This window comes from Juglans regia, chromosome 2 (genome assembly GCF_001411555.2).
Source record: "Juglans regia cultivar Chandler chromosome 2, Walnut 2.0, whole genome shotgun sequence".
Taxonomy (NCBI): domain Eukaryota; kingdom Viridiplantae; phylum Streptophyta; class Magnoliopsida; order Fagales; family Juglandaceae; genus Juglans; species Juglans regia.
Genome location: NC_049902.1, coordinates 3665460 through 3733472, shown reverse-complemented (window position 1 = coordinate 3733472; position 68013 = coordinate 3665460). Strand labels below are relative to the sequence as shown.

The following is a 68013-nucleotide window of genomic DNA, read 5'->3' as shown; positions in this document are numbered from 1 at the left end:
TTTAGAATTGTTGGACCAGAAATCCAATGCATAGATGTTTGAAAATTCCCCTCGTGTCTCAAATAATACACGACAGGTTTATTGCCTTGTTTGACAACTATTCATCTTTTAGCAAGAAGCAACTCTTTCATTGCCTGAAAGACCCATAATAGGAAACCTACTGTATCTTACACGCAGTTCCGGACACTATTACGTGCTTTAGCCATTTTATTGGATGGAAAACACTATGCCCACACAGTATTTCTACCGAAATTTTTTTAATTTTTTTAACTTATTGGATATCTCCTTTTAATTTGAGGTTATGACATGGAAGTATGCCTTTTCTGGTTGTTCAGGTGCAAGACATCTGAAAAGACAGGCTTTTCGAGTAGTTCTAGCTGAATGACCCTTGGTGCACCCCCTGCCACGACTTCTGTCATACTTGGGAGTTCGATTATTTTGGTACATTTCTTTCCACACCCCATGAAATTGTTTTTTCTTTCCCCTTCAGATCATTTTTATCAGTAAGTAAAGATTTCCAGAGAGCTAGCTTTGTAACTAGGTCTTCGCACAACTTGGATAAATTTCCATTGCGGAATAGTAAGTACTGTTGTCCCATGAAAATGAAACCATATTTCTTTAAACCACCAGAAAATAAAACCATTCTTTTGTTAGATATTCTTATGATGTTTTATTACAAGCCGAGTGTAGCGTAAAAACAGATAAATCGTGGGTTTCTCTGCTCATCTCTATTGGTGACTACCATAGTCTATATTATATGAACAAGTCATCAGTAAATTAGCAACCTAGTCAAAAGAAATATAAAATGTGAGAGTTCAGATCAGTCACTAGGCCTGCACAAACCAAAGACATACCCCACAACTTAGTGACAAGAATAGCCATAACATAATATGCAACAAGAGCATTAGCGGGCTGGATACCTATTATGCTGATCTAAGGGATACTAGTCCTGCCACCTCATTCGTTCATCCCTATACATTAATTTCAGGAAAATTATTTATCTTATTGAAATTTTACTATAAAAATCATACAAATTTTATGTGTTTGTTGACATACTATTATTACCATTATTAGTTAATTCAACATTTTTTTTTCTTTAATTTAAAGGTTTGATTGTTGAAACATCAGTCTGTAAAAGCCTATGTAGTTGTAGCTCTAGTATTACTCATAACTCTAATCCAACGCTTTGGATTTTTGTTTACATGTTTTTCCTTTTAACGTCCACTAACCCAAACACCTTAATTTAATCGAGCTGAAACCGAGATTTTGTTAATTGCGCACTGCACATTATCGTTAGAGGTGAGAACAGGCAATTCGACCTCAATGGCCGAAAGCAAACGAACATGAATTAATTATTCTTGGTAGCAAATAAGGTAGAAGCGATAGATGTTTTATGGTGTAGATCCAACGACTGATGAGTTTTGGAACAAAAGCATGCAAGCCAGACAAGCCCAATACATCTCTTCAGTAGCCTTCCATAACATTTATTGCCACTAGGCCAACCCGGTCTCATCTAGGATGGACTATGGGCTCAAAAGAATTGTAAATAAGAGGATAGATATACTTGAGTTTCGATGCTAGTTAACATACCGGTTATAATTATAAAAAAAAAATTAAAATATCAATACTTTTTATTATCGTGAAACCACTTTAGGAGCGTGTTGCTCGCATCCAAACATAAATTGCAAATAGTTTTTTTCCAATGAACTTGCACCCTTTGTGTTGTGAGTTTTGTACTTTACACTCCAAATTATCAAAAATTCAAAATTGACATACTAGACTCTCAAACTACCAATTAGTCAATTACTAACACTTTGCACTCTCCTATGATCCAAATGTCAAGATTGTTTCAAATCTGTAACTTTTAAATTTTATACCTTAAACAAGGTTTCATCATACCCTCCCTTATGGCCTAGCCTACCGCTGAGTATCACTTTGCACCCTTCATTTAAATATGATTATTAAGATTGTCTCACATGACTATTATTATTTTTTATTTACATAAGAAATAAAAAAAAATACAAATATTTTAGGGTACAAATCGAAACTCTTGAAATATAGGAATTCATGTGATGAGTTGGACCAAATTGTCCCTCAATAAATCTCATATTGGATCGAAATGCCCTTGCTACTTTTGTCGATCCGTCCAAAGTACCCATGAAGAGATCTGGGTTAGGCTAAAATGCTCCTGCCACATAACCGGACTGACTAAAATACTCCAAGAAAAACTCTATTTAGACAAAAACAGCCTCGACCAAATCAAACCAGTTGATGACAATAAAAAATCTCCAGAATTAGCTTCATCTTCATCTTCTCTCGCACTCCCCAGTCTCCATCTACCCTCTTCTTGTTCTTCATTCTTTTGTTGTTTCTCTTCTCCTTCTGCTTTAGACTTCTTCTCCAGATAAATTGTAAAGCCATGTTTGTTTGTCAACCATCATACGAGTCATGACAGAGATGGACAACCGCGTCAACGTGACCAAATCTGACCAAGGCACAACCCGCAACCACGACAGAGATGAAAATATAGAGAAATAACTAGAAATATATTCACTTTAGCAGCAGAGACCCATGATAGATGCCGTGGGCCTGAGATGGAGATTTATAGTGGGTTCTTGTGCCATCGGCTTGATGGTTCTGAGATGGAGGTTTCTTGTGGGTATTTGTGTCATTGGCTTAATGTTTTTGAAATGTAGATTTCTAGTGGGTACGCTTTACATGCTCGAGAATCGAGCTCCAATGTAACTTGATAAATTTGATCAACGGTCTGATAGTTACGGGAATTGGGTATGCTTTACATGCTCGGGAGCCGAACTCCCATGTAATTCGATCAATTTTAAAGGGGGGGGTTAGATATTTATAGAGATTGATTACATTTTACATTCTCGGGAGTCTAGCTCCCACGCAATTCAACCTCCCACGTATGCATTAGATTCCATGAAGCTAGTACGATGTGCATAAGCTCCCACTGCCATCGAGCACGATTCTCGAGCATGTAATGCAACCTAAGTGCTTGTCCCTCGAGCGCAAAATGTTGTTGCTCCTTTGAGAGGAGTAGGAGCACTTGGCAAGCATCACTACATATAATTTTCTTTTTAATGTTCGCCTTTGATTGGAGCATTTGTGGCTTGCCCTAGGGTGCAATCACTTTTGCTCGATTAGATTTGAGCAATCTTTAGTCACCACAAGGTCCGAAGTAGTCTTTTGCTCACCCTGGGGACTCGCACCCGAGAATGGAGGTGGCAAGTATTTTTGCTCGCGCTGAGCAAAGTGTGGGCACTTCACTTGCCTTTTTAGATGGGAGGACTTTTGCTCGCACCAAGCAAAGTGCTTGCCCCCTAGGTGGAAGATAACTTCAATTATTTATTTGAATGCTCGCCCTTGAGAGGAGAACATTTCAAGGCTAGCTCTTTTGGTCACCTAGGTTTATTTTTCCATCTTTTCTTCATTTTTCACCTACCCTCATTTTCCAACTTACCTTCATCTTTCATTTTCTAGGTTACCTTTATGTTTTCGTCCTACCTTATTTTCACTTCCTACCTTCATGTCTCCAACCAAGCTTCATTTTCTGTTATATCTTCTTCTTTACGTCCTATCTTCTTTTTTCGTCTTGGGTTCATTTTCCATCCTACCAGCATTTACCGGCCTACCATCATTTTTCGACCAAGTTTCATTTTTTGGTCTATCTTCATTTTTCTCGCCCAAGTTTCATTTTCCAAACACTTTTTCTTGCCACTCCACCGGGTGAGCACACTGAGCCACTAGCTTGATCTTTATGCTCTTTCATGGTGCTCACCTTGAGCGCGAGCACTTTCAATTTCTTTATGTAGGAACTCATTGCTTGCCCAGGTGCGGGCACTCTTTCCTCGTACTCCTTGCTTGCTTGGCATTGTTTGCCCCCAAATCCGAGCACTTTCCTCCCGTATTGTTTTGAGAACGGGACGAGCATTCCTTCAGTGTTGTCACTTGCCCTTTGGATGCGAGGACTTTAGCTCACATGCGAGCGAAGTGTGCGCCCCTAGCAAAGTGCTCGTTGTTGTTGCTCACCCTTCATAGGAGCATTGTTGCTCTTCAAGGGTCAAGCTTTATTGCCTACCCATGGGTTGGTGATCTATTCGCTCACCTTATAGGAAAGGAGATTCCATGTGATCCGAGCAACTTGATTGGGGGTCGGATATGTGCTTGGTAGCCGATCTCTCACATGATTTGATCTATTTCATTATAGGTCGGATCTTGTGCTTAGGAGCTTAGCTCCCACAAGAGCGTGATGCAATCAATGTGATTTGATCACTTTAATCAGGGGTGATACTTATGGAGATTTGATACGCTTTACACGCTCACGAGCCAACGTCTTATGTGATTCGATCTATTTGATTGGTGGTTGGAAAATGCTCAGGAACCAAGTGCCAACGTGATCTAACCTATTTGATCGAGAATTGGATCACATGCTCGAGAGCCAAGCTTCCACGTGATCCAATCACATGCTCTGGCGCCGAGCTCCCACGTAATCCGACCTATTTGATCCGGGTAGGATCACATGCCCAGGATCCAACTTCGTACATGATTTGACAAACTTATGCTATCAGAGCACTTCGCCAAAGTCGCCCTCTACATATTCAATATTAGTCACTATAGTGGACGAGCAATTACCTTCCACGATATTTTTAAAGCATCATTATTTCTTCAAATTTGAAATAGTCTGTATAGAGGGAATTGAGCACTTGCATGTGCCCTCCTAGTAGTTGTTCTAAACTAAAGACGTTTATATAAAATTTTAAAACCAAATAAGATTGAGAGATTTTAAAAAGATAAGGGATTGTTTCATCTCATATCATCTCATCTCATCTTATTTCTTTCTCAAGTATAAAAATTTTTAAATTTCAAATTTTTAATTTTTTTCACCTAATCATTATAACTTTCTCAAATTTCAAATAAAATATAAAAAATAATTTAATTTTTTCAAATCTCAAAACAAAATAATATTAAAAATATATATTAATAATATTTTATCTTTATAATATCCTTATTCAATTTTTTCTCTCATTTTTTAAAACCCATAAAATATTATAATTCAAATCATTTCAATACTATTTATAAATAATTTTACTATTAATTATATATATATATTTTTATCTCGTCTTATTTTAAAAGGAAAAGTCTAAATGAAAGCAAGTTGGGGGACGGATTGCGCACCAATTCCACCTATCATTAAACGGTGCGTTTTTATTTTGGAGGAACTGGGAAGTGAATTGAGTTTTGGATAGGAAAAAAACTCTCCATCTTCCCTTGGGAAGTGCTTGGGCAAAAGCTTGGACAAAAAAAAAAAAACTCTCCTTCGACAGGCACAGCTTTGTAGACACTGACATGGCTGTCTTTTCCCCAAAATCCCCAAAGGGCCGAAACCCTCTTGCTTCCAATTTCGACCCCAACCCTCTATCTCTCTCACAGAAGAAGAAGAAGAATGGTAGATGTTAATGATGCCGGATCTTTGACGACGGAGACATTGCTGCCGTTTCTGAGGAAGCTTTACGCCATGGTGGACCACCCGGAGACCAACTCGGTGGTTTCTTGGAGCGACGGCAACAATAGTTTTGTGGTCTGGAAGACTGGAACCCGAATGAGTTCACCGCCAAGCTTCTACCCAAGCACGTACAAAACCTTGAATTTTTTCGTACAACAGCTTTGTGGTCTGGAATCCCGTGCTTCCATCCTCCTGGTTGTGAAAATGTAAGACTGTTGTGGAGAAGTTGATCGTGCAAAGTTGAAGGAGAGTGTTTCTTCTTCTCATATTTTTCTTATTTTTCTTTCCTCTTTTATTAAAAAAAAAAAATGAAAGTCCTGACACGGCAGCACTCCATGTCATCCTAGTGCGCGGATTCGTTCACGAAAACGCTTGTACGTAGAATAACTGATTTTAAAAACATCCCTTAATTTTGTTACGAAGTTGCCATATGGTATTAATTTATCAAAATGTATTATAAAGTGGTTGAATCTACAGTCTACTTGTCCCTTCTCTGTTAAGCTGATGGAACCAATGTTTTGAATACCGTACCGGATGGCGTACCGGTCAAGACACTGGAACGAAATATTTCGATACCGGTACCGTTTCGTGTACCGTTTCGAGATAGTCGATATATGAATAAATTATATATATAAATATATATAACAATTATATTCTAAAATAATTGTTTATATATGAATAAATTATATATAAATACATACATATATATAAATTATAAATAGTCTAATCTAAATTGGGGATCAAAAAATAAACTTGTAGTTTGAAAAAATGAAAAAAAAAAAAAAAAACACAGGTCGAAATATAGGCCGGTACAGGCCGGTATAGGCTGAAATTTAGGCCGAAACGGTCGGTACCGGCCGGTATTTTGGCCGGTACGAAATATATATAGTACCTGTACCGGCCGGACGGCCGAAACGAAAAATTTCGACCGTACCGGTCAATACAGTACGAAATTAAAAACATTGGATGGAACAAGGGCCTTATCGTATTATTTTACCAAAATATAAAATGTGAAATGATAACAACCCCTTTACAATTTTTCCAAGCATTGACCGTGACTAGACAGAGTCACAGACCCTTATTCCATAAGCTTAACAGACAGAAAAGGGACAACTACTCTGTAGATAGAACGTCGCGCATTCCCAAGTCAAACTTCGTCCTACCGAACACAATGCTATAGATAAGGTGCCGTCCGACGGTCAAACTGCATGTGCGGTATATTATTTAATACGATAAAAATAGAATAAAAATGTAATGTATAATATTATTTAAAAGAAAAGTCTAGGGAACGGACCAGTAAATTAGCCCCGCGGCGCACTATGAGATGACGTCTATGTTTTTTCTTTCTTCTATAATATAAAACATGTTTCTTTCTTTCTTTTTTTTTTTTCAAATTTTTAAATAAATAAAAAATCAAATGCATTAGAATTAAACTTAGATAATTGAATAAAATTTAGACGTACAATTGGTGTAAATCTCTTACTTTTTATGGTACAATTGAACTTGTATAATAGAATAAAATTTGGACAATGCTAGAGTGATTATAAAATATGCAAACTAGTATAAATAAGTTTTTTATTTTATTTTATTATTTTTCTTTAATAATTTTTTAAATATTTTTAATCATTAAAAAAATAAAAAAATATAAATTTACTAATAGTTATTTTCTTAACTATTAAAAATAATAAAATAATAAAAAATATGAATAAATATATTTGGTAGACATATTATTATTTTTCATAAGATTTTGTTACCGCGTTAACTTGTGCAATTGGCACTATTATATTTTTTTCCAGATTTATTTAGTTTCTTAACTTTCCTTTATTTATGACTTAGTTCTTGAATAAATAAATGAGTCAAAGTCAGTTTAGGGGATAGTTCCTTCATTTATGGCTTAGTTCCTGATGGCTTAGATCCAAAGAACCTAACTAAAATGAAACTAATATATTTTTTAACTTAAGTAAAATGAAAGCACTTCTTTACGAGATAGAATCGTTGCTTTCACAATGGCAGAAAATTCTTCAAGGCGTCTCTTCACAGCATCAGCTTGCTCACACCAGACTGAAAGAGAGAAAATTGAAAGAAAATGAATAAAATTGATTGAAATATAGAGTTTTTTTTTAAAAAGATATTTTAAATTTTTTATTTAAAAAATTAAAATAAGAAAATAAATAAAATGAGTACAATTGTCAGAAGATAGAAAAATAAAGCTAAAAGGAAATGTCAAGTCATTGTGCGCCACGGGACTGGTTAAATAGGCCGTCTCGTAGCAACTCTCTATTTAAAAATTAAATAAAATATTATTTTTTAATATTATTTTTATTTTAAAATTTTAAAAAATTAAATTATTTATTATATTTTATATAAAAATTAAAAAAATTATAGTAATCAAATAAGATAAAATAAAATATTTTCATTATCTATAACATGAGATTTTCTCGTCACGTGTTGGTAGTACCTTTTACGAACCTTCCTTCCTTGTAAAAAAAAAAAAAAAAAAAGCAACGTTTGATATTTGAGATTAATAAATAAGCAAATGGTTATATTTTCCTGAGGAAAAAGCGTTTAAAACATGATGGCTATTGGTCAGTGCAAAAATACATAGTTTAGCCCACCCACCCACCCTTGATTGTTTTGTGTTTTGTTCTTTTTTTTTTTTTAAACTAGGTTTTATAACTACCTGATATGGCTGCTATTAATACTAACAATTTTATTTTTAAAAGCTTCACTGTGTGAATTCTCTTTCGTAAAAGAATAGACGTGTTCAATTATAAATTGTAAAAAAAAAATAATTATAAATTGTAAAAGGAAAGAGCACACATGTCACATGTACTACTTTTTTCCTACTCACCTAGTATTTAAAGCTCCTTTCACACTCAATCGTAGCTGGTAGCCTGGTACAATAGCTACTTGGCTTCTACTGAATGTCTGTGTTTTTCACCTAATTAGAAAAAGTGTACTTGCATGTATCATGCAAAACAATTATCATTATTTTTTTATTTTTTTTATATTTAATTTTTTTTTAATTTTTAATTTTATTTAATAATTAAGTAAGTGAGTATTAATAAAATTTTTTAATTTTTTTAATGATTAAAAATGTTAAAAAAATATTTAAAAAAATGATAAAAAAAAAACTTGAAATACACTTGAACGGGAGATAAATAGTAATAAGGTATAGTAAACCTATCACTACTCCATGCCCAAATGTTTGATTTGTTTTTGCCAACAAATTTTGTTTAGAGCACTTTCAATGGATTAATTAAAAGTTAAATTTATTAAGTATTTAGCCATTAAAGAATAGAAAAGGATCGCAATAGATTAGTCAAATTTCAAATAATTGAAATTTAGTTATAGTTACATTCAAAATAATTTCCAAATTTAAATGTTCCTGTTTATAGACCAAATTCTTATTTTATGAATTATTTCTCTCTCTAACAAACCAACATCTCCGGTTTTTATAAATGTTTGTTGAATGAATGCTATGTTAAGTGCACGGATTCATGGATACTCTATCTAAATTTGATAAAAAAAAAAATGCAGTTGGATGTGAATGATAGAAATTAGTAAAATATGATAAAATGAAAAAAATATTTTTTAATTATTAATTACTCATTGCTATATAATGAATAAATGGATAATTCAATGTGAAAATTTGATATGAATAGCCAAAATTAAATTCATTTTATATTATTTTATTGTTATATAATGAAAAAATAGATCTTCTAATGTGGAGATTTATGTGAATAAAATAGCTAAAAACTAAATTTATCTTACATTTATAAAAAAATATATATTTTAATTTTAACTAATCCATTGAGTGCTCTAAATTGTCAAGTTTGTCAGGTATCACACTTTCACACTAAGATTGAGATGGCACTTAAAAGGAATGATATAAATTTGAATGATAATGTTATGATCATATATAAGTAAAGAATACTTTCTGTCTCACCTTCTTCTCGGGAAAAAAATATATTAAAAGTTTAGAGGAATTATATGTATCAACCACTATTTATTTTCACACTCTATACTTATAGATTATAGTTTTTTTTTTTTCATATGGTGTGAAGGTATTTTTCATAAGATGTGGAGTATAGGATAATGAATAGTAACTGATGCATAAAATTTTTTAAAAATTTATCATAATAGTATGAAAAACTAATGTTAAAAAAAAAAAAAAAAACAAACATAATAGGTTTGGATTTGAGAAAATCATACCTGAAAAATGATAAATCTACAATCAGTCTACAATGATTTTATAACTATACTTAAAATGAATGATAGTTACGTAAAATTGATTTTTTTTTAATGTTTTTATTATTGAAGTGTTACAATTACACTAGACACTGGTTGATTTAAAATGAATTGTAAAATAGGTGTAAAAAAAAAAGTGTAGGTATATCATTATCCACATACTTTTAAACCCTCAAATTATAGAGGTTTTGCATACCAAATTGCTAAGATTGATGCTTTGTATCATTCACCTATAAAAAGTTTACAATGTAATTCATTAAGATCTGAAGTCAAATTGTATAATTCTCATCTAGTTTTTCTTCTATCTTCAAAGTCATATTTGAACAATAGTGTTGTTTATCAATTTTTGTAATTAGATAGTGCAGTGTGTTAAGTTTCGTAGTTTGGGATAAAAAATGCTAACATAGCTTGGGATAGAAACTACACACTTATCTTTCTATGCTAACGTAGCAAGTGTGACATTCCTTGGATAGTCTTGTTAAAAAAATAAAATTCTAAGAATTATTGTATATCGACACATTAGAGATTTTTTATAAGATTAATTATTTATACTTATAATCCAGGAAGAATATATGTTTATCCTTAGTTATTAAAATACGTAAATAAAAATGATTTAGACAAAATTAGTTTTAAATTTTTAAACAACTCTTTAATTTTAGAGAAATGTTTGGTTTACACATAAATTTTACATAAAAAAGTTTATTTACTGAAATGATTTAATGTGATTTATCAGATTGTATAAATATTTTTATTATAAAATAGATTTGATGCAATATATATATAATTATGCATATAAATTTTTTTTTATGTAAAATTTATGTGTAGAGCCAGTCCGGACAGCACTAGGGCCACCGAGAGTGGCTCCCGACACTGCCCACCGAGAAGGCTATTTTCTTATTTTTGTATATATTATTTTTTATGCATTTTTTAAATTTCTTTACGCATTTTTTTTTTAAAAAAAATTGCAATATCATTTAAAAATATTTACTATTAACAACATAGTGTATAGTGTATCGGTGAGTTTAGTGTTTTCCGAGCCATAATTCTCTTAATTTTAACCACTGGTCCCTCCATCTCGAACAAATGTAATTGGGTCCCGCCAGCGGCTAACGAATCCGCGGACCACCCAGTGAACAAGTGACAAGCGACTGCACACGTGATGCAACCCGCTTATGTCACGCTACACCGGCCAACGGACAATAAGAGAAAGCTCGTTTTCTAGCCCGTGGGCCCTAGCCCAGTACTTCACGAAAAATGGTGCGGTGTTCACACTACTGTTTTTGTCTCTTCACTTTTATAATTTCTATCAACTCATCTCATCTATTCTTAAAATTATTATAATTTTTTAAATTTTTACATAAAATAAAATAAAAAATTAAAATTTTTCAAATTTCAAAATAAAAATAATATTAAAAAAATATATTCTTACAATATTTTATTTAACTTTCAATTTTTATCTCATCTCATTTCATCTATAAAAACAAATAAGGCCTAAATATATCTCGAGAGTCAAAGTGTTTATTTATTTTTTAAATATTTTACTTATAATCTCTTATACCACACATCAACATATAATTTATTATTCTATCATTCTATTTAAACACACATATTAATGTGTAATATGTGTGTTTAAATAGAATGATAAAAATAACAAATCACATGATGTGTAGAGTGGAGATGATCAATGTAATATTGTTGTCATTAGTTATTACCAACGTGAAACACTAATTATTATATATATATATATATTTATATATCTTGTTTTTCCATCTCATTTCTTCTTTCTTTTTTATGAAAAATAATATTAATTGGGATGTTAAGATCGATGTGGTAAGGAAGATTCCTGGAAGCAGGAGGATTTTGATCCTCAAGATTTTGGGAAGGTGAAGATTTGGATTTTTATTTTTTTAATAACAAATTGGGGTCTGAATAATATATTGTTTTGGTAGAATACTTTAGACAAATTTATTGGGAAGGTAAATAAAAATTGATGTAGGAAGGAAGATTCCAGGAAGTAGAAGGGTGAGTTGTTTGATGGGTATCTTCTGATGTTTGCATTTTGTACCTTTGATTTTGCTGCCAAAACTCCAATAGCCTCTGTCACTCTATGGTCCATTATCAAATAGGTTTCAATTTATAAAGAGTAATTTTAGATATAATCTATCGTATAATCACTTTAAAAAAAATAAAATTTATTATTAAAAAATTAATTTTTTTTTAATGTAAATCTCATATTTTATTCACTTTTTTTAAAATAATTATGCATCGATTACATAATTTACGATTGTAAATATCTTTTCTCATTTATAATTAATACTCAAGTCTAAGAAATAATTTTAATGATACGATATCTAGTGAATACCATATTGAATCATCAAGGATGACTTACCAAATACTCTTCATTAATATTCCAAAGAATTTAGAACATTTAAAAACTTCATTCTAACCACATTCGGTACATTCTCAAGTTGTGAAATGGACCGCAACAAACATGTATGGTGGTATGCTAGTGAAAACTCCTCACGATAGTTATATTTGTATCTTCTATGATATCGCATCTTGCTTAGAAAAAAGTTTTAGAATTATTTATTGGTAGCATAAATCCTTTTTTAATAATTAAACTATGGTTGTGGTGATAACAATGATTGTAAATTTAAAATTGATTATACAAGAAATAATCTTTAAGTTAAAATCGTGACGACTTATATTATTTAAAAAATCCGAACACGTAATCGTGATCACCTCTATTAGTTAAAGATGGTTTATAAAATCATAATCATGGTAACTCATCATGTTAATTAAGGGTGTAAATAGTTTTAAGGGATTGTTCTTTCATCTTGCTTCACTTCGATTTTCTTTTTTATATAAGTGATTTCTTGATGATTTTTGGCTAAACAAATAGTACTTATCGACCTAAAAATCTCATACCTTTTGTCCTTAATCTAGTAAAATCACTTATTTTTTAGGGTTTGTATGCAAATTGTTTGTAGACCCTCTCACCATCCAAAATCAGAGAGTTGCCCATTTTGCGGTTCTAGTTTTAAATTATTAGTTTTTAACAAAAAAAAAAAAAAAAAAATCTCATATTTTTGTCCTAAATCCAATACAATTAAATATTTTTTGCATACCATCATGACCATCTTAACAAACACAGGCTATTTAATAAGACTTCAAGTACATAACCTTTTCGCCAAAAAAAAAAAAGAAAGAAAGATCAAGAACCTTTAGACTAATTTATGTGGTCAATTAGAAAGTATATTGTGTGTTGATCAACTTTGTAGATTGAAATTAATATGTTTATGTCACGCCTAAGTCCTATAGTCCTCGTTTTATATCTTAGAATAATAATATTCATATAATTATTTTACACTCAACGTGATAGTGCTACTTTATATAAACAAAAAAAATTCTAATTTTTTATTTAAATTTTAAATTCTACCAACCGACTTCTACTTAAGATAGAGTTGTTTATAAAGTTACGAAAAAAAGTTGCAGGTGTATTGAAAACTCTAGTGGATTTAGAGAATCATGAGCTTCAACCTAAGATGATTTTTCTAAGCTTAAAGTACTTGAGCTGATTTAACAAGACAAGCCTCGTTTAGATAGTGAAAATATTTCATCTCATCTCATCTCATTTTATTATTATAAATTTTTTAAATTTTTACACAAAATATAGTAAACAATTCAATTTTTTTTAAATTCTAAAATAATAATAATATTAAAAATAATATTCTAATAATATTTTATTCAACTTTCATCTCATTTCAACTCATTATCCTAACGGCAACTATATATATATATATATATATATATATTTTTTAACCTAGATTTGGATTTTTTGCAAGAACAAAGGTCTTCTAATGCACTTTCCAACGTTCAAGTGATATATTTATTTGATTAGGTCTCCAATTAGTTTAGAGTATTTTTAGTGCTGAATCTAAGGACGGTTTGAGGGTCTTCCCCCACAACAAAATTGGAGGAAAAAACAACATAAATTTGAAGGTTCATTTTTCTTATTTTACAAAGAAGCTGATTGATTCCTAGTTTCATCCCTACTTGTTAGATTTCTAGTTTTTTCCTTTATCATTTGGTGAATTCTAAGTGCTGCATAGTAAACTAATCGTGAAAATAATGTTTGTTTTGGCCTAATTGTAGTGTATTTCGGATTTAGCATGTGGAGTGTATTAAGTGTGAAATTCATGGGTCATAGATTCGATCGGAGACAAGATTGGACATTGAATAATCAACATGACATGCAATATATGAAAAACACATGAGTCTTGTTGTGGATAATCTATTCAATATTATTATCCATGTTGTGATTATTGTGTTTGACACACTAAATTTGTATATATATGCTTGAATCAAATTTGAGCTTTAAAAGTTATAATATATATATATATATATATATATATATATTCAAGATTAGTGTTGTCCATATTTGAATTACATCTATATTAAAAAAAAAACAATTATATGAATAATTTATGTGTTTGGTTTAGAATTTGAAATATGTTTTTCATTCGACCATTCTCCCTTTATGTGCAAATTATTTTCTAAACTTAAAGGCTCGTTTGGTTACGCAGTTCAGATGAGATAAAATAAGATGTTTTATTGAAAGTTAAATAAAATATTGTTATACTATTATTTTTTAATTTTATTTTATTTTTAAAATTTAAAAAAGTTGAATTATTTATTATATTTTATGTGAGAATTTAAAAAAATTATAATAATTATATGAGATGAGATAATTTGATTTTGTCCAACCTTAAATTTCAAAGCTTGATTATGATATCAAAGCAAGTGCCCAACAATTCAAGCCCTTCCCATTTGTCTTCTTTCTTATCAATCACAATGGTGCTGATAAAAACAATTGATTCTTGTGAATATTTTTTTCCTTGCATGATCAACGACTTACACGATAATATGATTCATTTAGATTTGATGGCTCGAGCAATCAAACGCGTGAAAAAAAAAAAAAAACGGATATGTCATACTTTCATAATGTCGTTGAAAATTAATAATAATTATGTACGTGACATGTCAAGAAAGAATGAGAGTATTTAAATCTCGTTACTCTTAAATTACTCAATAAAATCTATCAATTGATACATCAAACACAATACCTAAATATAAAAAGAAAAATAATTTAGTCATAAAGAAATCTCACAAAGTATATTCATAAATTGATATTATTTGATGTTAAATATTGGATTATAAAACTAATTTTATTGTAAAATAAATCTAACGTATTATATGAATCATATCAATTTATGAATTTTTTTTTATAATTTTTTTTTATGATTATAGTATTTTTAAATATAAAAATATTATGATAAAACACAAGAGGTGTTATAAATCCATTGCAATAACATGTGTAATTTGTTTTATTTTATTTTACCAAAGGGAAGAATCCGATGTTACAAATCGAAGGATTACTTAAAAAAAAAAAAAAAGGAATGGGAGTGGACCCATTGTTTGGCAATAGATGTAAGTACGTTTAGATATTGAACTGAGTTGATAAAATATTATTAGAATATTATTATTTATTATTATTATTATTATTATTATTTTAAAATTTAAAATATTTATTATATTTTGTGTTAGAATTTAAAAAAATTATAATGATAAGTTAAGATGAATTGAGATAAATTTAATTTCCAAACGAAGCTTGGTGAGTTCGGATCTCAAATTTATCTCAACTGATTATTATAATTTATTTAAATTTTAATATAAAATATAATAAATAATTTAATTTTTTAAATTATAAAATAATAATAATATTAAAAAATAATATTTTATTATTTCAACTCAATTCAATTTAATATCTAAATCCAACCTATAGTCATATAGATGAGTGGTTTGGTCACGTAACGCGCCAAAAAGATAGATATATACTCACCGAAACCCGCGTCTTTCTGTGGGTGGGGACCCCCCAACTCTCAACCAAGTCCGTAACGCGCTTTGAATTGGGCCCCACAAACTCCATAGTCCTCCCTAATCTATCTCTCATGCTCGATCCTCAACGCTTCCACTCTGCCATGCCAAATAGCCATTTGAGGCGTTTTGGTTTGGACCCAAAGGGCCAAAAGAAGATGAATGGGATTATGGGAGAGCCTCAGGGCCGAGAAGCATCCCAGACGCAACCAAATTTAGACAATGGATTCTGGGTAGAAAGATGACACACAAGTACTTGAATGATTTTGGAGTTTACTTCTTAATTGTCATTTATTAGGATGGTTGTGTGTGTGTGTGTGTGTGTGTGTATATATAGCTGTCTAGTCTGCTTATTATTGCTGCGCCGCATGTTTTCTCTTTGGATATTGTTGTTTTTTTGTTGTTGATGTCCATGGTTTGCTGCAACACCCACCGAACAGTGTTGTGGGTGTTGCTGGGCTTTCATGATGTCGCAGAAGAGGCAGCAAGAGGACGTGAAGGTCCGGCCAGAGGGGAGTTCTTCCGAGGATAAGCGTAGGAGGATTCCTACCTTGAAGAAGTAAGAGGGACTTATTTGATACTAGCTCTCGATTTCTTTTCTCTCTATTGTTGCTATGCTATGGTTAGTAGAAATCAGTGGACTATTATATGCGAAAGGAAGTGGGTTGTGCTTTTTTAATGAAAATTGTTGACCAGTGTCATTCATTACTGTGATATATGGTGTGAACCGAACTGGTGGTAATAACTGAACTGTGTTTTCTTCTCTTGTGGAAAGTTTGCTTAAATGCGTATCGTCCATTCGGAATTTGATTGCTGCTCGCTTTGTTATCTTGGAGAAGTGATGCCAATGGTCCTTCGACAAAATTAAACCTTCTTTCCTTTAAAACAAACGGTGGAGGGTAAGGTCGGAGTTCCAGTACTGTACGGGTGTGGGTTTGGACTACTAATGTTGTTTCTTTTGTTTTCTAGAAAAGGTTATGAGCGCTATAAATTCTGGGGGAAGATAGTAGAAAAATGGTCTCCGATTGAAGAATGGCTATGTTGAGTATGCTTAGTGAAAATTGCTTTTCCCTTTAGATGTCAGTGCTTTCGGCTCAATGTATTGGATACATTATTTTAGGATCGCCATTTATAGGTAGGTATTAAGTTTTAAAATTTTGACGAGCAGTAAATAAGATAGGAGAGAGCTATTGATGATAAATGTACTGAGTATGAAGTGGGTTACTTTTGATGTTAGCAAATTTTCTAGCAACTTCTGTGAATTTGATGATACACTGGACCAGACTGACTTATAATAACACTGGACGAAACGTGTGACCCTGTTTCCCATAAATTTGATTGCTAATGATTTTGTTAATGATATTCAGTGTGGTTTTGGAGGTTATGAGGAGGCAATCAGTCCATCATTTGCTGGAGCCGATTCTAGAGCCTTTGATTCGTAAAGTCGTAAGTTATCTTTTTTAGATACATTTCTTCTTTATAAGTAAGAAATACATTTTTATTAAATAGAAGGAAATAGGCGATGCCCATGTACATACAAAAGAAAACTCCTAAATACATTTTAAGAAGCAGAAAACAACAACAAAAAATCATGAGCAGAAGCTCCGTTAATCAATAAAGTAGAAAACCAAAGCAATAAAGAGTGCACAAACAAATTCCGAAGTTCCTCCAAAGTACAATCCTTATCATTGAAATACCGCTCATTCATTTCCGTCCAAACACACCACATGAGACAAAGAAACCATCTTCCAAACTGCATCCACTTGAGAGCAACCGTGTAGCCCGTTCCAACACGCAAGAAGATCAATCACACTCAAAGGCATCATCCAAGCCAGCCCGATTCTACAAAAAATCCCATCCCACAAAACCCTTGCCGCCTCACAATGCAAAAGTAAATGATCCACAGATTCTCCATGCTTCTTACACATGAAACACCAATCCATAACAATGAAACCACACTTCTTCAAATTATCCGTCATCGAGATTTTCTCAAGAGAGGGAGTCTATATAAAAAAAAGCAACTTTAGTAATTTGCTGGGCTATTTATATTGAACTTAAAATTTGTGTTAGAATACTTCTTTTCTCTGTCCATGCTAATTCAATTGGAAGTATAATTCTGAATATATAATTGGTGGGTTTTTTAAATGAATTTGATAAACCCCGCATTAATTTAATATTGATAGATGTCATCTGTATAGACCCTTCTAAGCATCGTTGATGTAAGTTACTACCATGGCTTTGCAAGTTGCAGCTAACATGCATGTCAGCCCACTCTATGATGGCACTCACTATAGGCTGCCCACCGGTATCTTCCATTGTCTGATGACTTTGCTCTTATTACTAAGCAAACATTTTAATTGGTCCATATTCTCAGTCATGGTTGCCACTTTTATGAGATCGAGTTTCATGGTATAATGCAATAAATACCATATATGGAGGATACATTAATTTTGTAGAAGCTATAGAGCTTATGAATTCAGTTTTTGGGATTCTAACATACATCTGGATTCTATGTTAGACACAGTGAACTTCATCTAACATAATTTTACAGAAATTTCCTTTCCTTCAAGAATGGCGAAGCTTATGATCATATCATTACCTCATAAATCCCCAAGGTTCCTAACTTGATACATAAGGATTTTAAACATGTCAGAACCATACTGTGCTGACTGCTGCAGCTCTTTGTGCCTTGGCAATTGGTTTTCTGTTTGCTATATTATTGGTTAAAATAGTGATAATATAGAGATGTGATGGTACTGTTTTTCTCTAGTCTATTTCTTAATTTTCTGTAGTTTGTAAATTCATGTCGTTTGAGTTGTTTAATTTTTCACTCGCACCTTTCTTGCAATTATTACGAATTTAGTTTTACTTGCAACCTTCCACACATACACTGCACATTTAAAAAGATCTCAGAGCTCAATTTAATATGATTCCTTTGTGAGTTTGAGGATTTCTGTAGCACAAGAGCACTGTTGTGGCCATAAAGAATCACATGGTTCTAAATAATTGTTTGATCTACCGAAGAAATTATGACCAACTATTGCCAAGTCTTGTTCATGTTCTTTATGTGTGCCGTTGTTTCTAAAATCAGTTGCAAATATTGTCTTCTTTCTAAGTTATGGGGTATGGAGGTGACTGGAAATCATTCTGTGAATTGAAGCACTAAGGGCTAGTTCACAAGTGTTCTATATTTCCTTCACAAACATCACTCAAACACGAAACACTTTTTAATTTCAAATCTTCAAAATTTTCATTTAATCATTACCTAATCATTACAACTTTTCCAAACTCCCAAACAAAACAGAAAAAATAATACAACTTTCTAAAATTTCAAAACAAAAAGAATATTAAAAAATTATATTCAAACAATTTTTTAACTTTATAATATTTTTATTCAAAATTTTCTCTTTCCTTTTCCAAAATCCAATAAAACATCTTAAGGGCTCATTTGGGGAGTGAGATGAGATGAGAATTTTGTGAATAATAGTAAGATAGCTTGTGAATAGTAGTGAGATAGTTTGAGTGAAAATTTTGTATTTAAACTATGTTTGTGAAAGAGATGGGATAAGTGAGATGAGATGAGAATTTGGGATCAGATCTATTTCCAAACAAGCCCTAACTTAAACTATTTCACTACTATTCACAAACCACTTCATTACTATTCATAGATATTCTGAGATATTCTGAGTGTCCAAACGAGCCCTAAGTTGTCAATTCTATGAGTTGTTAGCTCCCTTATCTTGCAATTGTTTCTGTTCTAAATTTATATTGGTAATAGTTTCAATTGGTGGTTGTATAGTTGGTCAATACTCAATGATGTTATGCGTTAACAGGTCAGAGAGGAAGTTGAATTGGCCCTAAGAAAGCATTTGAACAGCATGAAACAGTAAGAAATGATACTCTGGTGATTAAGATTTTTTTTCAAACGTTATATTGTTAACTTCCCTAAGCAATAAGATTCAATAGATGATGCATTTCTACCATACTGTTCAGGAATTGTGGGAATGATGTTCATGTCTCTGAGTCAAGAAGCCTACAGCTAAAGTTCGTTAACAACCTCTCTCTTCCAGTATTTACTGGAGCTCGAATCGAAGGAGATGATTATTCTAACATACAAGTGGCTTTAGTTGATATTCTTACTGGGCAAACTGTAAAATCTGGGTCAGAATCCTCTGCTAAGGTGGAAATTGTAGTTCTTGAGGGTGACTTTGATGGTGATGAGAATGAGAATTGGACTGCTGAAGAGTTTAAGAACAACATTGTGAGAGAAAGGGAAGGAAAAAAACCCCTACTTACAGGAGATGCGTTTGTAAATCTTAAAGAGGGCACTGGTTTAGTGAGTGAGATATCTTTTACAGATAATTCAAGCTGGACAAGAAGCCGTAGGTTCAGGCTAGGTGCAAGAGTTGTTGATAACATCAATGGAACAAGAGTAAGAGAAGCAAAGACAGAATCCTTTATTGTCAGGGATCACCGTGGAGAATGTGAGTACTTGTTTTCAATATTCTTTTGCTTTGATTTATAAAAAATCCAACTTCAAGATGTATAATGTTAGTCTTTGTTATGGCTGAAAACTCTCTTATTACTTATCAAAAAGAAAATATATTTTCATCATGATGAAATTTTATTTTGAATGTTCAAGTTCTTTGTTTGACTATTTTCTATTATATTACTTTCCCATCCTTTTGTGCTCTCTGCTCGTTAGTGCTATCGATTCATGCAACGTATCAAATAGCTACCCAAAAATATTGAATTCACATCATTATGTATAGAGTCTAATTGGAAAGTTAAGTTATTCTATTAATTTGATCTTGTGATTTGAACAAGTTATTATCGTGTCTTCCATGACTTTCTTCTATAGCTTATAAAGTATACACCTAAACTTAGTTGACAAAAATAGTGAGCATCTTAGGTTTCTAAAGTAACTGAGATCAAATGAAACTCCATTGTAACTTCTGATTCTGGTTGCAGTGTACAAGAAACATCACCCTCCTTCTCTGTACGATGAAGTATGGAGATTAGAGAAGATTGGCAAAGATGGAGCTTTCCATAAGCGTTTGAGTCGGGAAAACATCAACACTGTGAAGGATTTTTTGATCCTACTCTTCATAGATCCTTCAAGGCTCCGAAACGTAATTATAAGTACACTTACCTCTATTAATTTTCCTTCCGAACAATATCTACTACTTTTTTTTTGTAAGTACTACTTTATCTACTACTTTAACCACACTTACCTCTATCTACTACTTAATGTCCATAATTTTTGTTTAAGGTACTATTACCAGTGTCTAAATGTCCTGTGAAGGATGGTGTACTGTTGTATTGATTCACTTGTCTATACATGTTAAAAATCTGAAAACAACAAAGAGTTTACTGGTTTTAAAAGCCCTATTGTTTTATTGAGGATAATGGATACACTTGGGTGCTTTCCAAGGGAAAATTTTGTTGGTGCACTAGTGGGATAAAGGGATTTTGATTTTAGCTTCTGTGTTTTAGTCAGATCATGATGTGTGTCAATGTTGAACATGAATAGACATGGCTAGAGTTGCATCTTCAGTTATTTTTACATTGGCATGGTGCATGACTTAGAAATGTCTCAATTGTGATTGGTCTGGTGAATCCTTCTTGGATGGTTCAGACACCAACATGTGTGCGTTTATTTCTAGAGTAAAGTCTGCAGCTAGGGTTAGGTTCTGTCTCTTGGAATCAAGACTTTGAATCGGTGTTCTTGGTGAAACCTATGAACCAATGTTCAGACATTGAGCTTCTGCAGACAAACTGAACAGCACTGACTGCTTTTCACGAGAATTTTCAAAAGCTTCAGAAAAAATGGATTAAAGTCTCCTCTCTTTGAATATAGTAATTATGGCAATTGTTTTGGACATGTGTAGATACTTGGCACAGGTATGTCAGCTAAGATGTGGGAAGTCACCGTGGAGCATGCTCGGACGTGTATACTTGATAAGAGGATGCACGTGTACCCTCCAAATTCTCAAGAAAAAACTGGTGTGGTTTTTAATGTTGTGGGAAAAGTGATGGGACTATTTTCAGAAGGCCAATATGTTCCTGTTGATAAGCTTTCAGAAACTGAGAAGGCACTCTTCTTATTACCTCAGATCTGGTTTATTTTCATTGTTGTCTCCCTTTATGTCTGACTTCTTATAATCAACTTTTTTCCCTCAGGCTGAGGCCCACAACTTGGTGATTTCTGCATTTGAACACCGGGGGGAAGTCATCACTTTTGATGATGAAGCCTCTCTTGTGGGTGGCTCATCACAGTTAACCAATGTTCTTTATGCCGTGAACTCACCGAGGACAGAGAGTTCTAATGGGAGCAAGTTTTTGGCTTCTCACAAGATTGGTGGCTTTGATTATACACAACAAAGCGCTTCTTCTCCTGATATCATTTCATCCATCTATTCCGTTGGGAGCACAAGTGGTTTGGATGATTATGCCTTGCCCAGTATTGATGGCATGGGTCTAAGATATGACCAGGCTTTGAGTTTCCCAGGCCAAGTCACCAACTCCCTGATTTGCGACACAGCGCCTATGTCTCAAGCTTTCTGTGATGAGGATCATCTACAATTTTTTGATACTGATCTCAACCCTCCGAATTTAGTATCACAATCGGATCTTCAGAATGCTGTCGACAACTTCCTGTTGGCACGTTCTACACCTGTTGCTGCTGTTGGTAAAGCTCAGAGGAGATGGACAAAGCTTTTCAGTGTGCTAAAATGGTTCTCAATAAGGAGGACTGTGGCTTTAAAAAGAAACAGGATTCGGGAAACTCCGAAATACAGTAATGGATTATGAAAAGAAGTGACAACAAAATGGTTTGATTATATTTGTAAGTTTGGAAAATAGTGTTGGTGAGTGCTGCCGATTAAATTTTTGCATGCAGTTGTAGAGAGACATTTGTAAGTCTCATTAGATGTATATACAAAGACACTTATAAAAAAAAAAGATGTATATACAAAGATAGTTCCAAGTATCTTCGGCAGATGCTGGAAGATTAGAGAAATATCTTTCTGTTTAGTTCAAGTTGTAAATATGTAGATCTTTGTTACAGAATTAATAAAGTTTCTGGCATTGGTTGCTGCTCAAACAAGAAAGCAGTAATGCCAGGATGCTTAATATTTTCTAGGTTGCTTGCCAAGAATATAGTTTTGGATGAAATTATTTGATTAATAATGGTATTGTTAACTAAATTTTTTTCCTTGGATTTTATGGCTCACTTGGTTTCGTCCTCCAAATTACTGTATAAGATAATCGTGCAACCGTCCATGAACGTCAAAATTATTAATTATATTTGTCAGTGTGTGAATAGTAATCCCACATTGCTGATGTGAAACTCTTGTATAGCACAACACATTACTATATAAATAATTACAGTCCGTCTAAGTACAGGCACTTTAGTTCATCGATCCTGTGGACAAAGCTGGCAATCAGCTTTAGGTTTTTTTTTTAAAAGAAGAAGAGGCTCTGTAGTTTCACCATTTCCGTCTCCCCTGTGCCTCCCCTCCGTGTTTGGTGAATTTGCTTTCAAGTAGAGTTTTCCCAGTATATATGCATTTACAAGGGCTCTTATTGTACACAAACTACAAAAATCCTTATATTTTTTCCTTCATAGCCACCATCGATCAACCCAAAGGAGGTCATAGAGCTCTTTAATTTTTACTGGTTCGGCCTCAGAATCTTCAAGAAACAACTCCCAAACGTATACAATTCATCAGACTTTGAAGCAAACACAGATCATCAAATTCAAGAGCTAAAAGGGTTTATGGATCTAGGTTTTGTTTGCTCAAAAGAATATAGGAATTCAAGCTTGGCTTCAGTCGCTCCTGGGTTTCAAAAATTTGGAAAGAAAGATGAGGAAGAAGATGTTGTTGATGAATCTGCAACTTCAAGGCCTTATCTTTCTGAAGCTTAGGAGGTTTTGGGTAGGAAAAAGTCATAGAACCCATTGATGAATTGGAAAATTCCTACTTGAACGATGACATTGACATGAAAAATAATATGAAATGGTGGGCTCACATCGTTGCTTCCACTGTTAGATCAGATGATGAAAATCTGGTAGAAATGGAAGAAGGAGAAGGGTACGCCTCTTCAACACGCACCGTTTCATTAAACGGCTGCATTCCATGTCATCTTCGGTGTGCATGGGTACGCGAATTCGCTTTCAAGTAGAGTTTTCTAAATAATTATATTACAATTCTAACATTATATCAGAGCATTGGGTTATGGCCCACCATGCTTCCTTTGCAAATTGCATTACTTAATTCTATGTGTTGTGCTATATAATGTAGCCTATATATAAGAAACCAAAGGCAATACAAGAGTCTCACTTAAATAATGTGAGACTATTATTTACAATTCTTAAGCGAGACTCTTGTATAAGCTATTTACCTCTTATATATAGACCACATTGTATAACACAAAACATAGAATTGAGCATTACAAAGAATTGCACTATAATTATAACAATCTTAATTGTGATAGCCCATATGATAAGGATAAGAGTAGGTGATGTATGAGATTACACATAGAGGTAACAATATGTAACACGATTCGTTAACTCAATACGAACACGATACAAAATTAGCAGGTTTGGGTTTAATATTAACGGGTTCAGGTCAAAACAAATTGATTCTTTAAGATATGATTCACAAACGGGTCAATCCACTTAACCTGATAGTGACTCGTTTAGACTCATTAAATTTTTTACTCAAAATTACAATTATATTATTTTTAACCTTCCAGCACGAGCGTGTTATGAGATGTAGACTCAAACATCTTGGGCTTAAATTTGCACTAGGAGCTCCATTAGATTACCTGATACATGGTTTTGGAGGGTGGGTAGTGTATTTGGAGTTTATTCCCTAAGGGTGAGTTGGAAGGGTTGTGACTTGGTGAGGTTCCATGTCATCAAAAAAATGTTTGGAATTGTCCAGTTGATGAACTTCTTTAGTATGCTAGCTTAAGGGTTAAAACTGCTGATTAAGCACTCTGAATCAATTTGATTTATTTTGTGTTTGTTTCCACGTATTGGGAGCCAAAATTAGGAGATGTTTAGAGAATGAGATGAGAAATATGTTAATAGTAGTAAAATAGTTTGAGTTAATATATTTATTGGGATTTGTGAAATGAGAGAAAAAATATTGAATAAAAATATTATAAAGTTAAAATATTGTTAGAATATAATTTTTGTTTTGAAATTTTAAAAAATTGTATTTTTTTTTTTAAGTTTCGGAATGTTGTAATGATTAGGTAATGATTAGGTGAAAAAAATTGAAAAATTAAAAATTGAAAAGTATTTGTGTTGGAGTGATGTTTGAGAATGAAATTATGAAATTTTTTAAAATAAGATCAGATGGTTTGTGTTCCCAAACAAGCCCTTAGTTTCAACACTTTGTCCATGAGTAGTTAGTTATGGTCGCTACAAATTTTAATCACCATTCTTTTTCACATCTACACTAAGCGAAACCTTATCGTTTTGGGTGGGATAGCTTGACATATTTTGGGTCATGTCTTATGGGATAACAAAGAGCAAGGGTTGCAAATTGTGGAATTGTGGGTCATAGCTTGATAGAAATTATTGTTGAGTTTTTTTTTATAATTAATAAGAGAAATTTTAATCCAAGTAAATAGGCATAACTCAAATACACGTGATGTATACAAATGAAAACACCTACTTACAATCTAAAAGACTTATTGCGGAAAAGGGCTTACTACTTTGACATCCTTTGTTTGATTGATGAATTTTATTTTGTGGCCTGACCGTAGCCCTTATTACATCTTGAAAAGTGCTACAACCACAGAGATTTCATAAAAGTAAATTCACAAATTGACATGGCTTCATGTGATACTTTAGATCTAGAGTACAATAAAAGTAATTTTACAATCTGACGTACCACATCAAGCCACGTCAGTTTGTAAATTTACTTTTATAAAATTCTTATGTGGCCAAAACATTTCTCTTACATCATTATGAGAGAATTTATTTATGCCCTGACCTTAAGCTTTTTTACATTAAGTTGGCCAATTGATTTGTGGTTTGGGCCCATTAACTTGTGATATGTTATTATTCTAATAAAAAAATGGAAAAAGAAACCTCAAGCATCTTATTGTGGTAGGCGAAATAACAGACTTTAATTTCTGATTGATATTCATCTTGGTTCTTGTTGTTGGCCAGATGGTGATTGGAAACCAAAATAGATTATCGATAAGGGTCGAGTTGGCTATCAAACAAGGTGCATAAAATCTACACCATAACTTGAATTAATTTGGTTGCCTAGTGTGGAGTGGTGGTGATCGTTAATGGAAATATATTTTCAATATCAATCAGGTCGCAAGTTAGAAATAGGGTGTTGAAAAACTAACAGCCTCAACTTGATTGATCTCCCATTGCATAGTTTGGTGGTGGTGGTGTGAGTGGTTCTTGCGTCCACTAACAAGCGAACCAATCACCAACTGACAATTGTCAGCATTAGCGAAATGCACAGAACCAAGTGGTGGTTGGTTGGTTCAGTGAGTATTTCTCTATGCAAGCACATCTTTGAACAACCAACGACCAAACCAAGCCAAGCCAGTGACCACCTCAAGCATCTTCCAGGGAATTGCATCTCGTAGGGAAATGCTAGTCTACCTGAATTTCATTTATGGTTAGATTGGTAGAGCTTCTTCCCGACCACTTTTAAGCTCGAGAATTGTAATCCCCTGCAAGATGGGTGATATATAGCATTGCGGGTTGGGAAGCCTATCCAAGTTGTTGCTAAAGCTTGGGATTTTTTTGAATGTTTGTGTGTTTTTTTTCTTGCACACATCCACACAACATATGCAGCCTCTAGTTGTTAATTAAATGATAAATTGGTTATTTTTTTAGAAGTGATGAAATGGTTATGGAAAGTTGTCTATTATTATGGCACAAACATTTTGACCTTTTCTTTTTGGGAAATGGGTTGTGACCATTGTGTTCTAAGCAAGCACAATCTAGACCTCATCATTGGACAAAAAATCATCCCTCAGCTGCTCAAATGTTTTTATCATGGTCATTACGCATGACCTTGTAATCTGCTGGTTCTAGGATGTCTTCTATCACCACTAATTATTTGTATGCTTCAATTTTAAATTCAATTGTATCATTCTCTACTTATGGAATATGTCGATCAATTCATAGGAGATATATAGACATTGCTCAATATACGAGGGACTGCTACTTTATTTGTGATTGTGAATCAATGTGGTTTGTTTTTAGATAAATAGTATAAAATATATTTGCATACATTAATCAAACCATGAGGAAGTATAGTCTTGTTTTACTCGTTTCAACTTTCAAAATTTTAATTTCTTGTGTTTGACATGTGTTTGTTTCAGGCTACTATGAAATATACGTCAAAGCGGTAATGTGGGACGAAGCTCGCAAACAAGCAAGGGCTGCAGGCGGAAGTGATTAATGAAAGTGTAATAACACTGAAGCACTTATTCTCCATGGAACAAAATCAGGGAAAAAAATTTTTAGCCAGGAAAAAAATTTTCTATGGAAGAAACCCAATTGAGCTGCCTTCAAGTTAAGGTAGTGTTAGCCTTGGTGGTGGATAATTAATTAGAAACCTTTTAATACCGATACTAACCTTTTAATACCGATACTACTACTAGGAGAGGTGGGGTTTATTTGATTGGGTGGAGGAGAATTTCAATGCAGTGAATAAATATTTTGAGTATTCGGTTGCCTTTTATTGACTGATATATCGGTGTGTTTTCTTGGGCCAAAGATTACTAATTCTGAACCTTTTGAAAAATTAATAGTTTACATCCCTAAATTACCAATGTTTTTTTCAATTTGCATCATAAATTATGAAAATTTTCATTTTACATATTAAACCATCAAGTTTTGACAATTTATACTATCAATCAATATTTGACCATTAGGATTGACTAAAATAAGATGTGGTATGATCAAAATTTGATGATTTAGAGTGTAAATTGAAAAAATATTGGGAAGACGGAGGTGGAGAATTGTCACATATTGATTTAGAAGGGAGATGAAGATTGAGAAATGGAGGACATAGGGGTATGAGAGAAGACGAAATAAGGGATGAAGGATTCTGAAATGGTGGTCAACGAGTCGAAGAGGGATAGTTTTAAGTTTAGTCCAGTTCACAACCGTTGGATTGCACAGCTAAGGAGAATCTGAAGATGACACATGACCTGGAATGTAATTAGCATGTTTAGCTTTATCGTATTGTCTTTTTATGAGCAGATGTTAATTTTACTATTCTAATCTCCAGTTTATTTCTATTTTCGGTTGTATCCCATTAGTTGTCAAAGTTTGTATTGGTTGGGACCACACCGGTCAGGGGTCGGTTAAATGTCACTACTGTGGTGAAAATATAGCCAAGACAGAAAGCATTATGGTTTTTTTATGCAAAAAGTAATAGACAATTACTTTTTCTCTTCTATCACCTTCTTCTTCCCTTCGCACATTTTGGAGGTTCTCACCTTCTAAGTGAGAAAATTACCTTTATTCCAATACTAGTATCCGTAGTGTTACAAGTGGTGTCTAGAGTAATCGTTCCTTGGTTTCAACAATATGGCTGAAGGGACACGCCGCAATCAATTGCAAGAAAGATTGAATGCCTTGAAAAAGGCCATTGACTCACAATTCAAATGCTTGGAAACTGAAATGTTGGGCTTAAAGAAAGGCATCGAGTCTCAGTTTAGAAACCTCATATATGAGATGTCTGTCTTGTAAAGACAAGTGGGGAACCAACTGGCTGCCTTAACCTTGGAGCTGCAAACGAAAAACCAAAATCAGTGGCAAGAAGAATCATCATCTAGCGTTAAAATGTACTCAGAGAATCGTCGGGAGCAGTATGGAGAGGAGATGACCAAATCAGTGAGAGAGGAGTTTCCTTCCTTCCACGGGGAGGATCCCAATAGCTGGATCTACAAGGTAAATCACTTCTTTACCTTCCATAATAAACTACTACAACACCAATTGAGATTAGCATCATTCCACATAGAAGGGAAGGCCCTTGCTTGGTTTCAAGATATGGAGGAAATGAGGATGTTCCTGGATTGGGACTCATAGAAGATATCATACAATGCTACCATCTAATGAACCAGGGATTTTTAAAACCCCTTTGGCCCCTGCAACTGAGCAAACTTAAAAATGGCTAAGCCTCACCTAAAATAGGAAAGAGTGAGAGTTGAGCTATTATTGCGACTCTAAATGTAACCCGGGCCACAAATGGCAAAAACCTAAGCTATACATTTTGGTGGAGGTGCTAGAAGATGATGTGGAGGTAGAAAATGGGGAGGTACAGACCCAAGAAGCAGTTCTTGAGGCCTTAAACTTCATATATGTGGATGCTAACCCAGGAATTTCACTTCATGCCATCACAAGCTCCCTCAATCCGCATACAATGAGAGTTAAAGGGAAAATGGGTTCCCAATAGATCATCATTCTCATCAACAGAGGGAGTACACACAATTTTTTAGACCTAGCTATTGTAAGAAGGGGACAACTACCTTTTAACCAAGCAAACAGGGTCAGAATTAGGGTGGCTAGCGGGGAACAACTTCTTACTAAAGGGGAATGCATATCTACCAAATTCCGCATTCAGGGGTGACCTTTACAGACAACTGCATGTTCTAGTGTTGGCTAGTTGCGACATGGTGTTGGACATACAATAGTTAAGAATTTTGGGGTCCATACTTTGAAACTTCAAGCAACTCACCATGCATTTCACTTACCACGATTAGCACGTGCAGATAAAGGGGTTGGCAGCTTCTCAATTAATCGAGGAAGGGTCTACTCATAAGGACCCCAAGCTGGAGACTAGGGGTGTGGTGCTTCAATTAATGGAGGAACCAAGGCCTGTGGACCAAGGGAAAACAATGGGACCAATACACGATTTGCTGCAAGTTTATGTTGATGTTTTTGCTGAACCTCAGGGGCTACCCCCTCCAAGGTCCCATGACCATGCTATAAACTTACTACCCCAAACTAAACTTGTTTCAGAGAGGCCCTATTGCTACCCTTACTTCCAAAAAGATGAGATCGAAAAGATCGTTAAGGAGCTGTTCAACTTAGGGGTCATTCAACAAAGTTAGAGTCCTTACTCATTCCCTGTACTGCTGATCAAAAAAGTAGATGGAACGTGGCGCTTATGCGTGGACTACCAGGCCCTTAATCAGGTTACAATTAAAGATAAATTTATCATTCTTGTAGTAGAGGAACTTATGGATGAATTACATGGTTCTAACATTTTTTCTAAGTTGGATCTTCGATCTTGATGCCACCAGATCCGTGTTACAGCAAGTCTCACATTGTTTAAGAATGACTATTGTATTGTCTTGGCCTTCTATATAAAGGTTGGTTTAGGAGGCCAAGGCAATTTAAAATACAATTCTAATGAGTTTATATTTTTTCGAATAAAATTTATAATTATATTATATTATAATTTGGGTCTAAAAAAAATTATAGATCCAGTGAATCCTGATTGAGCAGGGGGTAGGAAAGGGTGCGGTATTAACCCTACCTCGCACCCCGCCCCGGTAGAGGGGGTGGGGTTAATACTGCACCCCCCGCATGGTGCTGGGCGGGCGGCGGGGAGGGGGTGCCCCCGCCCCACACCATGCGGGTAGCACCCCTATTTAAACCCTTTCTCAGGAAGTTCATCTTAGTTTTTTTTATGATATTTTAATCTACAATAAAAGTGAAACGGAGTATGTAGAGCACCTAAGGACTACCCAGTAAACACTGAGACAACAGCAGTTTTTTGCCAAGCTCTCTAAATGTCAATTTAGCTGCACTGAAATCACCTATTAGAACACTTGATTTCAGCCCAAGAGGTTCGGGCATATCTTGAGAAGTTGCAAGCCATGTTAAAATTGCCTCTTCCCAAGTCACTTAAGGGGCTGAGAGGGTTCTTGGGCTTAACTGGCTATTACAGAAGGTTTATTAGAGGGTATGGAGGCATAACAGCTCCCCTCACTTAGATGTTGAAGACAAACAGCTTTGTTTGGACACCAGAGGCAAAAATGGTCATTGAGAAGTTATAAGAGGCTATAACATAGCCTCTAGTCCTGACCTTACCAGACTTCTCACTGTTGTTCACCATAGAGTTTGATGCCTCCGGGGAGGCAGTGGGTGTAATGCTTATGCAAGGGGGTAGACCCATCACATTTTTTTAGTCAAAAGTTGAAGGGGAGAGCACTACAACTCTCAACTTATGAAAATGAATTATTCTCATTAGTCTCAACAATCCACAAGTAGCACTCATATTTACTAGGTTGGTCCTTCATTATCAAAATTGACCAAGAGAGCCTAAAGTATTTACTAGACCAAAAGGTAGGTACACCCATGCAATAAAAATGTGTGACCAAATTATTGGGGCATGAATTTGTCGTAGAATACAAGAGGGGCAAGCAAAACAAAGTGGCTGATGCACTCTCGAGGAAGGCAGATTATGAAGAAGCAACTCTTTGCCTCATTTTGTTTCCTTTAGTGGATTAGGTTAATGAATTGAAAAGTGCCTATGCTACTAACAACCACATACAGACACTTTTATCCAGCACCTTACCCGCCCACTATTCCAACTGAGAGGGCTTACTATTTTACAAAAGACACTTACATATACCTAAGAATGAAACTTTCAAGGCTAAGTTGTTGGAACTGGTCCACAATAGTGCTTTGGGTAGTTATGTAGGTTTTGATAAAACTATGGACATGGCTAATAAAGAATTCTGTTGGCCATGCCTCATAACAGATGTGAAAAAGCACATTAGGGAATGTGATGTATGTCAAAGGGTCAAGAGGGAAACCAGTTGCCTGGTGAGACTCCTACAGCCACTACTTATACCCTCTCAACCATGGTCTCGTATAACCATGGACTTCATAAAAGGCCTATTCCCTTCACAGGGTTACAACTGCCTTTAGGTTGTCGTGGACCTCTTAATCAAGTACAGTCATTTCAGACCCTTGTCCCACCCTTACACAACTAAGACCATAGCCCAACTATTTCTTAAACATGTGTTTAAACTCCATGGCCTTCCACTCTCCATAATCTCAGACCGTGACCAAACTTTCACCAGTAATTTTTGGCAAGAATTTTTTAAAATCCAAGGGGCCCAGTTGGCTTACTCCACTGCATACCACCCACAATCCGACGGTCAATCTGAAGTAGTAATCAAAAGTATAGAGAACTATCTGTGATGTTTTACTGAAGATCGACCAAGGGACTAGTCCAAGTGGATTCCCTTGGCTAAATGATGGTATAACACCAATATCCATGCGTCCAAGAAGATGTCCCCATTCGAGGCGTTATACGGCTATGCATCCCCCTGCCTTCTTAGCTATATCCCTAGCACAACAAAAATGGAGTCAGTAGGGGAGGAACTCAAGTCAGTGGATTAGATTTTACAGGGGTTAAAACACAATCTCCATAGTGCCCAAGAAAGGATGAAGAAGTATGCGGACATGAAAAGAACAGAGGGGGAATTTACCGTCATCAACTAGGTCTATCTTCACTTGCAGCCCTACAAGTAGATATCGGTGACCTAGAGAAGAGACCTTAAGCTTGCTCCAAGATACTACGAACCCTTTCAGGTGTTACAGAGGGTGGGATCCGTAGCCTATTGCTTGGATTTACCTCCATCGTCCAAGATACATGCCACCTTCCATGTGTATCAGTTAAAGAAGAAATTAGGAGCAAAGGTGACACCTTTAGCCACTTTGTCATTGGTGGATGCAGCGGGGACCTTAAAGCCCAAACCTAAAGAAGCATTAGCTAGCCGTATGGTCAAGTGCCAAAACAGACTAGAGGTAGAAGTGCTTACCCGTTGGCAGGGACAAAGACCTGAGAATGCCATTTGGGATTATACAACAGGTTGAAGGGGGTGTATCCCCACCTTGTGGGCAAGGTGTTCTAACAGGGAGGTATTTTCATAGGTTGATTTAGAAGGGAGATGAAAATTAAGAAATAGAGGACAAAATGGTACAAGAGAAGACGAAAAAAGGAGATGAAGGATTTTGAAATGGTGGTCAATGAGTCAAGGAGGGATGGTGTTAAGTTTAGTCTAGTTCACAGCCGTTGGATTGCGTAGCTAAGGAGAATCTGGAGATGACACGTGACTTGGAATGTAATTTACTTGTTTACCTTTATCGTATTGTCTTTTTATGAGCAGATATTAATTTTACTATTTTAATGTCCAGTCTATTTCTATTTCCGGTTCTATCCCGTTAGTTACCAAGTTTGTATTGGTTAGGACTACACTGGTCAGGGGTCGGTTAATTGTCACTGCTGTGGTGAACAATATAGCCAAGACGGAAAGCATTATGGTTTTTTTATGCAAAAAATAATAGACAGTTATTTTCTCTCTTCTATCATCTTCTTCTTCCCCCCTTGGCACATTCTGGAGGTTCTCACCCTCTAAGTGAGAAAATTACCCTTATTACAATACTAGTATCCGTAGTGTTACAAAAATACAGCTGATGGGCACCAACATGGACCTAATCTTAAAGATCATTTGCAAGTTCCAGATGGGCCAATTACAAGGTCAAAAGCTAAGAAGATCAAGGAGTTGATGCAATCCACTTGGGATGAGTTTAGCAAGAGTCCAATATTCAAGATGGGCTTGAAGGATGAAGATCCAGTTTTGTTTCATTTGATAAGCTATGAAAGATGGCAACAACATGACTTAAAGACTTTGGGCACTTGAAGGCTTTCAACTTGTTTAATTCATTTAAAAAACTTATTTTATTAGTTTAGAATAAATGAATTTATTACGGAAATGACTTAAGAGGGGGCCTATGCAAGGATATGTTGGGAAAGTTATTATTTTATTGAACTAGGGTTTCAAGAGGTTATTGTAGCCACGATACTATTCATCCAAGGGCATTTTGGGTACAAGAGGCTTTATTTTAGCTAGGATTTTAATTAGGTTTAAGTTTAAATACTTTTTGTAGCCTTATTTTCAGAAATTTATGAAATTTGATGAATTTATTCATTATGAGTTGAGTTTATCTCCTCTTATTCTTAATTAAACTTTTGAGCTTATCAAAGGTAAATCACAACCTTTGTGGCGTTTCTCCTTTGTAATCTGGGTTCTTGAGACTGGTTCTTCAACGAGTCTAGATTTTAATATAATCTAGGTTCTTGAAACGAGTTCCCACCTGGTCTAAATTCTTCATCCATTGACTTGATTTTGGCTTTCTTGATGAGTTTTCAAATTGATTGTGGGTTCAAAGGATTCCATTCCCGCGGATTCATATCATTTGGTATCAGAGCCAGGTTTCCAATCAAGTCTGATTCTATCTTTTAATTTCTTGCATTTTTAAATTTAATTCTAGGGTTTCATTATTCTAGAGTTGAAAAAAAAAAAGAAACAAAAAGTAGGCTGTCGAAATTTTCAAAATTCTAGGGTTTCTAGCATCTCTAAGTTTATCAATTGCTTGGAGTGCCGTTCTACTGATTCTCTTCTACTTCATTGTCAATTCTTGTGTACTTGAATTCAATTGCTTGATTTTCACAATTGAATATTGCTATTTGTGATTGAATTAGAGAAAAGAAAAGAAAAGAAAAGAAAAGAAAGGAAAAGAAGAGAAAATAAAATAAAATAAAATTTGAAAAAAAAGAGAGAGAGAAGTAAAAGAAGAAAAGAAAATGTAGCATATTCAAAGGTTACTACATAGTTACAACAAAGAAAAATAAAGTATTTGTTGATTGAGCTTTTATTATCATAGGAGCTGAATACATCTTTTTAGTTGGTATCTTGTTTTATAATTACTCTTTCCCTCGTATAAATTCCTTGAATCTCTTGTCATTTTATTCATTTCTTGTTTCTTGGATCTATATTTCTAGTTGGAATAATACAAGGTTGTATTGTCTTGATTTAGTTCAACTAGTTCTTAAATAACTTGAGCGAGAAAACTATAGAGGTAAAAGGCAAGAGAGTGTGAGACTATTATCGGAAAAAAACTAATTAAGAGTGAAACACGAGTGAAGTGTCGTTATTCGAGTGTAAACACGTAAAGGAGTGTGTGGGGTTTTCTACTAACATTCTTTTGTGCAGCACTTTACAATATCTCACCGGAGTGGCTCTTCACCAAAGGGGATGGCAGATAACTCATCATTTGTGTTGCAAGCCATGCAACAACAGTTTGAACGGTTGAACTTGGTGTTGGGTGAAGTGAGGGATAATATGGATCATCAAGAAGCAATGATTAGAAATCTGCAAGGTGGGAGAGATAGGAGGCGACGTGAGCCTAGTATTGAGAATGAGTATGAGAATGGAGAGTATGGTGATGATGAGGAAGACCTAACATCTGAAGTTGGATTGGGTAGACATAGAGGAGTTAGGCGTGGAAGAGTACTTAAGGCAAACCCAAGTGGTCGATATGGAGTAGATAAGAACCTTGGGAGCATCAAAATGAAAATATTATCATTCCAAGGTAGAACTGACCCTGAAGTTTATTTAGAGTGGGATAAAATAATAGAGTTGGTATTTGATTGTCATAATTACTCAGAGGAGAAAAATGTGAAGTTAGCGGTAATTGAGTTCACTGATTATACGATTCTTTGGTGGGATCAATTAGTGACCAATAGGAGGAGGAATCTTGAGAGGCCTGTAGAAACATGAAGAGAGTTGAAAGCTATAATGAGCCGGAGATTTGTACCTAGCCACTACTATAGAAACCTCTACCAAAAATTACAAAATCTTACACATGGGTCTAGGAGTGTAAATGATTACCATAAGGAGATTAAGTTGGCTATGATTCGGCTAACGTAGTGGAGGATCGGGAGGCCACGATGACAAAATTTTTGAGTGGATTGAATAGGGAGATAGCCAATGTAGCTGAGTTGCAACATTATGTGGAGGTAGAGGACATGGTACACATAGCAATGAAGGTGGAGAGGCGGCTAAAAGGAAAGGGTGTATCAAGGTATACTTCGATTTCTAGTACTCCTTGGAAATCAAAGTGGGACAAAAATGATCAAGCTATAATAAAGAGGAAGACCAAACCACCTAAGGAAAAAGATGATGGTGAGGCTGAAACTTCAAGAAAAAGAGTGAATGAGTTGAAAAACAAGTGTGAGGCCGAGAGTGAAAAAAACGAGGAGAGTGAAAATGACAAAGAGAGTGAGAGGAGAAAAGAGAATGAGGCCGAAACATCAAAAGAAAGAGAGAATGAAAAAGAAAATAGAAAGGTGGTTGAGAATCAAGAAAAAAGAGTGGAGCCTCAAGAGGAAAAAGAAAGAGAGATTGCAGAGATAAATAGAAAGACAAAAGTGAATTTTTATGCTAAGGCAAGCTTTTATACTAACGAATGTAATGACTCTTTGTCTAATGTTGTTGTTTTTTTGTTGTAGGGATATGAGGTCTTGTTGCCTAGCGGTATGTTTAGTGGATTGCCACCTATTAAGGAGATAGAGCACTACATTGATTTTGTGACAGGTGCCACAATTCCTAACCGACGCCACAATTCCTAACCGACATTTCTTTGAAAAACATGAGACCTTGACACACTTGAAGGGACAAAATAAGTTGTTAACTAGAATGCATGCTAAGTGGGAGGATTGTATTAAGATTTTTCCTCATGTATTCAAATACACACAAGGTATGAAAGATTTTATGGTTGATGCTTTAGCAAGAAAGTATGTCCTTGTGTTCATTTTAGATGCAAAACTATTGAGACTTGAATATGATAAGGAATTACAAGCTAATGAAGATGACTTTGCTAATGTGTATGGAACATGTGAGAAAATATCGTTTGGTAAGTTCTATAAATTAGATTGGTACTTGTTTAGAGATAATAAATTTTGTGTGCCCACTAGTTTTATGCGTAAGTTACTTGTGTGTGATAGACATGGTGGTTTGTTGGGTAACTTTGGTATAAGGAAGACTTTCAATGTGATGCATGAACGTTTGTGGGAGTATCATTTGCCATACATTGACTTGTTGCATGAACATTTGTGAGAGTATCATTTGCCACTCATTGACGTGTTGCATGAATGTTTGTGGAAGTATCATTTTTCATTTATTAACGTGTTGCATGAACGTTTGCAGGAGTATTGCTTGCCATTCATTGAGATTGCATATAATTGGAGTGGTCATTTTGGTGTAAATAAGATTTTAAACGTGTTGCATGAATGCTTGTGGGAGTATCATTTGCCATTCATTGACTTGTTGCATGAACGTTTGTGTGAGTATCATTTGCCTTTTATTGAGTTTGCATATAATTGGAGTGGTCATTTTGGGGTGAGGAAGACTTTAGATGTGTTTCATGAACATTTGTAGGAGTATTGTTTGTCATTCATTGAATTTACATATAATTGAAGTGTTCATGCAACTACTAAATTTTCACATTTTGAAATTGTTAATAGACTTAATCCATTTACTCCTTTAGATTTAATGTATTTACCTGTTGACGACATAAGTAGCTTGGATGGAATTTTTCAAATTCTTGAACAAATTAATGATAATGCATATCAAGTGGATCTTGCAGGTAAGTATCATGTTTGTGCTATTTTTAATGTTAGTAACATTTTTCCCTTTGATCCAGGTGGAGATTCGAGGTCGAATCCTTTTGAGCAGAGGGGGAATGATGGGCACCGACATGACCTAGTCTTAAAGATCATTTGCAAGTTCCAGATGGGCCAATTACAAGATCAAAAGTTAAGAAGATCAAGGAGTTGATGCAATCCACTTGGGACGAATTTAGTAAGAGTCCAATATTCAAGATGGGCTTGAAGGATGAAGATTCAGTTTTGTTTCATTTGACAAGTTATGGAAGATGGCAACAACATGACTTAAAAACTTTGGGCACTTAAAGGCTTTCAACTTGTTTAATTCATTTAAATGACTTATTTTATTAGTTTAGAATAATTGAGTTTATTATGAGAATGACTTAAAAAGGGAGCCTATGCAAAGGCATGTTGGGAAAGTTATTATTTTATTGAACTAGGGTTTCAAGAGGTTACTGTAGCCGCTACACTGTTCATCCAGGGGCATTTTGGGTAAAATAGGCTTTATTTTAGTTAGGGTTTTAATTAGGTTTAGGTTTAAATACTTTTTGTATTCTCATTTTCAGAAATTTATGAAATTTGATGAATTTATTCATTGTGAGTTGAGTTTATCTCAACTTGTTCTTAATTGAACTTTTAAACTTATCAAAGGTAAATTATAACCTTTGCAGCGTTCCTTCTTTGTAATCTGGGTTCTTTAGAAGGGTTCTTCAACGGGTCTAGATTTTAATATAATCTAAGTTCTTGAAACGAGTTCTCATCGGGTCTAGATTCTCCATCCATTGACTTGATTTTGATTTTTTTGATGAGTTTTCAAATTAATTGTGAGTTCAAAAAATTCCATTCCTGCAGATTCATATCAACAACATTCCCTATTATTTTTCCAGTTGCACATAGTCAAATGATTCAACCTTTTATTGTACAAGTTTAGTAATTAGAAGAGCCCAAGTACAGGCTGCCTACCACTTGTTTACTTCTTACTTTTTTTTTTTTTTTTTTTCCTTTAATCATCATGCTATTTTATTTGCCAATCGGATAACAATATTCGTACTTCATTAATAGCTAACCAGAAAATAAAATAACTGCAACTTGAAAGCGTTTATAATATCTACTTTAAATTTATATGATCTGCTATCTTACTGCCTTTCTTAAATTTAGAAGCTGATATAACTTTGTACTTACAAAAATGAGTTGATAGAGCGATTCATCATCAGCCCCAAAAACCAATTAGTGGTTTCTTCCCGTCGTAACCCATAAGCCGCATCCTTATTTTCTTTTTAGCCCTCGACATGAAAGCCACTCAAAACTTTTTAAAGGAAGAGTTGATGTTTCACGACAATGCTTTACACGATGGATCATGAACTCCCATCAGTTTCTCTTGCTATATATATATATATAAACCACATTTTTATGTAATTTTCCTCTTGGTTTATTTTGAAATAATGGAAAAGGGTGGAGATTAATCTTTTTTTTTTTTTTTTAGTACTAACTATGATGGAGTGTTTGTCACCCCTTACTCATGAGTTTGCTTCTTTATTGATATAGCCAGTTTGGGTACCGAAGTATTTGAGAAGATCTTATTACTATTTATTATTTTATTATTATTTTTTATATTTTTTTTATTATTATTTATTACTATTTAATATTATATTATTATTTTTTTATTATAATTTACAGAATACATCACTACCTAAAAGCAACAATAAACATGCATGTCCTTGGAAAAAAAAAAAAAAAATTAAATGTTATGTTACTTTTTGGCAAGGTCTAAAATTATACAAAAAGGCTCCCAACTGCCCAACTATATATGACCACTTCTTTGTCTTGATTGGTTCATTGTGGGGTTAGGAGAAAAGGAAATAATTTAATGTGGGAGATGATTGGTTGAGAGTTATATCTTTCGCCCAAAAAGTCTGAGATCCATAAAAGATAATATAAGACAGAAAAAATGTTACTATCAATTAGAGAAAGCTCCTTCAAATTTCAATACAACTATATATGTGTGGTTACCATTTTTTTTTTTTATATGCAAAAATAAGAGACGGGAAAAATTATTTGTAGATTAGTTCTATCTATTTGAGATAATTATACTAACTCATTATATACTGCATATATATATATATATATATATATTTTAAAACTTACAAAAGAAAATGGAATTTTCAAAATTTTTTATCCAGCATATAATAATTGGATTCAAGATCTTGATTAAGTTTAATTTTCACATATTAATTATAAAAATGATACTAATTATTTACATAAATTAGGAATATTTTATAAAATAATTTATAAAAATAAATAATCTTAATTTAAAATATAATTACATAAAAAAATTACATTTATATCATTATTTATTTTAGAAAAAATTACAGTTTTTTTCCTATTTATTTGTTGGGTTTTTTTAAGTTTGGAAAAGAAATGATTGAGTTGAGCTGTAGATAGTGCACGGACTCCAACCGGTCTTAGAGATGTTATAATAATGACAAAAAAAATTCTGAAAAAAGGGAAGAAAGATTGTGAACTCATCATCACGACGATTAAGTTCCGTTTAAATGGTGAGATAATATAAAATAATTTTAGATATAAATTAAATAAAATATTATTTTTTAATTTTATTATTATTTTAAATTTTAAAAATATTAATATTTTATATAAAAATTTAAAAATAATATAATAATAAAATAAGATAAATTGAGAAGAAATCGTTCGTGAGACTAAAATAAACCATAAACACAACTTTTTTATCACAAAATTGGGATCTATTAAATAAACAGAAATACTTCGGATTCCGAAAATAGGTTCCGAGCATTTTTCTCAAAAAAAATTTTAATTTTGTTTTTATTTAATAATTAAGAAAATATTTTATAATGATATTGTAAATTTTTTATTTTTTAAAAAATATTATGATGATTAAAAAATACGTGAAAAAAAAAAACAAAAAAAAAAACTTCGGACGCTTTATCGGTTGCCGTACTGCCACACTTCAATAAACAATCAAAGAGTATATGCCAATGCATTTCAGTTTTAATATTTATTTTATCTTAGAAAGCCGAAAGGTGTATTTGCGTCACCCCTCTCTCCACCATATCTTAAGCGCGTTTAAGACACCCGCTTTACCTTCGTGCAAATTTGTCGTCTTAAAAAAATTAAAAAAAAAACTGAGTTTTCCTTACTTTCGTTTAAAAATGATTTTAATTCGTTATAAAATTCAAAATCTAATTTTTCATTTGAATTAGAGAAATATCTTAATTAAAGATTTCATAAAATTAAATCTATGACTATAAATTGACATAATTTCATATAATACATTAATTTTTATTTATAATAAAATAATTTTATAATCTAACTTATCATATTAATTCATTTTAATTTATAAATATATTTTTATAAATTCTCTTTATAATCAAAGTTTAATGCAATGAATTGTGACACCATTTGGATTCGGAGATTAATTGAGATGGTTTTAAATGAGTTGAATAAAATATTATTTTTAATATTATAATTATTTTGAGATTTGAAAAAATTGAATTATTTATTATATTTTATCTGAAAACTTGAAAAAATTATAATAATGAGATAAGTTGAAATGAGTTTCGAATCCAAATGGTTAAAAAGAAGTTCATTGATCCAATTTTTTTGCAATGCAAAGAGCAGTGCTACTCCCACTGCTGGGGCTCTGCTAGTGGTTTTGGGATGAGTTTTTTTTTTATATTTTTTTAACACATTTAAATATATTTTAAAAAATAAAAAATATTATAATATTATTAAAAAATATTTATTTAATTATCAAGTAAAAATAAATAATAAAAAAAATCACAATGGTAAAAATTAACAATAGAAACAAATGGTAAGAGTAGTATTTTTCAATGCAAATATAACTCACGCGCTGGCTTAGGAGAGTTGTATAAAAATTACAGGCACGTAAAAACCGCGACATGTTCGAATATGTCTACTACTCTCACGAGTCACGACCGTAGGAAGGCACGAATTTCACAGTTGAACTTGAGCTGTAAGCGATACACGTGTCTTATTTGAGGGTAATATCGTAATAAGATCCTTAGGTGTCAGTCAAAGCCATCATTATTTAGACCAAACTATCCCGGGTGTGCACCACTAGCAATTTCTTTCTATATTGCCTAAAGTCTAAACAAAGACCTTTCTAGCTAGTTGGTTGGTTTATCTGACAACCTCTGAGCTGTGAATCTGAGATTTGGGAGTTTGAAACAGATAATGAAAGTGTGTTTGGGGAGAGAGAAAAAGTCTTCACCCTAGGAAAGTGTCTGAAGTTGTTCATTTTATTGGGTCTGGGTTTTTTATTTCTGTTTCTGGGGGTGAAAGATCTTTTGGGATGGCAAAATTTGCAGGGACTACCCAGAAGTGCAAGGCATGTGAGAAGACAGTATACTTGGTTGAACAGCTTACTACTGATAACAAGGTGTACCACAAGGCCTGCTTCAGATGCCACCATTGCAAGGGTACCCTTAAGGTGACAACCCAAAACATAGACTTTTTATGGTAGATAGACACATGGGCACACTTCTTTACATTGAGTTCATGGTCTGTAGAGAGCTCTTAGGCTTCATTTATATGATCCCATCACATCATATCATATATGTTCCCAGGTCTCTGTTTTATCGCTTTTGTACTTGATTATGGATCTTTTTAATCTGGTTTTTGTTTGGAGATCACGATCAGGGAGCTTATATGGAGTATTGGAAATAAATATTATGATAATGGATTGCATACTCTGTTTGGTCGATGATGGGTTCATGAGTCATGATGATCATTGGGCTTATTATTAATGTTGGAATGATCCTTTTAACAATAGTTTCTTTGAGCAAAGTCTCGACTTATTCACGATTTTGCTCTGAAGCTGACACTAGGTCTGTGTTGCATCAAGAGCCCAATTGAGCTGTACTTTGATGTAGAGTTTTGGATCAATTGGGATTTATGAAATCCTGAAAAGTACTCGGAAATATGCAAATAATCCTTGCCAGTATAAGCGGTAAAGCGGATAGGGAATTTCTTCTTAAAAATTTTGGATGCAATTGCAGAATAATATAAAAAATCAGAGAACTTTGTCGGATTTTTGTTTTTTGAAAAGTAGAACTTAGTCAGAATGCTGAGAAGTAGCCCCAGGAAATCATGCTTTAGGCAATTTGAAAGAAATAGTTTTATTTTGCATTATTTGTGTTAGTTTCCACTGTAGAGAACATGACTGACTAAGGGCTTATCAGCCAAGATGGCAGCCTCGGGTTTGATCTCTTAAGCTATTTTCATAAGGTTTCTTTCACAATCTATTCACAATGTACCATCTCCACCATTGATTTGTTAATTATCAAGTACTGATCTGACAACTGTGATATGTGTGGAAGGATCAAGATGATACATTGTGATTATCTGTTGTATAATTGGATTTCCATGACAGCCAAAATAACAGAAAAAATGAATTGTTGAGAGTAGAATCACTGGCAATGTCGCAAGATTTCTCTGTTGTATAATTGCATTTCACACATGTAAGTTGAAACTTAACTGTGGCATAAAAATTTGTTAAAGTGGTACTCTGAGTTCATGACATTAATTGCTACATAATATTGAAGTGCTTGAATCTAGGTGGTCAATTATTGGCTTTTTGTACAAATGAAGAGGGATCATGTAAAACATTTTTAGCTGTTTACATCAATTAATGGAAATTGAAATTAGGGATTTCTTCTTATCTCGTGATTGAGAGAAGCATGAGATTACTTCTAACTAGCCACCAGACAATGCCTTGGGCCATTGACAACCTATCCTTTTCATCTTTTGCTGTCTTTAACTTCTAGAATTTTTGCAATCATTACATGAGTACCACTTTAATCTTCTCCAGATTCTTCTACCTTCTCAGCTGGTCAACAGTTGGAGCACTGATGAGCGTATTTTGCATCTAATCTTAAATTTAATTACTATTAACCTGTTTGCCTCAAAATTTGGATGTTGGTCATTACATTATCTGCTTTACGTTGATAGGTCACAATGCACACTTATTTACTTCTCTTTATTTTTTATCTTTACTTTTTATTGTTAATGATATAGAGGTCTTGAAATTCTGGTCTGTACTGTTTCTTAAAAGGTTTTAAAGTACATCGAAATCATTTTTTGCTGTTTCTACTTTGCTGATATATTTCATTTTCTTCAATATCTTTGCAGCTAAGTAATTATTCCTCCTTTGAGGGTGTTTTATATTGCAAGCCTCACTTTGATCAACTGTTTAAGATGACTGGCAGCTTGGATAAAAGTTTTGAAGGTGATTGGCTGTTCCTGAGCATCCATATTCACTTCTGCTTGATGAGCATATTCATAGGTTCTTTTTTGTTTTCCCTTCTATAGGTACCCCAAAAACTGTTAGAATTGACAGATCTGCTAATCAGGTAGCTGAAGCCTTATTTTGCTAATTTTACTTTTCTAGTCATAGAAATTCCAGTTGAGTGGAGGGAAATGCTCCTTATAACTGATACCGAGTCCTTGAACTGTGCAGGTCCAGACTAACAGCAGAGTTTCAAGTTTGTTTGGTGGAACTAAAGAAAAGTGCATTGCATGCAATAAAACTGTATACCCAATTGAAAAGGTAAATTTTGGCAATTCAATATCTAATTATGAGCCCTGTATAAGATGATGTATTTCGTTAATGTCGTAAGATTTTTGGGTGTCTACTCAGCACTAGAGTTCATTCTCCTCAGTCAAATACCTCTCATGTTCTCATTTAACCATTACATTGTGCACGGCAGATGTGTATCGAGATCCATTATTACTTACTTTTTAACCAGTCCGATGGATCTTTTTTGTCAATTAAAGGATTTTAACAGGACTTACTTTAAGCAGTATAACATTGTGGCACCTGCTGCTCTCTAACCAGAGTCCCAGAAACCATTAGGTCATTGTGAAAAATAAAAATAAAAGAAAAACAAGAGCCTGTATAAAAACTAAGAAAAAGATTTGAAACTTGTACATGATGTGAAATTGTATGAATAAGCTTGTTTGAAATTTTTAAATCTGAGAATCCATAATAACATCATTGACGTGTGAAGTATAAAAGTTGTACATTAATCACAATCCCTGATTGTTGGAGGGAAAATCTCACAGTAATCTTGGAAAATCTCAGTTCAAGAAAATTTGAAGTGTATATATGAAGCACTGCACATATGCTCAGTATGATTAATAAAAACAGAGGTACTGCCAGGGGCCAAACGATTGCTTTGTGTTGGTGCTTGAAGAAGGTGGCATGCATTTCAGCACATTTTGAGTTGGAGAGAGAGAGAGAGAGAGAGATGGTGCATTACCCTGACGCCTTTCTCGTTTCTCATTTTTCTCACTTTTCTTTCAGGTGGCAGTTGATGGTTCAGCATACCATAAGGCTTGTTTCAGGTGCACTCATGGAGGCTGTGTGATCAGCCCATCAAACTACGTAGCCCACGAGCATCGTCTCTATTGCAAGCACCACCACACCCAACTATTCAAGGCGAAAGGCAACTTCAGCCAATTTGACAGGCATGAAGAAGTTACAGTGGTCAGTGAGAAACTCCCCCAACTTGACATGCAAGAAGAAAAAGTGGTAGCCGAAAATGCAGCGTCAGAATAGTAATATGAAAATTTCATGGTATAATATGATATCACTCGGATGGTGGATTTCTCAGCAAGAGTTGGGAAGCAACTGTTATTGCATACGAAAATCTTTGGTATTCGTTTTAATATATATAAATATATATATATATATAACTGTTAATCCGGTATAGATATTTATTTGGTAGAAGAGTGAGCATGTTGCTGATTTTTTCAGTGTGAGATTGAAAGGGATAATATATTAGAGTTGGTGTTCATTTCTTTTAATAAACAATGTGGCAAGCCCAGTTTTCCTGTTTTCCATCTTTGATTGAACCTTGATGTGGTTTCACGTTCTATATCTACAGTGTCTCTTCTCATTGCTAATGACTGCATTTTTGTGTTTGTATCTTTGGTACTGCTCTGCAAAACGCTGATGGGCTTTCCCCTTTATGTTCTTTCACGCACACAGGAGTGTTAAGGAAACAATCCCTTGATTCAAGGCCTAATATGTTTTACTTTAATTCTAGGACATTCATTGTACAAATTGATTCTAGTTTCCTTTTATGTAATTAGACGTTATGTAAATATTGAATATATAGAAGAAAACTCACCACGTTTGAAGTGTGGTGGTTTTTGCTCAAATCTTCTCATGGTATCACGAGCCCTATCAGATTAGCATCCCTCGATTCTTTTTTTCTTTCTCTTTTCTTCATGGCTGCCGAACCCAACCCCACCCTTCTTCCCTTCAACACCATGATCCACATGGTCACCATCATGCTTTCCTCCTCAAATTACCTCTTGTGGAAAAGCCAATTACTTCCCCTACTTGAGAGCCAAGAGTTATTAGATCATGTGGATGGCACCCTTGAACCTCCCCCACGTTTTCATCCCTCCACCTCTGAGACACCAAATCCCAAACACCTGGCGTGGAAGCAAACTGACCAACGTCTCCTAAGCCTTTTGCTCTCCTCCCTCACCGAAGAAGCTATGGCTGAGGTTGTGGGTCTCTCCACCTCACGTGAGGTTTGGTTTGCTCTCGAAAACTCCTTCAGCCATCGCTCCAAAGCTAGAGAAATTCGTCTCAAAGACGATCTCCAGTTTGATGAAACCTATTTTCCCTCTCATTCTAGCTCTCATGCTCAGCCCATCTCCTCTCTTAATTTTTCCAATTTTCTTGAACCACATTCTCTCCATAACGACCTCCCTCCCCCTTCCACTATGCACCATTCCTCACACATTACTCCATCCGGATCCCTCCCGTGTGCTATTTGTTCTAACCAGTGGATGAGTCTTTACAGGTTTCTCATTCTCTTGCAGGTCCTTCTTCACTGGTCTTGGATCCTAGCCCGCCTTCTGTTGAGACTGACATAGATCCCCATGTTACTGCCCACACTCATGTTCCAGAATTTCCGATGGGTTCTCACCCGATGCTCACACGAGCAAAGGCTAGTATCTTCAAGACTCGTCATCCGGCGAACCTCAGTGTCTTGGGATCCTCTGGACTTCTTTCTGCTCTTCTTGCATCCACTGAGCCTAAAGGATTCAAATCTGCTGCTAAGAATCCTGTCTGGCTTGCTGCCATTGATGACGAAGTTCATGCCCTGCAAAACAATCGCACTTGGATCTTGGTCCCTCGACCTGCTAACACCAACATTGTGGGTTCCAAATGGGTGTTTCGGACCAAATATCTACCCGATGGATCCGTTGAACGTCTCAAAACCCGTCTTGTTGCCAAAGGTTACACTCAGGTACCTGGACTTGACTACACCGACACCTTTAGTCCTGTTATCAAGGCCACTATTGTTCGTGTTGTGCTCTCTCTTGCCATTACTAACAAATGGCCTCTTCGCCAATTGGACGTCAAGAATGCCTTTCTCTATGGTACTCTCATTGAAACTGTTTATATGGAGCAACCTCCCGGATATGTTGATCCTCGCTACCCTCATCATGTATGTCAGTTGAAGAAAGCTCTTTATGGCCTCAAGCAAGCTCCTCGAGTATGGTTTCAGCACTTCAGTTCCTTTCTCATTACACTTGGTTTTTCTTGCAGCCGTGCTGATACCTCTCTCTTTGTGTTTCATCAGCATTCTGACATTATCTATCTCCTTCTTTATGTTGACGATATTATCATTATTGGCAACAATTCTTCTCTTCTTGACAGCTTCACTCGCAAGCTTAATTCTGAATTTGCCACTAAAGATTTGGGTTCCCTAAGTTATTTTCTTGGTTTGGAAGCTACCTCCATTACTGATGGTCTTTTTATCAGCCAACTGAAATATGCACGGGATATCCTTACTCGGGCGCACTTACTTGATAGCAAGCCAGTTCACACTCCTATGGTTGTCTCTCAACACCTGACTGGAAATGGCTCCCCTTTCTCAGACCCCACTCTCTACATCATGTCTTTTTCTTGGATATAGTCCAACTCACAAATGTTACAAATGTCTTGATCAACATTCCAACCGCCTTTATATTTCTCGAGATGTTGTTTTTAATGAAAAAAGCTTTCCTTACAGTTAGCTCACAAAAACTCCATCTCACGCCCAGCCCAACCCACAAACTGTTTCCCTCCCCTACGCCTCCATTCTGGGTCCTGCTCCCACTCCTCTTCTTTCTCTCTCCTCAACACTCTAATCACTCTCGACCCACATCACAAATCAGGCCCATCAACACTTTCCCTCCTCAGCCCATCATTAATTCACTCAATACCCACCATGAACCCACTTCAGACTCATCATCTTCTACGGACTCTGTGATTTCTCCCCCAAATCTCTCTGAACCAAACCCTACATCCAGTCCTCTCTCCAAATCTTCCCTCTTACCTTCTCAAAATCCTCCCTTCTTAAATCCTCCCCTTTCTCCCATAATTACACGATCCCATACGAATTCTTCTCGTCCCCGCATCATCACTGACGGCACGGTTCCATATTCAACTCGCCACTACTACCTCTCCACTGCCATAACTCCCGATGATCCCACCTCTTTCACTGTTGCCTCAAAATTTCCTGAATGGAAATTAGCCATGACCAAAGAATTTGAAGCCCTTGTCAAAACAAACACATGGACCCTTGTACCTCCTTCCTCTATTACTAATGTTGTTGGTTGCATATGGGTATTTCGTACCAAGCTAAGACCCAATGACTCTATTGAACGAAGGAAAGCGAGGCTTGTGGCTAAAGGTTTCCACCAACAGCACGGTATTGATTATACTGAGACTTTTAGTCCTGTGGTAAAACCCTCAACCATTCGTTTAGTTTTATCTCTTGTTGTTTCTAAAGGTTGGAATCTTAGGCAAATTGACATACAAAATGCTTTTCTTCATGGCACTCTCACTGAGACTGTCTTCATACAACAACCGCAAGGATTCATTGATTCTATGCGGCCTGATTTTGTCTGCAAATTAAACAAGGCCATTTATGGTCTTAAGCAAGCTCCGAGAGCTTGGTTCTCGGAACTCAGTTCCTGGCTCCATAACTATGGTTTTGTGGCTTCTAAGGGTGACCCATCATTGTTTATTCTGCATAGAAGTAATCTCTGTATTTTTATTCTTGTATATGTGGACAATATGATTATTACATCATCCTCTAACTCTGATGTTGATCAACTACTTGATTCCTTGGGTCGTGCCTTTCCTGTCACTGATTTGGGTCATTTGTCTTATTTTCTTGGCTTAGAGCTTAATTATCTCAATGATGGTTTACTTCTTTCACAAAGAAAATACATTTTTGATTTGTTAAAGAAAACTAATCTGCTTGCTGCCAATCCAATTTCTTCTCCCATGTCTGCTTCAACTCGACTCTCTAAATTTGATTCTCCTTCTTTTGAAAATGTCACTTTGTTTCGAAGCATTGTTGGTAGTCTTCAGTACCTCTCTCTAACTCGACCTGATGTTTCATTTGTTGTTAACAAAGTTTGACAATTCATGCATGAACCAAAAAACACTCATTGGACAGCAGTAAAAAGAATTCTTAGATATCTCAAATCTACCATTAATCATGGATTGTTTCCAACAAAAGAACTGGTTTTACACTTCATCCATACTCAGATGTAGAGTGGGCTGGATGCCCTGATGATAGGAGGTCTACAGGAGGTTTCTGTATATTTTTGGGCAATCATTTGATTTTTTGGAGTTCCCGCAAGCAACATACTGATGCTCGTTCAAGTACGGAAGCTGAATACAAATCCTTGGCAAACACAACAGCAGAACTTATCTGGTTACAAACCTTGATCAAGGATCTTGGTTTCTCACTTTTTCAACCACCTGTTCTGTGGTGTGATAACCTTGGAGCAACATACTTAAGCTCCAATCAAGTGTATCACTCAAGAACCAAGCATATGGATGTGGATTTTCACTTTGTTCGAGATAGAGTAGCAGCTCCTTCAAGTTCAATTCTGCAGCAGCGAAGATCAACTTGCTAATGTGTTCACTAAGCCACTGATTTCTGATCGTTTCTTCAGTCTAAGATCGAGTCTTACTGTGATTGATACCCCAGTGGACTCGAGAGGGCGTATCAACCTTACTCAAGAAACTATACACTCAAATAAATCCAAGCTGGATAATCCAACTCAGTAGCTCTAGAAGCTTCAATACTCTTCTTTCTGTTATAACAAACTTGTCTTAGAATTACCTCTTTGTCCTCTGGACACTCATGGCCTGGTGCCTATATAAAGTATGTAAGACTCGTTGTACTAATATAATAGAGAATATATACATTGACAGAAGAATGTTTCTTTTACTTTTTATTCCTTTAACAGGGGTCAATAATTGCTGGTATATGGAAATTATTCAGGGGTTTAGATCAGATTTGTTTGTGGCTGAAGAAACAAATTGAAGAAGGGTTTTGGTCAAGATTACTACCAAAACTGTATCAGTAACTGTAAGTCTATATACATAGAGTTCTGTACAAGACATGATCTTATCAAATTACAATGAATATGTTGATTACAATAACAAAAGTACAAGTTACGCTAACAACATGATAAGATACGATATGTTTCATAGTGTCATCTGGCCGAGCTCTGATTACGATACTTGATCTGTTGCTCAGTTCCATGACCTTGTTCAATTTCAAAGACACATGGAGCTGAAGAGTCTTTACTAGTTGCAGTTGAAGTGGTTAGGACGTGCAAGCCTCTTGTAATCTCTTAAAAAAAATATATAATCGATTGTATAAAAAAGTAAATTTTTTCACGTGAATCTTTTTTTCTTTCAAATGACTTGCACATCCTGAACTTTCACATCACAATAAAGTACTTACCATTTATGCTGTACTTGGGAAAATGGTAATGCCTGGGAAGTTTCAATAGAATGCATGAATGTATTCGCGTGAACTAGTGTGATACCCCCATATGATATGGATAAAGGTAGGTGGTGTATGGGATCTCACATTGCTTGGGAATGAGAAGTTCTTGCTCTTTATAAGGTTCCAATGGGGCTCTAATTGTATCATTGACTAGTCCTTTTGGAGTATAGGCCATGTGGTTTGGGTCTTTTATTGGGGCGTTACAAATGGTATCAGAGCCTATCCCAACCAGAAATGTGGGACTTGAGCCGTGCCACCTATAATGGACAGGCCCGACGAGGACGTCGGGAGTTTAAGGGGGGTAGATTGTGATACCCCCATATGATATGGATAAGGGTAGGTGGTGTATGGGATCCCACATTGCTTGGGAAGAAGAAGTTCTTGCTCTTTATAAGGTTCCAATGGGGCTCTAATTGTATCATTGACTAGTCCTTTTGGAGTATAGGCCATATGATTTGGGTCTTCTATTGGGGCGTTACAACTAGTGCTCTGATTGTCATTATGTTGACCGATTCTCATGCAAGTGAATAAATTGACCGATTCTTGCTCATGAAGACGTTCGTGAGTGGGAGTCTATCATCTTAAAAGTCCTTTAAGTGGTCCAACACTCCTCTATCGATTTAAATTGATCCCATGAAAATAGGATCACGTGGGACACGTAATCACCGAAATTTGATGGGAATTTCGGCTATAAATACATGTGTTTGGTCCCCAAACTCACTGACTCAATTCCCTTCGGTAATACACCATCTAAATAGAGTATAGAAGAGTTTGGAAGAGCCAAACACAGTGAGAACCGAAACTTTTACAGTGAATTACATCAATGGCTGGAGGTAAGATTTCTTGGCGTTAAACCCTTTAATTCTCATTTCTAAAGTGTTATTTCGCATTAGAGAATTTTATTTAAGTCTAACACATTCAACTTCGAAAGCCATCTCCCAAGTTAAAAGTAATGGCTGCCCAGGAAAAAATAAATAAAACTTTGAAAGTCAGCAACACATGCAATAGAATATGCACTCTGCACCTTTTTAGACGGAATATGCTCTTGTGATGACTATTGATAGTTATCTTTCGTCCACTGTCAGCAACACATGCAGTAGAAAGTTGCTTTCAAACAATACGATCGTATCCAAACTGCTGTGTAGAGACAATTTACATACCAAAGCGGATTTGAAAAGATACTGTTTGTGATGAAAAAATGAGCTATTATTTGCGCTGTATTAAGATTTGTTTTACTTAAAACAATTTTATCAAAAGAAGATGCTTCTCCACAACTTAAAGAATCTGATGGCATTTTCTTTGATTGTTCAAAATAGAGCCAAGTTTCTTTGTATGATGCTATGTACGTATTTGCTAAACAAAGGCTAGAATTTGATGGCCCGCACGGAAGGAATTCTATGAACTTTACAGGATTTGAAGGAGTGCAATGCACCTGGATTCTAACTCAAAACAAAAACGCAAGCTGGATTCAATTGTCCTACTCAAATTGTAGCAATATCTCCAAGTGTAAAGAAGGGAAAGTCGGAAAGAAAAGAAGGGAAAAAAAAAAAAGGCCATCTTTTGCTTTACTAGATTTGGCGTGTCATGCTCTACGCTCCAAAGAGAAATTATTAATCATGCAAAGGGTAGTGAGGAAGATTCGCTTCTTCTCGTGCACTAAAAAAATGACAATTTGATGGCTAGCTCTCTCTAGGTCAAAAATGGACAGTCATGATTATGGCAGGTATTACGTAAAGCTTACTGTTTCTGCCAAGGAAGAAACTTCTCAAGTCAGATGCTGATGTTTTCTTCTTATAAAGCTCTTTTGTATCTTAGCGTGTTCTAGTTATGTTGCCGAGAGCTGCGCGCATGCAGAACTTGTTTTTCCTTTGCCTTTTTGGACTAGGCGCTTAGAGGATGAGCATTTGCAGAAAAACTACTGCAATTAATCTTCTTGCATTGTAGTTTATGAGATAACATGAGAATGAAAATGAAAATGTGCAAGTATGTATAGAGTTTACCAATCTTTTTAACTTTTCTTGGTTAACCAGAATGAGTGACAATTACTGACATTCGGCTGGTAGGCTTAAAGGGTCTATTGGGTATGTATTAATATTTTGATCACTTTACAATGCCTATAATTTATACTTGGTCTTCATAGAAGAAGATCAACTTTAAAAGGACATATATATATATATGTATTGCTCAGCCAACGTCTAATATACATAAACACGGACATATTGTTGATAATTCTTTCAGGCACACAACTACAGAATCTATTTTGTCATAAATGAGAAGAGAATTTGGTGAAAATCAGTTGTCTTCAGCTGTCCTGTTTCCAATTTATATCCAGTTAGACTTCCAAAGCAATGATTAGAACTTTTGGTCCTCATATTATCAGTTATCTGTTTGTTCTTCGCTCGATTCTATATATCAGAATTATTGTACGCTGGTATCGAAAAGCTGAACTTTCTGCAACTCTAAAACTATTTGTCTCTCAACTGTTTTCTGTTCTTAGGATGCATGGCTGCCCAAATGATGGAGATAGTTAGCCAGACATGACATTTAAAAGGACCATAGCAGAAACAACGCTTAATATCTGCTGCTTTTACCCTCTTCAGAAGATTTTAGTTTAACCATCATAGTGGATTCAGCTTACTAAAAATGATTTCTTCTTGTTTTTTTTTTCTTCTAAATTCTGGCCTTCTTTAATATATATATATATATATATATATATATATATATATATATATCAAGTGTTGCACTAGAGCAATTATCTATAACATGGAGTCTAATCTCATTTCAGAAAAGCACTCAATTACACTAATGTTGGATATGTGCCCCTTTGCTATACACAGCTATGCATTACATTACCCAGATCAACAATTCAAAAAAGAAGTCTTTGATCTCTCAAGATCACAATTGGCCTCCCAGAATACCCCCAAAATTATTTGTCAGAGGTTTTAGTTGTCATGCAGTAACCCCACTGCTCTTCTCTCCTTAACATGTTAAAAGCATGGTCAACTTGCAGCCTCTGAGATGCTTTGTAAAGATGGTTGCCATGTTCTTGGCCTGGCTGTTGCAGAGGTATTTGATGCTGCTGTCCTCGATCGTTGTCTCTCATGTGTTGTCACCTGATGTGTACTCATAATAATTAATGAACATATTTACGAAATTATAGCCAATAATCATCTAGCTAGCCTCTGTAAGGGAGCTCAAGCATATCATATTTATATACTCATCCAGTTCCAAGAGTTCCTAATCTTTTAAATTAGTCAGTAAATATAATATGATTAGTTTAATGTAAGTTGTCTGGGTGACATTGTACTCAAGAACTTTAATTAAACCATAAAATAAGTTAAGATACTTAACAATCAGAACCAAAGCTGACTCGAAGGATCTGATCAGGTATCTCTGCTTCAACTTGTCTTTAAAAGGGAAAAATAAAATCTAAAAAAACTAAACAAAAATTGTACAGAGATTATTCTGAAAAAAAAAAAAAAAAAATTTCTGTTTAATGAAGTTTTACATGGTTGTCCTTCACCAGTTCAGATGTTCTAGCTGCTGCTGTGTCTGGTCGTGAATCCGGCTTCTCTTTCACCACCCTCTCTGGCTTCTCTGCTGATTCTGAATAGTTTTTCTTCATCTTTGCCTGCTTCTTTGCCCGCAAACCTTTCATGACCTCTGAAACCCACAAAGAAAATTGGATTTCCATGTCAGATTAAGCACTAAACTAAGCACAGACCTCAAAAATCTCTCCCCAACAAATAATAAAAAAAAAAAAAAAACTAAAACAAACCTTGAGTGGTGATGAGTCTATAAACTTGGCCAAGAACAAGAGTGTCTGTCGGCCGGAGAAGCTTAATCCTAGTCAAACGAACCTGCTGGTTTTTGCTGTTGTGGTTGTTGTCATTATTCTTAACCTGGCATTCTTCCTTGTCATTATTAGAAGGACATAAGGTGGTGGAGATGAGAAGAGCAACATAGTGACCCGGATTCATCTTCATGATCTCATTAGCACTCACAGGCCAATAATATTTGTCCATTTTCCCACTTGGATGTTGTACCACTAATGTTGCTGCATCAATGGCTTGACAATTCCCCATCTCTCTCTCTCTCTCTCTCTCTCTCTAAAAGAAGAAGAAGAAGATACCTCTGAGAAAACAAGGAAGAAGATGAGATATGCACTGCCCTTCTTTATAGCCACTACCCACCAAGCTTTGCTATATGGGTAAAATGTCCAGATGACATCTAGATTCTAAAGTCCAGGCCTTTTTAAGCTGCAACTTCTAAGCCAATTGCAACCTGATCCCAAAAATAAAAAAACATTAATAATTTGTGCTAATCACGGTTAAACAAACAAACAGTATGGTAAGGAGGGGTAGTTTGGGGATTAAGCTATATAGAGAGTGAGACGTGTTGGTCCCACGTGAGATGATGTGGTGAGCTTTGGTTAGTGGGCTGAAGAGACAAAAGGAAGTGGGGCCAGAAGTGATGATCATCGTCTCTGCCCTTCCAAATTTCGTATACGTTTTTACATTCTTTTGTTCTATCAATCACCCTTCTGTAACGCTGTTCCGTTCCATCCAGCCTGCGAGACTGCCACGTCATCAGATTGCAAACATGGGAAACAATTTTTTTTTTTAAAGATATTTATAATTATTATCATTGCGTAATTATTTAAAATAAATAAATAAAATATAGAATTTATATAAAAAAATTAATTATTTAATAGTAAAACCCATTCTTTTTTAAAGTAATTATACAGTATTTATATACTTTATAATTATATGTAAAATTATTATTTAAAAAAAAAATTGTATAAGTAAACAAGAAAAAGTTTTAAATCCATTCATTTTAAACAGATTTAAAAAAAAAAAAAAAAAAAGCCAACGTAGAAGTAAATAAGGAAGTAGGTGGAAGAAGAAGAAAAAATAAATAAATAATTGAGGGCGCGTGAAAGAGTGGTAAAAGGCAAAGTGCAGAGACGTTTGATAAGCCTCACCGAATGACCAAACCAACCACAAGGAGCAGAGAAAGAGAAGAAAGCATGAAATTTGTGTGCAGAGAAAGGGAAAGAAAGGAAGAAATAAACGTGAGAGAGTGGCATTGGGTATTATGGTTAGGGGTGGGGCCCAATGCATGCATACATACGAAGAGCTTCCCTCGACACGTAATGAGTGCGTGTCGCGTGTGAATTCCTTTTGGGGTCCAAATGGCAAATGGCATTTATATTATAGAAATATTATTGGGAGAAGCTTCTATTTATAGCAGTTATTTTTGTATATATTATGTGTCAAAATCTATACTACACATTTTTTAAATTTAAAATTAGAGATGAATGAGAGAGAGAGCTGATGAGAGAGAGGAAATGAGAGAGAGATCAGAGATGAGAGAGAGAGCAGAGAGGGGAGAGAGAGAGAGAGAGCAGAGATGAGAGAGAGAGCGGAGATGATGAGAGAGATCGAGATGAACAGATAGGAGAGAGAGAGAGAGAGAGAGCGGAGATGATGAGAGAGAGTTGATGAGAGAGAGATGCTGGTGAGAGAGAGATGAGAGAGAGAGAGAGAAGCCGCTGCGTTTGAAGGAAGAAAAAAAAAAACAAGTGGATGAGAGGCATCCACGTAGTATGTGCATTGTGTGCACCACTATAGTGGATGCTCTCTAGCATTTCTCTATATTATATTGTATGGTACAATTCGAAACAATATTTGTTAAATTTATTGTGTCAAAATCTCAAATTTTAATATAATTTATTAACATAACGGATCGTATCATGTTAATCTGTTTTGACTCGTTAGTGAATACTACGAAATATGTTAACACGACACGACTCAATCCGTTTCAACTCGTTTATGTAAAAGGGTTAAACAGACTCGAAATTAACTCGTTTGACCTAATTAAGTTTAACATAATTTTATATATATTTTAAAATCACAATATCTATAAAAAAAATTAAAAAAACTAACTACAAATCTAAAATTACAATCCAAACAATAAAAATATCGAAACTAAAATCCTAATAATTTTACTTTTAGGTAAAAAGCTACAATTATAACTTTAACTTTCTTAACGGGTTGACCCGTTAACAATCGTGTCTTAACGGATCAACTCATTTTAATCTGACTAAATCCAAATCTGTTATTATCGTGTCGTGTTCGTGTTGAGTCAACAATTCATGACATATTGCCACCCCTAGCAAATGCAAAAGCCTCTTCTTTTTTAATAAAAAAAAAAAACTATTAAATTAAATTAGAGATGTGATTCATGTGAATAAAAAGAAGATTTTATTTATAAAATTTACAATTTTTATTTTTAAAACTTAAATTATATATAAGCAATGTGGAATACAAAGGCCTTAACTTATAAAAGAATGCGCTGGGATGGGATGGGTTGTGATGTACAAAAATTTCTTTGCAAGTCTTGAAGGGAAATGGGGGTAAAAAAATAAAGAAATGGACAATCAACCATAGATTCAAGCCCATGTTCTTGCCTTAAAGCCAAGGAACAGATTGCAAAAAGCAATTTAATTTGATCCAACAAATGGATGGATTGATTGTGGCATTAAGACACAACTAATAGAAAGATTGCCTCCTTAAAGACGACTTGATAGATTTTATGAAAAAAATAAATTTTAAAAATTTCATTACAAAAATAATAATAGATAAATATTATTCACAAAAATATTATCATCATAAATCTAAAATGTATATTAAGTTGTGTTTTTAGAATTTTATTTTTATGCGTATGTAGCAAATTATCGAGATCTAAATTTATATATAGTTAGTTATATTTTCTGAATTTTTAACCTCTTTTTTATTTTACATAAATGTGTTACGCGATAGAAAAATTAGCCCTCCTAAAAAAAATTGTTTGTTCTGCCACTAAATAGAGTAATGTTTTCTGATTAAAACCTGATAGAAAGTTGTTCTGCCTTGTTCACTTTCACAAAAAAATTATTACTATTTTTTTAAATTTTCATACAAAATAAAATAAACAATTCAACTTTTTCAAATTTTAAAATAAAAATAATATTAAAAAAATATATTCTAACAATATTTTATTCAACCTTCAACTTTTATCTCAACTAATCATATCTCATATGTGAAAACAAATCTTACATTGTAACCTTTTTGTATAAAAAAAATTATAAAGAAAGAGATGAGAATATTAAAAGAATAATTCTACTCATTATCCTTACATCACACACTATACATAATTTTTTTATCTTTTTTTAATTTTCCCTTAACAATTATGCGGTAGAGAGATGATTAGTAGAACAACTCAATTAGTTTAGTAGGAATAAAACCAAACATAATTTTAAAAATTCTAAAAATAAATAAAAATAAATGTGGTGGATGGAATGATGAATAGTAAATCTCAATTAAAAATGATAGGATGACAAAATCCTTCATTTTTTTTTATAAAGGGGATGTTGGGGCGGTTTCGAATCCAAATTTTCCATTTGAAAAACTGAGCTATCTTGGCAAAATCCTATCATTTTAACTAACTTATACTTGCAAAATATATTATTTATTTGGGAAGAAAATTTAATTCCATTTTGGCATCATATCAGCTTTTATATTGAGTCAACAACATTGGAAGATATTTAATACAATCCCAAAAATTAAAATAATTCAGTCAGAGGAGCACTATTTTGCTCAGGAAAAAAAAAAAAAAAAGTATCGATGTGCATACATAAATTCAAATAGTTTACAGTCACCCAAATATTTTATAAAAATAAACTTATAATTTAACGTGGATTCATGTTTATTTTATAATCTAACACGCATTATATCAAATCACGTCAGTTTGTGAGTTTATTTTTATAAAAAAATTTTATAGTTAAATCATTTCTCTATAAATTATATATAGATGGCTTTTCCAAAAACTAACTTAATTTAGTTATGGTCCCCCCAACTCTTTAAATTCCTATAATCTCATCCCTCCCCAATACAGAAGTTCCATATTAAGTGGTTCAAACTGAGAACACACAAATTGATACCAGATCAAGTGGTGGAGCCACCACATCCACTGTCCCATTTTCTGACTTTGAATTTTCTTACTAAGCTCTTTTGACATTTTATTATTTGGTCCCACTTTTATCTGTGTCACACCACATGTCCAATCACACTAACTTAAGATCTTAGGTTGTATCAAAAAATAAATAAATGAAATCATAAATTTCTGAAATAATATCTTCCCCCTTTATATTTTATTTATTTTGAATTTGATCTCCCTAATTAAACCTTTTTATTTTACTTTTTATTATTATTATTATTATGGTTGATTATTTTACTCTATCTTCTGAAACAAAAGGACCTGCTAGATTTAACAATAGAATGGCCAGCAAATCCTTGGCCCATGTGAAATCAATCTAACCACATGCCAAATTGTACTTTTCAATATCTTGAAAGATTTGTCAGGCTTTAATTTCTTTTTCCCCTAAGCTGCAAGAAGTCATTTTGAAGTGGTTACCAGCATAAAGTAAGAGTTGTAAGCAACCAAATCCAGTGAGCATGGAAAGTTTCGACATCTATCTTGGAAACAGAGAGATGGATTGATTCTGCTTCAACTGGAAGACAACAACAGTAATTATTCAAGATCAATCAACTTTGACTCTTGTAGATCTTTGAATCTCATAATGTACAAAGCTGAAATCTTTGATTAATCTTATTTTGAGAGAAAAGAGAAGTTGTTATATTGAGAAAAATTTTAGATATAAGTCTTATATTTCTGTACATTATTTAAAAATATGTGATTTTACGAAATATGAACTATGAAATATGAAGATAAAAAAATAAAATTACATATTTTTAAGTGGTGTGTAGGAGTGTAAGACTTATGTGTAGTACGACTCTTATATTGAAGGCTAGTCATATTAGGAGCTTCCGGACATTAGAGTCTTTAAGAAGTAATCCCTAATTAATGAGATTTGAGTAGTTTCATGAGAGAAAAGTAGGGAAAATCAATAATAAGAGCACAGAAAATAGAACACTTTTGTCCACTAAATGCTAACCCAATTTGATCAGCCAAAATCCCAGAAAGCATTTGTTAATACTCAAGTGTATCTACTAGCCATGTGAAAGGGCTTCCAAGTTCCAACCTTAAATGATGCACTTTTTCCATACCCAAAATGTTACTGAAGGTGGTGGGCTACAGACATTAAATATTTCAAGAAAGATCTTAACCTTCTTTTGCACAGCATCTCCACAGCCATATATTTTATAAGAAAAGTTCAACCTTTCCATTATTTGTGCTTTGATTTGGGTATAAAACTAGTGGGTAGCATTTAGTTCCTCCTCCTTTTCATGAATTGAATTAGTTGGGTGCAACATTTGTGGGTCCCATTGTCATTACTTTGGCATTTAACATTCTGATCAGAACTTCCTCACCAAACAGCATGGAGAGACTATTGTTGTGAGTAGATTATTTTTGTCTCTTTCACCTTTATGTACTTAGAAAACTTGATACAAGCCAAGAAGTTAGCCCAGTGAATCATTTATATATATATATATATATATATATTTGTGCTTGGGTCCTTGGAGAAAAAACAAACACAGATGCAAACAAATAACAGAATGTTTTGTCAGATTAGAGTTTCAAATTTAGGTTCAGATTCATCTTAACTTGGAGAACAGCAATCAATCTGGTGGTTAACATCTCACTAAAAAACTATCATGTTTTGACATGATTATAGCAAGTAATGACAACTATAATAATTATGTTGTTTGCTCTTCCATGAGCATTCTTTGATCATTTGACCTGTACTAACCATCTAATTAGTGGATAGTTAAATAAACTATCCAGAAGTTCTGCTAACAAAATGGTTGAGCACTGAGCTTATTTTCTGGGAAGGTAGAAAAGGAGGATAGATAGATTTTTCAATAAGTTAGTATTATCCTTTTAACATTTCTAAAATGGGACACAGAAAAGATTTTCACCATACCACCAGTTGCAGAAGCAGCATCGGCTTCAGCTATTCTAATCAACTTCTTGTTTACCACTTTTCTAGCCACTTGAATAGTCAATACCATTGGGGTCCTTCTCAGCAAGGAGAAACAGTGTTTACAAGACAAGCAAACTTATATAGTAGATTCATGTTTACTCAAAATGGACTTAAAAACCTATGACTGCAGATAATTCTATTGGCCATTAGAAATTACTCTAAACATGCAAGTTGATTCAGCTTTCAATCAACAAGGGATAAAAAAAAAAATCCCATCTTTATCAGGATTGGGGCGTTTTTACAAATTTTAAATTGTTTCAGCAATTGATATGATACATTTTAAATAGTTTTATAAGTCAATCAATTAAATAAAAAAATTACTTAAAATGTGGCAAATTAACGGATGTGATTGGAAAAGATAAATTTCAAAATGAAAAACAGCATTTCTTTTTAAAAATTACTCCTTATATTTTTCAAGACACATTACTCAACTTCAGAACATTTTTCTGTGCTTATGGTCCATAGAGAGACCTTTCTTTCTTTGAATGAAAGGTCCCAATAATTAGGAGAATCTATCGTAATGAGACAATTGTTAAAGTAGGGTGGTCAAGTTCTTGTGGATTGTATAGTTTGTTTCCACGTACTCATTTCAACCATTTAAAATAAAGCAAAAAAAAAAGCTTTAATATGGTTATTCAAGCCTCCAGGCATAGAAATGTCCCCCTTGGCTGCTGCATCACAATTCTCTTGTCATTGGGTCGATTGGACTTTAAAAAGGTAAGGGAGGAGGTAGTTGATCTGTCACAATTCATGCAGATTAGGAGGACTCTCTCACCATATTTAAATGAGAAGTGACTCTCATCAATTGTAGGGTACTCCCCTGTTCTCTGATTTGTTGAGAAATGGCATGCCAAATAATACCAATTCTATTCTCAAACCTGACACGCTGCATAATTGTAGCCACACCAGAGTGTCGTCATACAGCTCTGAAGATTCGTGTTCATCCTCTATATCTCACTACTTCAATTTGGTCACATCGCCATTTTTAACTTTAAAAAAGCGTGACACAATAACATAAATAATGATAAATATTAAAACTCTGAGAATCATAATGATCTATTTGCAACCACGGCTGTCATCTTCATCCATTATGCTTATTAGTTTTTTTTTTTTTTTTTTTTATATATAGATAAAAGTATTCGGATCTCTAAAGTTAATAAACTTGACCCATGACACAAGATTAACCCATTTTAAAGCATTTTACAAGAACAATGCAAGGACACATGAACATAATTTTCAGGCGGCGGCGGCTTTCAAATCATGCAGCTGAAATATGATTCAAAATCAAATATTTTTTAACTGCTAGGCAGAGAGTAACTGATGATTGTAAAAGAAAATCAGGAGAGAGTATAGAGGAATGGAGAGAAATAAAACTGCTTCATAACTAGTTCAAACCTGGTTGGTTCTGCCATTGGATTTACAGAAAAGAGAACGATCAAATAAATGTTCTAAGGCATCCTATAAAGGAAAACACTATCTTATACTGCTGTAGCATGTAACAAGATTCACAGGTAATGGAAATAACAACAATTTATAACATGATCACTGAACCGACAAAGTGCTTTAGAGAACTTTCAATAGAGTAATTTCTGATAAGAAGATCTTATAACTTAGCGATGCTTGTCTCACACAGATGGGAAATACTTGTTCAGATTGAAGGGTAGCGAATAAAACTCATCGGTCCTTGGATCACTCTTGTAGGTTCTGAACTTGTCCCACCAATGTTTACCTCTGTCTTTCCTGATTCCGCTATCCTTCCGATGCAGAGTGTTGTCTAGGAAATATGCCAAGCAGGCCGCAACGAAAGCTTCTGATGATAGAGGGACATTTACAATATCGTTGAACTGCCAATACAAGGAAAATGCTCGTTAGTGGAGCTCAAAACCTATGACTTGATTTTAAGAAAAGCTAGCTAGATCAGGATGGATTCAGGGTTGACATATGTCATCCATACCCATCTTGCGCCTGTGTGGACTGGACCATAGCCATTGACGGCAGTGTACTCATTGAAGTACTGTGGCACAGACAAGCCCATGAAGACAGAGAAACCCAAGATGAACTTTGTTCTGAAGCTGTTTAGGTTGCAGAACTGAAGAAAGCTAAGGCCCCCCGCACCTGCAGATGCACGAGAAGCATAACTAAGAATGATGATAATAAATCAGGTGTCAGCATCTCTGATTGTTAACCTCTTAAATTAGGGAGACATACCCACGTAAGCAAAGAAAAGGCAGTACAGGGCAGCAACAATGGGTCCTGGGATTGAAGCAAAGACTGCTCCAAATTTCCCTGTCCAATGAGAAGTTGACAGGTTAACAGGTGCAAAATTTTTGGAAAGACGCTAATTGAAAAATTATTTTCAATTTTCATACATTTTAGACTATCTTGTACATCAACAACTTACCAAGAATGGAAAAGAAAATCATGAATCCAGCAGCTATTTGCACAACCCTTCGGCTACCCACACGAGTCAAGGCCAAAAGACCAGCGTTCTCTCTGTACATAAGCCAAGCAAAGTTTTCAGATCTTGCTTTCACTAGATTAGAATAGAATAGTCAATAGCATAGATGCTCCCTATTTCGAGTCTTACACAGATACTGAGGACCCATTCACAGTTCCAAACAACCCAGAAATTAGGATGCCAACTCCCTGAGAGCAAAAACAATTAACACACGATAAGATTCCCATTTTCACTTGAAACCAAACCTTAGGAAACTTGCAGAATGGTATTTGGCCATTTTGTTTGACCTAGAGGAGTATTATGCTAATAGAAAAGTCACATAGCCCAAGTACCAGAATTAATTGTAGCCTTCAGCAACCAACCCCATATAGTGGATGAAGGGGAAGCATTAACATGCATCTTTTTTTTTATGATTACATTGGCATACATTCTTTAAAGCAAAATGCCTAGTGCAATTTCCTGTTTTGTCTCTTGTTCTCCTTATAAATGATTATATTTTTTTTTACACCAGTAGAGAATTTGCAATTCTGTTTCTTCTTTATGTGCATGTGATATGCCCGTGTGAGATCAGGAATCGTCTGCTGGGTGGGGGATTTTGCATTTTCAAGCATGTCAAATGACACAAAATATAAGGGACAATCCTTTCTAATTACCTGCCAACCAACTCCACGGCTGAGAATGGAAGGTGGCAACATAGTCGCACTTCCAAACCTTGATACCGCAATGAAAGCACCGGTGGACTGCTCAAATCAACCGACATATATCAGAAATGACTAAACCTCAAGAGATCAAATAACACAAACATCATTAGAGATAATGATGTTCAGGTGATGCAATATTTTTCTTGATTGGTAGATAATGAAATATTAGTGTGCAATAAGAATTTCTGACTCTGCAACATTGTAATGCTTGATTTAAGGTTAAAAGGTTAATATTCAATTTAAAGATATCATGGATCCCGACTGATGAGGAATATATAGTCTTTCATAAACGAGTTCAAATGAAAGGCAAAAGAAATAATTGCAAGAGTACAAATACAATAAGTGCAAGGAAAAAAAACAAAAAAAAACCTATTATGCATTTTGGTACCAAGTTTGAAGCACTCTAAAGAAGAAGAATAAAAAGAAAGAAAGCACACCTCTACAAGAGCAACAAAAGAAGCCATCATCATGGCAAAGGCTTCACCAGCATCAAAGGAAGGAGTTCCCCATTGAAAGGGATATGGAACTCGTATCCTGCAAACCCAAACTCCAAAATTGAGTCCATCAAATGGAAACACTAATTTATGTTTGTAAAGCAATCCTGAGGTTGTAATCAAAAGATAATTAAATAAATACCACCTATATGCTAGATTACAGTTCAATTCAATAACTTTGCGTCCAGCAATACAAGTTAAAGATAATAACTAAACTGAAATTAATTGTATACCAACTAATTGGTTTCAGCTCTATGAATTTTTCTAAAAACTAATAGGGGTTGGTAACTTAAGCCATAATTTTCTAAAAGTACTTCTGGAAGATAGTTCACAGTTTACAATGCAGAAAAACAATGTTTGGCTATTTGTTTGAACACAGCAACCGTTTTGAACAAATCATCTATGCAGAAACTCAAATGACCCCCCCACCACCAAATGAAAAAGGAGGAATTTCTCCTCATAGTCCATGTAACAAATGCCCAAAATTTAGCTTTGGTTTACGAATAAAAGAAATTACCGAACCCGTTTCCTACAAGCACCAGAGAGTAACAATTGAACAACTAAGTTTAATTGAAAGAGTTTTGGTGCATACTTCATCGAACAAATTGAAAGTTGTGAAAATAGAGGACTAAGATCTATAACCAGCTTGAGATAAGGGATTTCCATGAACCATTAAATAGATCCATCACATAGAGCCAAATGTCAAGGCCTCATACTTCATGATTCAATAATCAAACTATCAGTTTTCACAGAATAGATTCTTAAACGAGCAATTTCTTTAATGAAACAATCCCCTTACCATGGAGCACCACTTATAAGTCCAGCACGATCAGTACGACAGCTTGCTTGTGTTTTTGGTGCTGCACCATTATACGCCCCACCTACAGTGAGTAGGTGAGCATAGATCCAAACAATCACCACGGAGAAAATGACCGCAAACCGGTCATAGAAGTGTCTTCCAGAATGTAGCAAATGGGGCATGTACTGCATAAAAAGGCATTAAAATAACAATAACCATTACTCTGAAGGTTCCAGACAAAATTCACAGAAATGCAAGAGATCAAAATACATAAGAAATTTAAAACCATGAGAACTGAGTGTCTGAAATGTATGAGATCAGTACCTGTGAAATAAAAACTAATATAATAAGCTCTGGCAGCCCAATCTCCACACATTTTGCAACCTAGAGATTCATGACAAGAGTCAGCATCCAAGAGTAACTCACAATCTAGCGTATTCGTGAGTGCACATTGCAGCAAAAGCAAACTTACCCCAGGAAAACCTAACTCGAAAAGCCCAAATCCAACTAATGCTACCAAAGGAACAGCTGAAAGTGGACTTAAGAACCTGAAGAACAGATATGTCAAACAAAATAACTTTACAGATTGCAGTAAGAACATAGTCACAACCGAGTATTCAGTTATCTGGCTTGAGCAGACTCCTTTGGAGAAAATGTTTTAAGTGCATCTGTGTGAAGCTGACAAGATAAATAAATCTCTGTTCCAGAGATCGGTTTGATTCAGAGAACTGAAGTGCAATTAATATTAACCATAAAAATCAATGCATGAAACATAACATATACTTGCATTTTTTTTTTTTTTTTTTTTTATAAGTGGTTGCACTTTACACAATGTCCAACCAAACAGAATCTAGCCAACTAAAATCATACACAATGTCTAAGGATTTTTTTCAAATAATGTAATTGTGTAGGCTTTGAACTAACCTTGTAACATTGCGCCACAGGCCACTGAAGCCTAGGACAATCTGAAGAGTAGAAGCAACAATAAGAGCACCCTGGATTGCTCGCATTATCCTCTTAAATTTCTGTATGGGCAAGGAGAGTTAAGGTGACATGGTTACAACTAAGCTAGTGCAACATCAAAAAGATTTATTCCATGTCTGACTGCATGATTTTTATCTTCCTCTTTACTTTTCCAAACGGATTATAATTAGAACATTTAAACTATTTAATATGTAAATATGCTCGAATGCATGACATCCCTCTTCCTCTTTACATTTCAGCCAATTACAATAAGAATCTTTTCACCATATAGATTTCTGGCAGTGATTGTACGCCTATCCAATTTAGGGGAAATAAAGACAATTATTTCTAGCAATTTCATGTGCTGCATACTAGTCATGTACCACACTTGCACTAATCATGTACGCTATATTAACAAGCAATTCAGCAACTTATAAAAAGACCATCAACTATTATGGGATGGGTTTGAGATCACAAAACCTCTATAGGGTCTGCAACATTGCTGAATCGACCAGAAAGGATGATAGAAATTGTGGTCGGGACAAAGGTATATGACCCTCCAATGACCGCAGGCAGCCGACTCCCAAATAATGACTGCAGCAACGTGTTCAAACCAGCAACAAAGAGTAGGGTTTGGATCACCTTTGCCTTCTCCTCCTACAATAAGGGCGTGTCACAATTATTTGAGAAACCTAGAATAAAAGTACCAATATTTAATTGAAATCAACAATTTTTCAAATGTTTTTTGGAGGCTTACATTTCCACCTCCCATTTGGGGAACCAGAGCAGTGGGGATAAGAACCGTAGTGCCAAGCATCACAAGATAGTGTTGAAACCCAAGAAGGATAGCTTCAGCTGCATCATTTCCCATATTAGTAAAGCCTTTAATGGTTTGCAGTTGAAAGCAATGGAGAAACTTTGGAACTAGAGGTACTGATGTAATTTGAAAATAAGAAATTATCCAATCTCTGAACTGTGACAACGTATTTGAAATAACTTTTTTAAGTAGATGAAAATGGCAAAACGCAGATTAGGATAGCCATCCCCAAATGGTCAGAAAGAGGCATTCTTGCATTGAACCGTGTAAACCGTAGTCTAATGAACCAGAGAAAAAGAAAGAAAGAAAAATCCGAACTTTTTTTTTTTTTTTTTTTAAATAAGTGAAAAATCCGAACATAAAAACTAGAGAAAAACTCTTAACAGGATAGTTTTTTTATAAGTAAACGAAATGGAACTAAAATGGCTGCAACCAACTCAGAATTAGGCATACAGCATGCAATCTAGTGACTGAAAGCCAAATACAAGATCCCGTAACAGTACAGAAAAGCACCAACAATTAAAAAATAAATAAATCAGTAAAAACTTCCCAGCAAATAAAAAGTACACAAGTTCAGCGGAAAGCAGTTCGTCAAAAGGCGGGGGTGGGGGTGGGGCTGGGGGTGGGGGGGAAACAGAATCAGAATTTTTCAGTGCAAGGATGAGGTTTATTTAAAATTAATGGAACAATACTTTTTTGAAAAGAGGGTGTATCGGCCAGAGAAAAAGAGAGAACTCAGAAAAGATACTTTTGAACGGTTAAGCATAGAGATGGCGTATCTGTAATCAGACTAACTTATAACAAAGCCTACTTTGGATATACCAGATAGATTCAGAAGAATCAGATTTAGAAACTACAACCCACCATGACTAATCTAACACTTAACTTCCAAAAATGAAACAGTAATTCAGAATCCAAGTTAGAAAGTATGAACCCAGAAAGAAAAAGGAACTCGTGTGTGGATGTCAAAGAGAGAGAGAGAAAGAGAGACTCACGCCATGGAGGTGGACTGGTAATGCAGTAGTAGATGTTGGGTAGCTGATCCTTCGGTGGGTGTGGCTGTGGCTCCTCTGCTTTTCCACCCCCACCACCTCCTCCTCCTCCTCCTCCTGCCATTGATCTCTTTCTTACTCGAACTTTCTCTCTCTACAAAACTCTCTAAAGAACAGAGAACTTACAAGCACAAGTTACTATAAAGGAGCTCCACAAAACCCAGATCTTAAATCTAGCGGAAACCACTAAAATGAGCTTCGAATCCAGAAAAGTAAACAGTCAATAACACGAGGGAGAGGACCCATGAGATTGAACACACGGAAACCCACTAAATATAAAGAAGAAGTAAATAACAGAGGTGTTTAACCGTTGCAAGAGAACGAAAAGGAAGTGGAAAATGATAGTGTAGGTTCGTAACTAGAGGGTTCTGATAGAGTTATTATAATAGTTAAGGTTAGACAATGGACTTACAGTAATTGAAGGAAAATAATACTGTTCAGGAAAAGAAAAATGAAGAGAAATAATAATAAAATGGGACCAAAGAAAGGCAAAGACAGCTACTTTTTAAAATCTTTCTGAAGCAAAATCAAGTAGGCAAAAGGCCTTTTAGAAAGTAAATAATTCCTATATGTACTTCCCCTCACCTAAAATGCACTATGGAGTGAATTTTTTTTTTTTTT

At 34.6% G+C, this 68013-nt stretch overlaps 5 protein-coding genes across 9 annotated transcripts in view; 3 read left to right on the top strand and 2 right to left on the bottom strand.

The window, feature by feature from the left end:
* Positions 1-634, top strand: part of LOC108999171 (putative recombination initiation defects 3) — a 9228-nt gene extending 8594 nt beyond the window's left edge. For all 3 annotated transcript variants that reach the window (XM_035687800.1, XM_035687799.1, XM_018975976.2), the window contains exon 12: positions 336-634. The gene's annotated coding sequence lies outside the window, so the exon portion shown is untranslated. The remainder of the gene's footprint in view (positions 1-335) is intronic.
* Positions 635-15784: 15150 nt separating this feature from the next.
* Positions 15785-22850, top strand: LOC108999170 (calmodulin-binding protein 60 A-like). Of its 3 annotated transcripts, none has more exons than XM_018975975.2 (8): positions 15785-15961; positions 16150-16268; positions 17077-17155; positions 19543-19595; positions 19703-20193; positions 20681-20841; positions 21601-21804; positions 21893-22850. In XM_018975975.2, exons 2-8 carry the CDS (start codon positions 16174-16176, stop codon positions 22520-22522), a joined length of 1713 nt encoding a protein of 570 aa, XP_018831520.1. In that variant the 5' UTR covers positions 15785-15961; positions 16150-16173; the 3' UTR covers positions 22523-22850. The 3 variants fall into 3 exon arrangements, with proteins under 3 accessions (XP_018831520.1, XP_018831519.2, XP_035542766.1); XM_018975974.2 differs by having other exon boundaries at positions 15786-15942; XM_035686873.1 differs by lacking the exons at positions 15785-15961; positions 17077-17155 and having other exon boundaries at positions 16163-16268.
* Positions 22851-41371: 18521 nt separating this feature from the next.
* LOC108999172 (LIM domain-containing protein WLIM1-like) lies at positions 41372-45205 on the top strand. The gene is made up of 5 exons (XM_018975977.2): positions 41372-41725; positions 43426-43522; positions 43606-43646; positions 43754-43843; positions 44600-45205. Exons 1-5 carry the CDS (start codon positions 41588-41590, stop codon positions 44852-44854), a joined length of 621 nt encoding a protein of 206 aa, XP_018831522.1. The 5' UTR covers positions 41372-41587; the 3' UTR covers positions 44855-45205.
* Positions 45206-52872: 7667 nt separating this feature from the next.
* LOC108999173 lies at positions 52873-54379 on the bottom strand. Its single transcript, XM_018975978.2, has 3 exons — positions 53899-54379; positions 53629-53783; positions 52873-53233 (listed from the first exon to the last, which is right to left on the bottom strand). Exons 1-3 carry the CDS (start codon positions 54203-54205, stop codon positions 53120-53122), a joined length of 576 nt encoding a protein of 191 aa, XP_018831523.1. The 5' UTR covers positions 54206-54379; the 3' UTR covers positions 52873-53119.
* A 7087-nt stretch (positions 54380-61466) lies between these two features.
* Positions 61467-67771, bottom strand: LOC108999229 (nucleobase-ascorbate transporter 6). Its single transcript, XM_018976073.2, has 14 exons — positions 67336-67771; positions 66281-66378; positions 66004-66180; positions 65485-65585; positions 65033-65108; positions 64885-64944; positions 64561-64745; positions 63705-63801; positions 63220-63306; positions 62696-62754; positions 62510-62601; positions 62317-62394; positions 62063-62223; positions 61467-61952 (listed from the first exon to the last, which is right to left on the bottom strand). Exons 1-14 carry the CDS (start codon positions 67454-67456, stop codon positions 61734-61736), a joined length of 1611 nt encoding a protein of 536 aa, XP_018831618.1. The 5' UTR covers positions 67457-67771; the 3' UTR covers positions 61467-61733.
* Between the last annotated feature and the right edge of the window lie 242 nt (positions 67772-68013).

What these genes read in the sequence shown, in the direction of transcription:
- LOC108999170 (XM_018975974.2), top strand. Translation starts at nt 15,814, where the DNA reads ATGCCAAATAGCCATTTGAGGCGTTTTGGTTTGGACCCAAAGGGCCAA. An exon ending in AGGATTCCTACCTTGAAGAA is followed by an intron (nt 16,269 to 17,076) that starts GTAAGAGGGACT and finishes AATGATATTCAG; the next exon opens with TGTGGTTTTGGAGGTTATGA. An exon ending in ATCCTTCAAGGCTCCGAAAC is followed by an intron (nt 20,842 to 21,600) that starts GTAATTATAAGT and finishes GGACATGTGTAG; the next exon opens with ATACTTGGCACAGGTATGTC.
- LOC108999172 (XM_018975977.2), top strand. Translation starts at nt 41,588, where the DNA reads ATGGCAAAATTTGCAGGGACTACCCAGAAGTGCAAGGCATGTGAGAAG. An exon ending in ATTGCAAGGGTACCCTTAAG is followed by an intron (nt 41,726 to 43,425) that starts GTGACAACCCAA and finishes ATATCTTTGCAG; the next exon opens with CTAAGTAATTATTCCTCCTT. An exon ending in TTGACAGATCTGCTAATCAG is followed by an intron (nt 43,647 to 43,753) that starts GTAGCTGAAGCC and finishes TGAACTGTGCAG; the next exon opens with GTCCAGACTAACAGCAGAGT.
- LOC108999173 (XM_018975978.2), bottom strand. Translation starts at nt 54,205, where the DNA reads ATGGGGAATTGTCAAGCCATTGATGCAGCAACATTAGTGGTACAACAT. An exon ending in TAGACTCATCACCACTCAAG is followed by an intron (nt 53,784 to 53,898) that starts GTTTGTTTTAGT and finishes TGTGGGTTTCAG; the next exon opens with AGGTCATGAAAGGTTTGCGG. An exon ending in AACTGGTGAAGGACAACCAT is followed by an intron (nt 53,234 to 53,628) that starts GTAAAACTTCAT and finishes AGTACACATCAG; the next exon opens with GTGACAACACATGAGAGACA.
- LOC108999229 (XM_018976073.2), bottom strand. Translation starts at nt 67,456, where the DNA reads ATGGCAGGAGGAGGAGGAGGAGGAGGTGGTGGGGGTGGAAAAGCAGAG. An exon ending in GCCGTGGAGTTGGTTGGCAG is followed by an intron (nt 62,755 to 63,219) that starts GTAATTAGAAAG and finishes TTTTGCTCTCAG; the next exon opens with GGAGTTGGCATCCTAATTTC. An exon ending in GATTTTCTTTTCCATTCTTG is followed by an intron (nt 62,395 to 62,509) that starts GTAAGTTGTTGA and finishes CTCATTGGACAG; the next exon opens with GGAAATTTGGAGCAGTCTTT.